The sequence below is a fragment of the Lactuca sativa genome, chromosome 3, assembly GCF_002870075.4.
Source record: "Lactuca sativa cultivar Salinas chromosome 3, Lsat_Salinas_v11, whole genome shotgun sequence".
Classification (NCBI taxonomy): Eukaryota; Viridiplantae; Streptophyta; class Magnoliopsida; order Asterales; family Asteraceae; genus Lactuca; species Lactuca sativa.
In genome coordinates this window covers 211,380,121-211,452,209 of record NC_056625.2, presented here as the reverse complement: position 1 = coordinate 211,452,209, position 72,089 = coordinate 211,380,121, and the positions used below count along the sequence as shown (strand labels likewise).

General features: G+C 33.7%; 1 protein-coding gene and 1 long non-coding RNA gene across 10 annotated transcripts; both read right to left on the bottom strand.

The window, feature by feature from the left end:
* Positions 1-18,307: 18,307 nt before the first annotated feature.
* Positions 18,308-18,857, bottom strand: LOC128133070 (pentatricopeptide repeat-containing protein At1g76280-like). Its single transcript, XM_052770079.1, has 2 exons — positions 18,723-18,857; positions 18,308-18,638 (listed from the first exon to the last, which is right to left on the bottom strand). Exons 1-2 carry the CDS (start codon positions 18,732-18,734, stop codon positions 18,345-18,347), a joined length of 306 nt encoding a protein of 101 aa, XP_052626039.1. The 5' UTR covers positions 18,735-18,857; the 3' UTR covers positions 18,308-18,344.
* A 23,338-nt stretch (positions 18,858-42,195) lies between these two features.
* Positions 42,196-46,453, bottom strand: LOC111894359 (uncharacterized). 9 transcript variants are annotated; one of them, XR_006187773.2, is made up of 9 exons: positions 46,103-46,453; positions 45,729-45,825; positions 44,178-45,275; positions 44,019-44,083; positions 43,708-43,810; positions 43,531-43,588; positions 42,854-43,050; positions 42,596-42,673; positions 42,196-42,458 (listed from the first exon to the last, which is right to left on the bottom strand). It is a non-coding gene; the product is annotated as an uncharacterized LOC111894359 (long non-coding RNA). The 9 variants fall into 9 exon arrangements; XR_006187769.2 differs by having other exon boundaries at positions 43,531-43,810; positions 44,178-44,713; positions 45,177-45,275; positions 46,103-46,452; XR_006187777.2 differs by having other exon boundaries at positions 43,531-43,810; positions 44,178-44,713; positions 45,177-45,275; positions 45,738-45,825; positions 46,103-46,452.
* Positions 46,454-72,089: the final 25,636 nt, after the last annotated feature.

Below are 72,089 nucleotides of genomic sequence, written 5' to 3'. Positions count from 1 at the left end.
ACAAACATTTCTTGACAAACAAATATTTAAGAGTTAATGTAGCTTTTATCAAGACAAAACACTTCACAAAATTGGTTCTAGTTGGTCTTTGTCTTATCCAAGACATCACAACTTCCCAATTTCAAAAAATAAGAAAACTTTTTCAAATTCCACATTTGATGAATGTTATAAATCTTCTTAAGACTTGTCACTCAATATCACAACCTTAACTCTAAGAGTTGTTTTGGAACGAAGTATGATTGACTTCTTGATTTAACCATTTCTTCAATTCTTGATTCCTCTTCTCAGACATACAATTGCACTAAGACTCACTTAGAGGATCAATTGAGATATGGTTCTTAATCATTAACACCTATCATAAAACATAATAAAAGGTACTCTCCCTTCATCTTAGAATAGAGAAACTTTTATCTTTCTGCCTATTTGATTCTTCTTATTCGTTTTTCGATTGATTGAAACTTTTTCAATCAACTAAGAATTACTCTTAATCTCATAAGTATAATCATATTTACTTAACCTTAGTAAATCATGACGAATATCTTTGTTACTCTAGTGGTGGACTTGATCAACACACAACCTTGTGTACTCGATCTCCTAGTCCTTCACTTGACAATTTGTCAATGAATTAGTCTAATTTCCAAATATGAAATTTCTGATTCATCATGCAACCAAGTTGTATGATTCCAAGTTTCTATCCAATTGAAACTTGGGCGATGAGAAACTTTCGCTATTTGGTAAATTCTTGACCTTTCCAAAAATAACATAATTAAGAATCAAATCCATTATTGCTAATAATAGAAACTTACAAAATCAATTTTTCATACACGCCATTTCAAGGATAAATAAATAATATAAAATCAAATTTTATTTTATTGTGGAAATAATTTGTCCTTACAATGCAATTTAATTGAAAAACTATGTTAATACATATTTCTTAGCAATCTATTCTAACTCTAAGTAGTAGCTCAAGAATCCAATCTTCAAGCAATGCAATCGAAATCCATTTTTTCACGATTAGATTCTGCTCACTTCTTCCCTTAAGTTTCCTTTCCTTTCTTCGATCCTACAAAACATCAATTGTAATCTTATCACATCATGTATCAAGAATCTAGAATAGGAGCTTAAAAGAGTTAGTTAATGGATTTTACCTAAAGTAGAGCCATACGTTTTGACTCTCCCATCTCTTAGATCTCTTAGGTAAATAGGGCACCTTCATCTCCAATGCCCCTTCTCTTGGCAATAAAAGCAAATTGACTCTTTTGGAACAGCGCATGGAACTATTTCAGACTTTGCCTTTCTCTTATGATCAAACCCTTCGATTATGGCATGCCTTTCGTTGGCTATATCCACTGAGGTCTGGAAGGCAGATCCACCAATCAACTTTGCTTTTCCAGTGCGCCAAATCATTGTTGATTCGGCAGCAATAAGCATATAGGTGAGATCAATGAGGGTTACGTTTTGGTTCATCATATAGTACTCTCTTACGAACTCACTATATGAGTCAGGAAGTGACTAAAGAACCCAGTCAACAGCCAGCTCCTCACAGACAACAGATCCCAACTTTCTTAACCTATCAATGTGTGACTTCATCTCTAGGATGTGTGCACACACTGACTTTCCTTCTTCATGTTTACTTGCCAAAAGGGCTTGAGTGAGTTTGAACTTTTCAATCTTTTGAACTTGTGGGTTAGGGAGAATAATAGGAGGAGGTGGAGGAAGTGAAGCATGATCTCATGTTCCACGATCGAATCGTGGAATATCATCTTCATGTGAAAAGCTTGTTCCACGGGATTTGGGAAGACCACAGTTGTCATACTTTGACATCTACAAAACGGGAGAAAAATTAAATTCAAGTTAGTTGATTGATTGAGTCCTTAATAAATCACCCAAATGAGATATTAAGGCTAGGACCCAACACAATACTCTACAACCTAGAAAAGGGATGCCTTAATCTAGTTGCAGAATATTTGAAGGTAAATGAATGAAGATTCACTAATTTGCACCATGAAAAACGAAAAAGAAATTTAAGTTTTAAATCTATTGAAAATTCCTAGATCTTTTGAGATTCATTGAACTTTTCAATGGCATGTTTAAATCTCGATATGCCCCTCTAGTTTGTGACTGGGATATCGAGGATCACAAAGCGGGTGTGAATAACCATGCAGACTTACATGGTGCCACCACATGTTACAGTCACCTATTCAATGTGTCGGTTAACCACACACACTCCACCGAACATTGAGTCACCCTTTTCTACCTTTGCTTAGAACCATTTAGTGTGCCGGTTAACCACACACGCTCCACTAACGTCTTCGCAAGGGCACAAAGTGTAATTCCATAGAATTGCATCAATTCACTTTTGCCTAAAGTGACTAAGATTGGGAATTTGTAAAAGCATTTAGTTACTTATGTACTTCATTATACTTATAATGGAAGGTTTCTGGCCTATCCTACCCGTTCGGCTAACGACCCTCCACCAGTCAAGAGTGCGGTAGGTAAGAGTGGATACCCATTCAATCGCCATTTTATAAACAATTTCCTTAAACACCCCTTATAGACCAGCTTCGTGAATGAGGCCTACTAACGGTAAGACTGACTTTTACTCATACATATATATATTAGACTTTTAATATTATATATAGTATAGGGTGTATTTTACACTTTTAAAATACTAGGTGGTCAAATTTAATAATTATACATTTTTAATTAAATAATAAAACTATAAGGGTGTGATTTGAACTTTTCAAAACAATACTAGGGTTTTAGAATTTAAAATTTCTAAATTAAACTTCTAATCAACTTTTAAATTCCAAAACTTGAGGGCAAGTTTTGAAACATTTCAAAACATTAGGGTTTCAACTATTTAAATTTCAAAACAAAACCTTTAAGTTCAAATTTAAACCATAAAACTTACATGGGCACAAATGAAACTTTTTCACAACACAAGGATCAAATAACAAATAACAAAAATTAAACAATTAATTTTGTCATTATCTATATTTGACCTAATTTCAATTTCGTGCAAGATAAGTTACCCAATTAATACAAATAATCAATCTTTAATCATATAAGGAAGTTATTATCTAATCAATTGGTAATTATCTTGTGTTTTGGCAAGGATAATCTTTTAGAAACATTAAAAGTCGTATTTTATAAGTTTAAAACGAATATGGTAATTATCCTTAAGCAAAACAGCAATAAAATCCGAAATTCCCTCTGTCTGACGCTCCGACTCGCCGAGTCACACATTGGAACTCGCCGAGTAGAGTAGACTCGCCGAGTCCATGTAGTGACTCGCCAAGTCAGTTCGAAGAGAAGGCTAAAATTCGATTTTCAGTTAATAATTCAACATAGCATCACATACAACAAAAACCAATGAAGGCTCTGATACCACTGATGGGTTTTAGCCATAAGAACATCCTATGTGCTCATGCAAACCCTAATGCTTGGATCTAGGTTTCTCTATTGTACATGCAATGTATCCAAGAATTACAATCTTAGATCTAACATATTATAAACTAAAATTAGTGTTTAGAGAATTACCTTTGATTGTTATATAGAAATAACAATCACAAATCCTCCTTGTAATGACTTTAGAAAGCTTAGAGTCACAATTGTCACTCCTCTAATGGCTCACAAACACCAAGAGCAAGAGGATGAAGAATAATGAAAGAGGAGGCTGCCCAAAACGTCCAGAAACCCTAGTGAAACTCTTAGCCACGTTTTTGGAGCTTAAGGGTACTTTATATACATGTAGGCTATTAGGGTTTTCAACTAGGAAACCCTAATCTGACTGCTTAATCCCTAAGCAGCCCATTGACCCTTTTAGAATATCCCTTAGACAATTTCTAATGGGTTTCCCCATAGAATTCGTCCAACCTATTATTCCAAGGTGATCCGTACCCAAATTCAATTATCTTATAATTATAGTTCCAGTCCCTTAAGTTTATTTAATCTCTTTTAGTCACAAAATTAATTATCAATTAATTCTTGACTAATATTAATTAAACAATATGATTTCTCCTTTAATATATTATTCTCATAATATATTAATAAATCATAATTAATCTTCTCTCTCCATAATTCATCCTATCAAGTTGCTTTGGTGAAGGCAACCCAAAAGGACCATGCACCATCGGGTCAAGTACATACCAAAATAGTTATGGACTTAGATACTAATCCAACAAGGTGGACTGTCGATTCTGAAATCATGTATAAGGATTTATGTGGACTCTCCACCAGTGGGATTGATCAGAAAGGCTCAGGCCGAGGGAGTGCGAAGGGAAAATTGGAAGATTTAGAGGATCAAGGGCAAGATCACCCAATTTGTTCAGGACAGTCATGGGTTGTTGACCCGCTGTAGTCAGGTGTGTGTTCCAGTGTCTAGCGGGGTTAGACAGATCATAGTGGAGGAGGCTCATAAGTCTTGTTTCTCTATTCACCGAGGGGCCACCAAGATGTATCGGGATATGAGGTTGAGTTACTAGTGGTTGTACATGAAAAGAGAGATCAATTGGTACGTTGAGAGGTGCTTGACTTGCAGGATGGTCAAAGCAGAACATCAGAGACCCCATGGCAAGTTGCAGCCTCTGGAGGTTCCTATGTGGAAGTAAGAGTAGATCACGATGGACTTTATCACCAATTTTCCGAGGACGCGATGGACTTTATCACCAATTTTCCGAGGACGACGAAGGGATATGATGTTATATGGATCATCGTGGATTGATTGACTAAGAGCCCCCATTTTCTGGCAATTCGGGAGAGTTCGTCGGTCAAGAAGTTGGCCGATGTGTATATCCGTGAGATCGTTTCTCGCCACGGGGTGCCAGTCTCAATTGTCTCGGACCGTGATGTTCGGTTCACCTCTCGTTTTTGGCAGAAGTTCCATGAGGAACTAGGCACGAGGTTGCATTTCAGCATAACTTATCATCTGCAGATCGACGGCCATAGCGAGTGGGCCATTCAGACCCTCGAGGATATTTTGAGGGCATGCGTCATTGATTTTGGTGGGATCTGGGACTCCTACCTACCCCTTGCATAGTTCTCCTACAACAACTTTCACTCCAGCATTTGTGCTCCACCTTTTGAGCTGTTGTATGGGCGGAGATGTCATACCCCAGTCTGTTTGGGCGAGGTTGGTCATCGGGTGATCGGTCGGATGGAGGTGGTTCTGTAGACTACCGAGATGATTCAGTAGATCTGGAAGCAGTTGCAGACTAATCGAAGTCGGCAGAAAAGTTACGCCAACCGGCGCCGATCTAAGTTGGAGTTCTAGGCTGGTGACATGGTGCTGAAGGTCTCACCGTAGAAGGGTGTGATCCGCTTCAGGAAGAGGGGAAAGTGTTGGATTAGGTGTCTAAGCCCATAACTATTTTGGTATGTACTTGACCTGATTGTGAGCATGGTCCTTTTGAGTTGCCTTCACCATAGCAACTAATAGGATGAACTAAGTGATGGGTTTAAGCCATAAGAACATCCTATGTGCTCATACAAACCCTAATGCTTGGATCTAGGTTTCTCTATTGTATATGCAATTCATCCAAGACTATAAACCCTAGATCTAGTATATGATAATCAATACAACATATGAATTAGGGTTTAGATCATACCTTGATTGTTATGTAGTAATAACAATCTCAAATCCTCCTTGTAATGACTTTAGAAAGCTTAGAGTCACAAATGTCACTCCTCTAATGGTTCATAAACACCAAGAGCAAGAGGATGAAGAGGAGAAGAGAAGGAGGTTGCCCAAAACGTGTGAAAACCCTAGAGAACAAGTTCACAACGTTTTTGGGGCTTAAGGGTCCTTTAAATAGTGAGGCTATTAGGGTTATCTAACAAGGAAACCCTAATTTGGATGCTTAAGCCCTAAGCAACCCATGGACTCCTTCCTTAAAGGCCTAGGACGATTTCTAATGGGTTTTCCCATAGAATTCGTCCACCCCTTTAATATGAGTCCATTAGCTCAATATTCAACTATCACACAATTGATAGTTCTAGTCCCTTAAGTTTAATTAATGTCTTTTAGCCACAAAATTAATTCTTATTAATTCTTGACTAATATTAATTAAATAATATGATTTCTCCTTTAATATATTATTCTCATAATATATTAATAAATTATAATTAATCCTTTCTCTCCATAATTCATCCTATCATGTTGCTTTGGTGAAGGCAACCCAAAAGGACCATGCACCATCGGGTCAAGTACATATCAAAATAGTTATAGACTTAGACACTAATCCAACACTAAGGAGAATGAGGATTAATTATGATTTATTAATATATTATATGAATAATGTATTAAAAGAGAAATCATATTGTTTAATTAATATTAGTCAATAATTAATAAAATTTATTTTGTGGCTAAAAGAGATTAATTAAATAAAGGGGACTGATTGTGTAATTATAAGATAGTTGCATAAATGGGCTAATGGACTCAATAGAAGTTGGAGTGAACGAAATCTATGGGGAAACCTAATGGGTTTTAGCCAAAAGACATCTTATGTGCTCATGCAAACCCTAAAGCTTGGATCTAGGTTTCTCTATTGTACATGCTTTTAATCCAAGACTTAAAACCCTAGATCTAATCAATATAATATATGAATGAGGGTTTAGATCATACCTTGATTGTTATATAGTAATAACAATCTCAATTTCTCCTTGTATTGACTTTAGAAAACTTAGAGTCACAAATGTCACTCCTCTAATGGCTCACAAACACCAAGAGCAAGAGGATGAAGAGGAGAAGAGAATGAGGCTGCCCAAAATGTGTGGAAATCCTAGAGAACAAGTTCACCACGTTTTTGGGGCTTAAGGGTTCCTTAAATAGTGAGGCTATTAGGGTTATCTAACAAGGAAACCCTAATTTGGATGCTTAGGCTCTAAGCAACCCATGAACCCCTTTCTTAAAGGCCTTTGGATGATTTCTAATGGGTTTCCCCATAGAATTCGTCCACCCCTTTAATATGGAGTCCATTAGCTCAATATTCAACTATCACACAATTGACAGTTCCAGTCCCTTAAGTTTAATTAATGTCTTTTAGCCACAAACTTAATTCTTATTAATTCTTGACTAATATTAATTAAACAATATGATTTCTCCTTTAATATATTATTCTCATAATATATTAATAAATCATAATTAATCCTTTCTCTCCATAATTCATCCTATCAAGTTGCTTTGATGAAGGCAACCCAAAAGGACCATGCACCATCGGGTCAAGTACATACCAAAATAGTTATGGACTTATAGAATATGTTAGATTCTAACATTTTATGCAATGATCCTTTCATAATATCACTGCACTAAAGTCACAAGGACTATTGCCAATGAAATTACAAAACTCTCTACCGGAAATTGTTAAAAGACAATTCCATAAATGTGATGTCTCTCACTCAAAGTACATTTCTTTTAACATCCTTTTGCACAAAAGTTTCTAATCTAGACATAGATTCTCAATATCTAACTCTCAATATGGAAACCTTTCCATACTTAGCATATGACAACTCATTCTTAATAGAATCTTATCTATTCATAATAATGTCGATATGCTCCATCCAATATCATACTTCCAACTACTCACAAGCGACCAATCCTCGGCGAACTTTGGATTGTCCTTTGATAGTTGTTTAATTATCTTAGTCAAAACCGATTCTTGTCCTTTTCCCTCTACATGCGCTAGACATTTAGAAAATTTTAGAATGGTCAAATATTATAACATTTTCAATCAATCCTATACCCGAAGCGTATTGGACACGATACATATTGTCTTACATAAAGATTTGATACTTTATCAATCTTCTGCCATAATATCTTATGTGTCACGTTCTTATGATTTGAATTATGAAGAGGAATGCCATAATCATAATCGAAATTTAAGAACGCACTATGTATCCTTTGACTATATTTATTAAAATTTCTCAATCTAGGCTTTAGATTTTGAAACGAAGTACAATATTCTCTGTGACAACCCGATATTTCGAGACAATGTAATGTAACACCAGTCAAATTTAGGTAAAAATATAACTTTCCTAAAATCTTATTTGGGTTAAATAAAGTGGTAGGAATCGTATCAAGGTTTTCATACATATAAAGAACAAAAAAATCTGAGTTATAACGAGGAAGTTATAACCATTCTAAAATTCCGGATAAAATCGGCAACACCGATTAAACGAAAAACGCGAAGTTTCAATACAATAGTTTTTAGCCTTAAGTATCTAAATGAAAGTTGTAGATAACATTAAACCGTGAGCATACATAAAAAGAACGTCCAAATCTGACTTCGTATGAGGAAGTTATGATTTTTCCAAGATCCGGATATAGCAGTAGACAGCTAAAAACTCGAAATAGAGCTCAAGAGACTTTTGACCAAAACAACCTAAATGACAATCGAAGTTCTCAACAATAGTAGCACAACGGAGAAAAATATGACGAAAACGGACATCGGATGAAGAAGTTATGGAATTTTAATGGACTTTTCGTGTCCCGGCACGTTAAAAATATATAATTAAAAGTAAAGTCAAAATTTTCCGATGAAGTCTAAACGACAGTTGTAGATCCTATTTTTAGCTACGTGTGCATATAAAGAACGTCGAAAACACGGAGCTCCTACGCGAAAGTTATGGATTTTACAAGTTTGAGGCCCGAAATTCAAGGCTGCCAGGCTTGCCACGACGTGGCACAACTTTGCCGCGACCCGGCAAGTCACTGAGGGCGTCCAATCAATGGAAGAGGATAAGACTTGCTCCCCACGATGTGGCCAACCTTAGCCATGACGTGGCACACCAGAAATACCCCTATAAATAGGTTTCAAGGGCTCCGAGTTCCATTGCTCAGTTCCTTTCTTACTCACGCCGAAACTCTGCGTTTAAGCCCCTGAGACCCTCCCAAAGCCCCGATTTTTCACCTTCAAGTCCCGAAGGAAGGTTTTGTGTTCCCGAGATTCCCAAGAATCCATAGATTTTCCCGCGTTTTCAACTCTTCCTGTCGAAGTTCTGCTCGATTCTTCTCTCGACCACTTCAATCAAGTGAGTTCATACCCCTATAAACTACACTTTCGAATGTTTTATAAATGCATTTTATACACTTTAAAGGGAGGGGGGAATACAAGTAAGCACACGATTATCATCGTGTGAAAAACATAAACCTGTTGTTATACTCTTTGTTATATAATCAATCACATGTGATTTATAACTGTGTTTTCAAACAAGGGATTTCTTTTACTTTACACTGTCTTATCAAACCAACTACTTTTAAATCGTTGTATACACTTTTAAAAGGGGGGAATACAAGTAAACACACGGTTATTATCGTGTGTAACATAAAGTTTCACCATATACTCTTTTTATCAAGTGAATCATATGTGATTAATAACTACTACATAGGAACTTTCGTATGCAATATATATTCTCGATAACATCTTGTCTTTTGGAAATAAAACATGTTTATATATGTATATACGAACCAAACACTTTATTTATACTTTAAGTATATGTGATCATTTATGTCACTTTAGATGTTATACTTTACATAACAAGTGAGCATTACACAAGGATTTACAATACGAACGAAACACACACTTTGAATTACTATAATAGGTATAGTTTACGAGAAAACCATGAACATTTACATACTAGAAACACTATATCAAATAGATACTTTCACATACAAGAACAATTGGACATTTTTATACGTAAATCTGTTTTATACTAAGTTTTGTGAGACGGTTCACGTACTTTCGAGTATGCAGTATTAAGTCCTGTATTATATACCATAATCCCTTGTAGGGGAGCGTGATATTTGTGTATAGATCTATACGGGATTGACAATCCCGCACCTGAGCTATTAGCTACAGCTAGGCCGGCAAGCCTGGGGTGACAAACGTCATAACATTTCAACGCCTGAAGAATGTTGTTACAGGCAGTCTAGGTCATTAGTATGGTTATAAAACTCACATGGAGTATTAGAAACACATTGGTTTACGGGGTTACCAAATGCCTTAGTGATTTTATATTTACACAAATCTATTATTTAGGTATGAAAAACATGATTTTGTTATAGTTTTGGAGCTTTTAAATTACATACACACTTATGAAAAGATACTGGATATCTAAAGGTAAACATACAAAACAGTCGAGTCTGGTAGAAGACTACTTTTATACTAGTAGAAAAGATGGGATTTTATAGAAACTTTCAAACATGTACAAACCATTTTATTCGGTTTTATACAAATGTAGAACAATTTCTAACACTGTCTTCATACTTATACGAACAATTACATTGATTAATTCCAAACATTATCTTTATACTTATACGAACAATTACATTGAATAATTCCAAACGTTATCTTCATACTTATACGAACAATTACATTGATGAATTCCAAATGTTTTCTTCAAACTTATAGAAACAATTACATTGATTAAATCCAAACGTTTTCTTTAAACTTATACGAACAATTACATTGATTAATTCCAAACGTTTTCTTCAAACTTATACGAACGATTACATTGATTAATTCCAAACGTTTTCTTCAAACGTATACAAACAATTACATTGAATAATTCCAAATGTTTTCTTCATACTTATACAAACAATTACATTGAATAATTCCAAATGTTTTCTTCATACTTATACAAACAGTTACATTGAACAATTCCAAATGTTTTCTTCATACTTATACAAACAATTACATTGAATAATTCCAAATGTTTTCTTCATACTTATAAAAACGATGACATTAAATACTTATGAACTCACCAGCTTAAATGCTGACCTACACTTTCAAAATAACTTGTATTCTCAGGTCACCAGTAGACAGGTACGATGACCAGGTTTTGCGAAGACAGAGCAGTCAAGACTCGTCTTTTATTTTGATTACTTGTTGTAATGTCTTATTACTATGAAAGAACACACATGTATTAAACTTATACTATTAATGAAATGGACGATGTTGTTGCTTGTTTACTACATTACATTTGTTGTGATACATTACATGACGTCCTCCGCCCCAGATCGTTTCTGCCGTTCTCGGTTTTGGGGTGTGACAGATTGGTATCAGAGCATTGTTTATAGTGAATTGAATATATCAACCCATAAAAGATATACTAACTATAAATACAAAGGGATTAAAAATACTCTGATTTAGAGTTTATACTTTCAAATAATAAAATATTTAAGTTAGTATACGTGCGTGTATTCATACAAAAATCGGTGTCACAACGACAAGAACAGAAGTATTACGATTGTTGAATATCACAAGAAAGCTTGGGGATGTAGAGTCAGTCTTGGGAGTGGCATAGCCTGATCAACTATGCTGGTCATAGGAGTGATTAGCATATGCCCAAGAATGGTTGTGATATGACAACATGTCTAAAACTTACCAAACTTATAAACTTTAGAATCAAACATAACATTTAGAATACTATAGGAGTATTTTATGTATACGATAGTTTAACTTTGATGTCAACCTTATGCGCCTTAGTTCTAGACAATCCTGATCTCCCTATTCTCGTATAAACATAGTGGCTGGACTCCATCCCCACGGCAACCCGTACCTTCCGAACGAAGGCAATGTTGGAGGGTTTGAAGAAGAACCCGAGAATGATCATCCAATCCCTTTGAATGATCACCATGCTGAAGACCTTGCGGATGATGATAACTCCGAACCCGAGGTTGAGAACCTACCCCGGTAGCTCCATTTCCAAATCCTAACCCTCGTCCGGCTTTTCAAGGCCCGACGCCTCCTTGGGTAGAATGCGTGGAAACATGGAGCGAAGAGCAAGATTAACCTATGCTGTTTAATGGAGACCGAAGCTTCTACAACGTAAACGAAGGGAGCTCAGAGGATAGAGTTCTACCGATCCTGATCCGTAGAGTTGCCTAAAACGAAATTCAGGGCAGGACGGCTCTCCAACGTATCGAAGAGGTTAATACCAATGCAAGAATGCATACTACTCACACCAATCACCTTGATCACAAGTGAGAGATCTGAGAGAAACCATGAGACCCTGCTGCAAGCACTAGATGAAACCCGAACCGAAGTCATAAGAGCTCCAAGTACGCCAGAGGGTGTATGAGAGATACCTACTTGATATGGAACGTCAACTAAACCGAACTAAGGGTTCACCATAGGGGTGACCTCGCCAGTAGGAGATACCTTACTTACTTCTTTTTTTTAAAGAACCGTGTTCCTGTCAACATTCTGTGTAGTACTTCCTATGTAATTACCTTGTACTGTAAGTACTTTTATTTAACTCTTTATGCTGTCGAAGACTTTTCTACTCCGAATATGATGTAAGACCTAAAACAAGGTCAGTTTCCCCAAACCTATTAAATCTTAAACATCAATGATATCGACAGTCGGCTAACTTACGTTTCAATCTTTGTTCAAATGCTTTCATCATGCTTTCATTGGAGTCTATCTGAAACTTCATCTAGTCAAGTTTTTGGACTATGGTAATTTAACTCCGGAATCAGTTCCAAGTCTCTTTCAAAGGTTGGATCATGTTATCCACCAACCAATAATACCCTGGTTTGGACGATAAGCATTTTGAGACCATTCTATTAATTTACATCTACTCCATACTGGGACTGCATCATAGGGATCTAGGTCAAACCTTCGAGAACATACTTCTATTCTTTACATGAACGATCGAACTACGTCTAGGTTCAACCATACTCGCTCACAAATTCATTTTTCTTTCCATGTAATAGAATCATGTCGCCGAAGAAAAACGATTAACCCATCAACCAAACACCAACTCTTCAGATTGATGTCGCTACCTTTCAAGCTGCAGTCTCGGCTGCTGTGTCAGCTGTTCTGACCCACCTTAACGCTAACAACGCGAATGTTAGCGGGATTGTTAACAATAATTCCAATCTAAGTAACAATCAAATACCTCAACGAGCAACAAACTACCACGACACCCCGAATCTCAAGCCCAAGAATAACAAACGAAAGTTCTGGGCTAAGGATAAAGGCAAATCATCCCAAGGGGCGAGCAAAAGACAACAACCTGCGGCAACCTTCACAGCCACAACATATGTACCTCCTACTACCATCCCTTTTGGTATCCCAATTGTCCCTACACCAGCTAGGCAGTATGTCGGAAACCTACCGAAATGCAATAAGTGCAACTTCCATCATCTGGGTAGCTGTCGTCTGTTACATTGCTTTCAATGCAACAAGAACGGACATACTACAAATTGTTGCAGGACTCGGATCCAACACATTACTTCAACCACCAATGTCGAAATCTCTCGAATATGCCATCTATGTGGCGTAATGGGACACTTCAAGAGGGACTGTCCAACAGAGGAGAATAATGGTCAATCCGGAGGAGTTTGACCTCATAATGGAAAGAGACAACGAAGGACCCTACTATAGTATAGGTTCACTTCCAATCGTTAGTATTATGTATGTTTTTAAAACATGTTTAGAACTAGTTCAACTCGAGTCTTATCTCTTGCGAGATCCCGTCAGTTAAGGGACCCTCGTGCTGCATATACTTGCCTTTTATAGTATACTTTGTTCGCAGCAGTATTCCTATAGTTACTCAAAAGTACTGTAACTCTGTTAAATAGTTGCACTGTTGTGTTTTGTCTGTAACGCCTTTATGATCAAATCTAGTGCCTTTATTTCCAAGTGATTCCGATTTCATCATACGATCAGAGTCTATTTGATCCTCACAATACCAATTTCGTGCGTAAATCTCTTTCTCCAAAATCATCTTTCTAACGAAACTATCACTTCAGAACTCCGAAGTACTCATGCGTAGAGTACCTCATGTATCTTACCCTTTCCAAAGAAACCTCAGCAAACCTCCCCGAAGTACCACTCGTGCAGTACGTCAAGTTCAATCCAAAGACCCGCCTTTTCAATCTTAATTATATACGACTCGTATACCCGAGACTAAGATTGAGGAACCTGGTATGGGTTCTACTATGAACTTTAGGACGGAGACTGTCCAAGATTGCGAGTGATCATGCTTTCGTGAGAATAAACTTAGAAATACCTATCCTTTTCCCTAATTCATAAGTAGTCATCTTTCTTTAGATCTTCACGACATCGAATCCACCCCCAAGGTTTTGACATCAAAATCAGTAGGAGTTGGTTAAGTCTACATCGAGCCGACATTAGGTGCTTTGATAAATCAATTCATCTTAACCTCCCTATCAAAGAACCTCTTGTTATTTACGGAGACGAATCAAGTACGAACCTTCGCATCATTTCGTGTATTTAAGCTCAAAAGCGCTTACGAAGGGAATATCACACATTCCTTGCACACATCGTCGAGACGAGCCAAGAAGTGAAGGACATTCAGAACATCCCAAAAGTATGCGACTTTCCCAACACCTTTCCAGAAGAAATACTGGGATTACCACCACAACGTCACGTCGAATTCAGAATCGAATTAGTTCCAAGGGCTACCCTAGTAGCCAAATCACCTTATCATCTAGCTCCAACTAAGATGCAAGAACTTCCTAGCGAGCTTAATAAACTCCTCAGAAGGGGATTCTTTAGGCCAAGTTTCTCACTTGGAGGAACACCGGACTTGTTTGTAAACAAGAAAGAGCGTTCCAAACGCTAAAGTAAGCCTGATGCATCGCACCAATATTATCCCTCCCAAAAGGGATAGAATATTTCGTGGTGTAATGCAATGCATCCAATCAAGGGCTTGGTTGTATTCTTAAGCAAGAGGAAAGGTCACTGCCGATACCTCAAGACAGCTTAAGACACAAGAAATTAACTATTCAACACGTGATCTTGAGTCATGAGCAGTGGTAATTGCTCTGAAGATCTGGAGACAATACTTGTAGGCATAATCTCACAAACCACAAAACATTCAACATACATTCGACCAAGAAAGGTTATCATACCAGTGAAGTCAAACGAAAGAAGCGAAGTCGTATCCCGATAGTGAAAGGTTCGCTGGAATGCCAAGCAAGAACCTGAGTTCACTTAAGAACACGAGAAGCAAATAAAACTTCTATCCGTAACATAATTATTAAGTCTTGCTTAAACTCTAATTTTTGGACGAAATTCCCTTTAACGGGGGGATGATGTGACAACCCGATATTTCGAGACAATGTAATGTAACACCAGTCAAATTTAGGACAAAATATAACTTTCCTAAAATCTTATTTGGGTTAAATAAAGTGGTAGGAATCGTATCAAGGTTTTCATACATATAAAGAACACAAAAATCCGAGTTATAACGAGGAAGTTATAACCATTCTAAAATTCCGGACAAAACCGGCAACATTGATTAAACGAAAAATGCGAAGTTTCAATACAATAGTTTTTAGCCTTAAGTATCTAAATGAAAGTTGTAGATAACATTAAACCGTGAGCGTACATAAAAAGAACGTCCAAATCTGACTTCGTATGAGGAAGTTATGATTTTTCCAAGATCCGGATATAGCAGTAGACAGCTAAAAACTCGAAATAGAGCTCAAGAGACTTTTGACCAAAACAACCTAAATGAGAATCGAAGTTCTCAACAATAGTAGCATAATGGAGAAAAATATGACGAAAACGGACATCGGATGAAGAAGTTATGGAATTTTAACGAACTTTTCGTGTCCCGGCCCGTTAAAAATAAATAATTAAAAGTAAAGTCAAAATTTTCCGATGAAGTCTAAACGACAGTTGTAGATCATATTTTTAGCTACGCGTGCATATAAAGAACGTCGAAAACGGAGCTCGTACGCGAAAGTTATGGATTTTACAAGTTCAAGGCCCAAAATTCAAGGCTGTCAGGCTTGCCACGACGTGGCACAACCTTGCCGCGACCCGGCAAGTTACCGAGGGCGTCCATTCAATGGAAGAGGATACGACTTGCTCCCCACGACGTGGCCAACCTTAGCCATGAAATGGAACACCAGAAATACCCCTATAAATAGGTTTCAAGGGCTCCGAGTTCCATTGCTCAGTTCCTTTCTTACTCACGCCGAAACTCTGCGTTTAAGCCCCCGAGACCCTCCCAAAGCCCCGTTTTTTCACCTTCAACTCCTGAAGGAAGGTTTTGTGTTCCCGAGAATCCCGAGATTTTCCTGTGTTTTCAACTCTTCCTGTCGAAGTTCTGCTCGATTCTTCTCTCGACTACTTCAAATCGACCACTTCAATCAGGTGAGTTCATACGCCTATAAACAACACTTTCAAATGTTTTATAAATGCATTTTATACACTTTAAAGGGGGGGGGGGATACAAGTAAAAACACTATTATCATTGTGTGAAAAACATAAACATGTTGTTATACTCTTTGTTATATAATCAATCACATGTGATTTATAACTGTGTTTTCAAACAAGGGATTTCTTTTACTTTACATTGTCTTATCAAACCAACTACTTTTAAATCGTTGTACACACTTTTAAAAGGGGGGAATACAAGTAAACACACGGTTATTATTGTGTGTAACATAAAGTTTCACCATATACTCTTTTTATCAAGTGAATCATATGTGATTCATAACTACTACATACGAACTTTCGTATGCAATATATATTCTCGATAACATCTTGTCTTTTGGAAATAAAACATTTTTATATATGTATATACAAACCAAACACTTTATTTATACTTTAAGTATATGTGATCATTTATGTCACTTTAGATGTTATACTTTACATAACAAGTGAGCATTACACAAGGATTTACAATACGAACGAAACACACACTTTGATTAACTATAATAGGTATAGTTTACGAGAAAACCATGAACATTTACATACTAGAAAAACTATATCAAAGAGATACTTTCACATACAAGAACAATTGGACATTTTTATACACAAATATGTTTTATACTAAGTTTTGTGAGACGGTTCACGTACTTTCGAGCATGCAGTATTAAGTCCTGTATTATATACCATAATCCCTTGTAGGGGGAGCATGATATTTGTGTATAGATCTATACGGGATTGACAATCCCGCACCTGAGCTGTTAGCTACAGCTAGGCCGGCAAGCCTAGGGTGACAAACGTCATAACATTTCAACGCCTAAAGAACGTTGTTACAGACAGTCTGGGTCATTAGTATGGTTATAAAACTAACATGGAGTATTAGAAACACATTGGTTTACGGGGTTATCAAATGCCTTAGTGATTTTATATTTACACAAATCTATTATTTAGGCATGAAAAACATGATTTTGTTATAGTTTTGGAGTTTTTAAATTACATACACACTTATTAAAAGATACTGGATTTCTAAAGGTAAACATACAAAACAGTCGAGTCTTGGTAGAAGACTACTTTTATACTAGTAGAAAAGATGGGATTTTCTAGAAACTTTCAAACATGTACAAACCATTTTATTCAGTTTTATACAAATGTAGAACAATTTCAAACACTGTCTTCATACTTATACGAACAATTACATTGATTAATTCCAAACGTTATCTTTATACATATACGAACAATTACATTGAATAATTCCAAACGTTATCTTCATACTTATACGAACAATTACATTGATTAATTCCAAACGTTTTCTTCAAACTTATACAAACAATTACATTGATTAATTCCAAACGTTTTCTTTAAACTTATACGAACAATTACATTGATTAATTCCAAACGTTTTCTTCAAACTTATACGAACGATTACATTGATTAATTCCAAACGTTTTCTTCAAACTTATACAAACAGTTACATTGAATAATTCCAAATGTTTTCTTCATACTTATACAAACACTTACATTGAATAATTCCAAATGTTTTCTTCATACTTATACAAACAATTACATTCACTACTAGAAAAAAGGCCTTTTACGACGCTCATTGCGCGTCGTAAAATGCTCAGACGACGCGCAAATGCGTGTCAAGGAAGGCCCTGTCATAAAGAGAGACGACGCGCTTTTGCGCGTCGTATATAGACGACGCGCATTTACGACGCGCATTTATGACGCGCATTTACGACGCGCGGTTATGACACGCAATGCGTATCAAGGAAGGCCCTGTCATAAAGGATCACGACACGCATTTGCGTGTCGTAACCTTACGACGCGCGTGTTTATGACGCGCAATGCATATCAAGGAAGCCCCTGTCAAGAAAGGCTATGTCATAAATGAAGAAGACATACATTTTTGCGTATCATAATTTTAAATGTTCTAAAAAAAATATTTATATATTTATTAATTTTTAAATTGAATTTGCATTTAATGTCTCATAATAGAAATAAAATATCATATACAAAAAATACAATCCATTGCATAAAATTTAATGTCATACAATTCTATTTTTTACAATATCTAAATTTGCATCTAATCTACTCTCTACATCAAATTCCAACTAAGTAAAGTTGCATCTTGCCTTTCATAACTCTTTAAGACTAATTCTCCAAACAGCTGTTATATGGATAAAAATTTGTACATTGGCCCATCTCACTCAAGAATGACTTAGCCAAATTCAACTCCAAGTATTTACTGCATCTTGCCGATAATGCTGCAAGATTTGAATCAAGTGGCTTCATATTCCTTTCTTCCACCAACTTTACCTGATGCACAAAATACACAGAAACAAAAAAAACATTGTAGAGGAAGGGGTAATTTGGGAAAATGTGAGGGGTATCCTCTGCAAAACAAAACAAAAAATATCCTTTGCAAGATTTGCTCTTTAGTATCCTCTGCAAAACAAAATAAAAAATATATATCAAAAAATTGAATTTTTTATAGTTTTATATTATAATTATGCCTAGAGTATTGCATACCTGAAGAACCATTTGTTAGCTCTACAACACTTTTTGAATCTGAACCAAGCTTTCATCACTAACACTAACACCTTTTGTAGCCCCACATGAAACATCTTTTTCATCCGTTATAAGACAACGTACTGGAGATAATTCACACTCTACATAATCAAAAACACGTGTTAGCATGAAAGAATCTTCTAGAAGCTAGAATATAAGCATGGAGATAATTCAAATTCTACAGAGAAAATCACCATTTTTGGTTGACGCTGTTCCAAGTTGCCCATGCTTGTTCCAACCAAAAGAGAAAGAAAGGCCATCTTCAATTAGAACAACAGTATGGCCTGCCCCACTTCTTGCTTTCACAACTTTATACCTGAAAAATGATTTGAAATTTTTCAAAAATCGAATCACAAATACAAAAATAGACTAGAATGGTGGAGCCAGTGATTTACACATGTGATATTATAAATAATTCTGATTACAAAGTCAAACACATATAAAGAAAAGTCAAAAGTAATACCTAAATGGTGGAGCCAGTGATTTTTTCAATAGAAAATGTAGTTCCATACCATGGCTCTGTTAGCTCAGTATGTCCATCAAAGTTTGTTGACTCCCAAATGTTTCTGGAACCAGAAGGGCATACTGAGAAATCATATAAATTTAGCGAGCACTAACAAACTCATTGATAGATGATACGCTACCTTACATTGTTTGGTGTGATCTCACTTAGTGCAGACTGAATAACTTCAGGGGAAAAAAGTGGAAGGTAAAGATGATCCAACTAGCCAATATTTTGAAGGGTATAACTACAATGTTGTTCAAAATCAAAATGATTATTCAAATAAGTAAAGCAAAAATATGATAAAAAGTGCAAATACCTGCATATTTGATGAAAACTAGAGGGGTTACCCGCGCGTTGCGCGGGGCGGAATGTGTTCATTTTCTGACACGCATTAATCCAGAAAAACAAAAAAAAACTGTTGAAATGATAGGGGCGATATGGTCATATTGCTGCTCGTACAGTGGTTCAAGCAGCTTCACGTCTTAACTCAGCAGCCTGCCCACTGCCTCGGAAATACATGTATACTTGCTGCACAATGACATATATACCCTTTAGTTTCAAAAAGAAAAAATCTTTCTGCAAGGGCAAAATGGGAAAAGCGATGAGAAATCTGACCTGGATAACCCAGAAGACCCTATTCATGAATTCATGAACCTGCCCAGCCTTTTTCTTTTTCCTCCATTGTCCCTATTGATTTGAACAACAATCCAAACCCCTCTGTCAACTCAAAGAAACGATCCAAGCACTCCTACCCCTTATGGTTGTTGTACCGATCTCAGCCTCTCCCTTTTCTTTCGAAGCGAAGAAGTGGGGAAGAAGGACCGATGACCTAACTGATTGTGTCGAGGCTCCATAGAGATTGAGTGGTTGAAAGAAGAAACATTGGAGAGATAAAATAGAAGAAAACGTTAGTAAGACAAATAAGTAAAATGCATTTGCCATCTCTTTTATTTAATGAGGTAAATGGTGCTTCTGAGATTTTAGTGAAGAATATGAAAGAAACGTATTGCAGGTCTTATACTAACCTGATAAAGCAATAAAAGGGTAAGAATAATTTGTCATTTCTGCTCTCCTTTGATGCAGATCTGCCATTGCTTTCACCTTCCCTACTGCCAAAGATTTATTAGTTCAGTTAATCAAAATGTAGATGTTAGTAACGGTAAAAATACTATAACCTGCGTTTAAAAGAACACAAAAATAATATATAAATGTTAGTTTGACAATTGTAGATTTTGAGTACTTAATTTTCATTTCAAAGTTTTTTTTATTAGAAGGGTAAAATGGTAAGTTTTCTAAATTAGCAGATCCGTTCAACAATCTTACCCAACATGATTGAATCATTCAGGCGAGTTATTGGGACAAACCTCTTAACGATGCACAGAAATACATGATTATCGTACAAAGGAAATAGCGCATTGTTTTTTAGAAGTAGGTTAAGACTAAATTACAATTTTGGTATGTGAATCATTAATTTTAAGTACTTGTCTGTTTTTTTTTAGAAAGAGCATTTTGCCCTTGGACCAAACCCGAAAAAAACATGGACCAAATTATAATTTAATATCGAGTTCGTTATTAAACTATATTCTAAGTTATAAAGTATTTTATTTTTGATCATATTAAAATGTGAATAGTTAATTCTAACTACTCATCTATTAATTTTTTTACAAAAACCACTTTACCCTTTGCCCCTTGGACCAAACGCAAAAAATACCGTATACCACAGGGACCGAATTGTAATTTAATCTTGATTTTATTATTGAGCTATATTCTATATCATAATATAACAATATATTTTATTTTTGGTCATCTTAAAATGTATAAGAAATTAAATTATTTTAAATTTAAAACTATTATTTTAATTTATAAATAAATAGAAATGAGCATACCCAATCTTTTTGCACAATAACTTGCCATCATGCAATAAGGTTTTCTCCAAGATGGTTTGCCTTGTTGAGGTGCTGAAAGTTCTTCTTTTCTTTTAGAAAGTGTAGATTCCAATGAGTACAATGTTGTCCATACGGGTTTATTATTGTCTTCAACCTTAACATAGTAAAAAAAAAATTAAAAATTTAAAAAATAAATAAATAATAAAAGCAACAATTAAGCACACCTCAAACTTTCTTGATTGTTTTAGTTAACCATAATATCAGTTCTGAGTAAATAAACATACAAAGACCAAAATCAAGATTTAAATATCACACATACACACTTGTTTATCTTTGGATCATCTGTCACTTTCTTTTCTGTTGATTTTGCAAAAAGATAAATATAATTTAGATTTTAGAAGGTGTTTGTTTTTTATACGAATAATATTTTGGAAGAAATTGGAATATAGATCTGAAAATCAATTAGGAATTAGTGTAAAAGGATTAGCCTTTTAATAGTTTCTTGTTCATGAAGCCTTTTTAAAACGTTTTTAAAAAAGGGTATTCCGGTCATTTACAACATATGTAACTAAAGGGATATTTTGTTGAACAGAAAAAAAATGAAATACAAATACAAATTACATTCATTTGTATGTTTTTCTTTGTTTTGTAACAATGTCAAAGGATTTAGAATGTAAAAAATGACAAATGACATAATCACCCTTTATTATTATTATTATTATTTTTTGTAAATTAATGTTTGTTTCATAAATACATATCTGAAAATCAATCATACTACTTTTTTAGTATGATAAACAACATAAAGCATTCATTTTCAAGATACATGGATGCTAAAACAGAATCACCTTTAAATGTAAAGTTGCACAACAATGTAAGGATTTGGGAATAGTAAACTACTAAACAGTCGTATATTTGCAAAATTACCTTGAAAAATCATCAAAACACAATGTTTCATACCAGGTAGCTTCAACATAGGTGAGTCATTGTCAATTAACCAATATTTCGGCATTCTAGAATCAATCTCTGCTGATTGCACTTGAAATTGTCACCTCAGCCTAATTGAATAAGAAAACAAGAGGAAAATAATAAGAACATGAGCAATCATCAGAAAAATTACCTCCTCAAAAGATATCGTTCTTTTATAATTTATATACTCCATCGCCTAATTTGAAATTTAAAGACTTCCTATATCCATTCAGTTGATCATTATTGAAAAGGTAAGTATTAGATTCTAAATCTAAGTAAAAAAAATATGAATAATCTGAAACGGACATTACATCGAACACATTATGTGCAATTACAAAACACAAGAAAATTATACAAAATAGGAGAGAATGAAAGGATATAGCCATATCAGGTAATGATTCACAATAAAGATTTCAAAACGGACTAAAATTACAAGAAGAAGGCCAATTGAAACACTAGAAAAGTATCGATAGAGGTACATATTAAAAAGGAGATGAAATATCTAGGAACATTCATACCTTCTTGAAAAAACTAGCAAGGGAATAGGATGAGTCATTGGCTCGAAGATGATGATAGTCTCATGGTCATGGTGACGAGATGATGAGTGAACGCTAAGAGAAGTGGTGAAGTCGTGCAAATGATTTCAGAACTAGAATTCAACGAAATTCACTGCCGAGATTTCTCCAAAAACTTCAATCAATCATGGAACTGATTTCGGTTCAAGACTAACAGACAAAAACTTCAATCAATCGTGGAGGCAGTTTTAGGAGTTTGACATTATGGGAGGTGGGAGCGTATCCGTAGGGGAAGGTGGAGGGATAACAATCATTCCGAAGCTTGATCAGTACTGGGAGAGGGGATGCATCAGGTGCAAGATACGCACACATCACGCATCAAGACCTAGGGCTTGTAAGTACAACAAAAAATCATGAGAAACCTTCATCGCTGGAAAGAAATATTGTAGATGGAAGAGAAAGTTGAGATGGAAGTATTGAAACCCACATCAGGAGCTGGCGATTGAATCTCCTGATGTGTTCAAAAGACGGGATCAGAGATTTGGTGATATTGCGATTTTGTTGTGGGAGAAAAGAGGATTGATGATGATATTAGGGTTTTTTGTGTATTAGAGTGAGAGAGAGAGAGAGACTAAGAGAGAGAGAGAGAGAGAAAAGAATGATGGAAATAAGGTAGAGGATAACAATGGCGGTCTTTCAAACTTTTGGGATTTTCGTTTCCCCCCAGGTGCAAAAGAAGAGAAAGCGCATTTCATTTAAAAAATATAAAGCGACATTTCTAGACAACGCCCATTTTTAAGTAAGTGCCCTCCGTGTTTTTAATTTTTTTTTTGTTGGACATTAATTTTAGGGCGCGCACAAAAGCGTGTCGTTTCTCATTCAAATTTTAGAAGAGATGACATTATTTTAAGGGTACACGCTTTTGCGTATCGTAAATCACCGCGTGTCATTGTTTGCGCGTCATTAAAGGCCTTTTTTCTAGTAGTGATTGAATAATTCCAAATGTTTTCTTCATACTTATACAAACAGTTACATTGAATAATTCCAAATGTTTTCTTCATACTTATAGAAACAATTACATTGAATAATTCCAAATGTTTTCTTCATACTTATACAAACGATGACATTAAATACTTATGAACTCACCAGCTTAAATGCTGACCTACACTTTCAAAATAACTTGTATTCTCAGGTCACCAGTAGACAGGTACGATGACCAGGTTTTGCGAAGACACAGCAGTCAAGACTCGTCTTTTATTTTGATTGCTTGTTGTAATGTCTTATTACTATGAAAGAACACACATGTATTAAACTTTTACTATTAATGAAATGGACGATGTTGTTGCTTGTCTACTACATTACATTTGTTGTGATACATTACAGGACATCCTCTGCCCTAGAATGTTTCTGCCGTTCTCGGTTTTGGGGTGTGACATTCTCTCCCTTAATTATAGCAAAACAACTTTACACCTTTACTACTTTGCAAAGTATAACTCTTGTTTTCTATAATTAATATTGCTAACTTGCAATACTTGCCTTAATAATCATACAATCATAACATTTATGCTCCCACTATCATGATGATTATTATAAACATAACACTTATGCTCCCACTAGCTTTGACATGTATTTAGAAAACAGCTCAACTTACAGAAAAACAATACTTATTGAATTTCTTAAGTTCATGTTTCTAATACCTAATGCTTTGATAATCCTTTATCAAGGCTTCTTAATCTCATACACCTTTATCCAAGATAGCTCATATGTGTGTCTTAAACAATTTAGACTAATTGCCAAATCTCACAATTCGAATTATAGAAAGGGATACCGTAACCATAATCGAATTCGAGAATACAATTTTACAATCGCTATCTTCTTAAAATCTTCCTTAGTGAAAGCATTTTCTCACAGTCATTTTCATTAAGGAGAAAATCTTATGACACTTATATTTTAATGGTGTATGTGTTCCTATCCATGTGAATTTGTCAAAAAACAAAGTTTACGACAAATTCAAACTCTTATGGACCGAACTTTCTTAATCTTGATCTCTTGCCTTATGGTAACACGGCTGCCCACCATGTCTTCCAAGTAGTTAAACAACTCACCCTATCTTATCAATATACTTTTCATTGATTAAGGTGCTTGCCTTTTATGCATTCAATGAAAACTCATAGGACTCTTATGCATAATTAACTCGATTGGAAACGCACACAAACAAGATAATGTCAACACGATAGGTTGTAAACCTCAAGTCGTGTGCTAGTGATGTTAGATAAGGTTTATTCTTGGTAAGTTCTTGAAACCTTTCAAGACCATTAAGACTCCCACTGACTCTTCAACATATAAGATTCTCTTGTCAATAAAACATTTCTTGAAAAACCAATATTCAAGAGTTAGTGTAGCTTTTATCATGACAAAACACTTCATAAAATTTGGTCCTAGTTGGTCTTTGTCTTATCCAAGACATCACAACTTTCCAATTTCAAATGTGCAAGAATAGGAAAACTCTTTCCATATTTTACATTTGATGAGTGTTATAAACCTTCTAAAGACTTGTTACTCGATGTCACAATCTTAACTTTAAGACTTGTTTTTGGATGAAGTATGATTGACTTCTTGATTTAACCATTTCTTCAATTCTTGATTCCTCTTCTTAGACATACAATTGCACTAAGACTCACTTAGAGGATCAATTGAGATATGGTTCTTAATCATTAAGACCTATCATAAAATATGATAAAAGGTACTCTCCCTTCTTCTTAGAATAGAGAAACTTTTATCTTTCTGCCTACTTGATTCTTCTTATTCGTTCTGCTATTGATTTAAACTTTTTCAATCATCTAAGAATTACACTTAATCTCATAAGTGTAATCATATTTACTTAACCTTAGTAAATCATGATGAATATCTTTTTTACTCTTGTGGTGGACTTGATCAACACACAACTTTGTGTACTCGATCTCCTAGTCCTTTCACTTGACACCTTGTCAACGAATTAGTCTAATTTTCCCAAATGTTAAAATTTTTCATTTATCATACAATACTTGTTGCATGATTCCAAGTTTCTGTCCACTTGAAACTTGGTCGATAAGAAACTTTCCCTATTTGGTAAATTCTTGACCTTTCCATAATTAAGAATCACATCCATTCGTTGTAGAAATATGCAAACATCAATTTTTCATCACGATTTCATTGCAAGGAAATAAATAAATAAATGAGTCAAACAAAAAATTTATTTTATTCATAAAAGCAGCGGAAAACATTTGTCCTTACAATGTAAAATCAATTGAAAACTATTTAATCGAATATTCCTAACAACTCTATCATAACTTTCTAAGCTCAAAATCTAATCTTCGAATCCATGCGATTGAGATCCATTTCTTTGTGATTAGACTCATCTTGCTCTTTTATCCATCTTCCTCTCTTTTCATTGATCATGCAAAACATTCAAGTGCAATCTTATCACATTATGTATTAAGAATCAATGAATAGGAACTTAATGGAGTTAGATAGTGGATTTTACCTGAAGTACAGCCATACTCTTTGACTCTCCCATCTTCTGGACTCTTCGGGCTCTTAGGGCAGACTTGTATCCAACGCCCTTTCTCTTGGAAGCAAACGCAGGTCGGTTCTCCTAGAACGTCCTCTAAAGCATGGTCGGTTGACTTTCCCAACAAATACGCTCCATTGCTTTGCCAAATCATTTCTGATTCAGCAACAATGAGCATGTAAGTTAAGTCAATGAGGTTTGCATCATGATCCATCATATAATACTTTCTTTTGAACTCATTGTATGATTCAGGGAGTGACTGTAGAACCCAGCCTATAGACAACTCATCGGGGAATGACGCACCCAACATTATCAACCTATCGATGTGTGATTTCATTCCTAGAACATGGGCATACATGGGTTTACCATCTTCATGTTTCATTTTCAATAGAGCTTTAGTGACATTGAACCTTTCAATTCTTCGATCTTGTGGGTTAGGGAGAACAACGGGAGGAGGAGGAGGCAGTGAAGCATGATTTCTTGTTCCTCGATCAAATCGTGGAATATCATCTTCATGTGGAATGCTAGTTCCACGGGATTTGGGAAGACCATAGTTGTCGCACTTTAACATCTACAAAACGGGAGAAAAAAAATTCAAGTTAGTTGATTTATTGAGTCCTTAGTAAATCACCCAAATGATATACTAAGGCTAGGACCCAAAAAAATATTCTACAACTCGGGAGAGGGATGTCGTAAACCTAATTGCAGAACATTTGAAGGTAAGTGAATGACGATTCACTAATTTTCCACCATTAAAAAACGAAAAGAATCTTAAGTTTTAAATGTATTGAAAATTCCTAGATCCTATGAGATTCATTGAACTTTTCAATGGCATGTTTAAATCTCGATATGCCCCTCTAGTTGGTGACTGGGATGCCGAGGATCACAAAGCGGGTGTGAATAACCATGAAAACTTACATGGTGCCCCCACATGTTACAGTCACATATTCGATGTGCCGGTTAACCACACACGCTCCACCGAACTATGACAAACATTGAGTCACCCTTTGATACCTTTTCTTAGAACCATTTAGTGTGCCGGTTAACCACACATGCTACACTAACGTCTTCGCAAGGGCACAAAGTGTAATTTCATGGAATTGCATCAATTCACTTTTGCCTAAAGTAACTAAGATTGGGAATTTTATGAAAGCATTTAGTTACTTTTATACTTCATTATACATATAATGGAAGGTTTCTGTCCTATCCTACCCGCTCGGCCAACGACCCTCCACTAGTCAAGAGTGCGGTGGGTAAGAGTGGATACCCATTCAATCGCCATTTTATAGGCAATTTCCTTAAACACCCCTTATAGACCAGCTTCGTGAATGAGGCCTACTAACGGTAAGACTGACTTTTACTCATACATATATATAATGTTAGACCTTTAATGTTATATATAGTATAGGATGTATTTTACACTTTTAAAATACTAGGTGTTCTAATTTAATAATTTATACTTTTAAGTTAATTAAATTTGAACCAAAACTTTATGGATTTATTAAATCTCTTTTAATTATACACCTTAATTAATTAATAAAACCATAAGGATGTGATTTGAACTTTTCAAAACTATACTAGGGTTTTAGAATTTAACATTTCTAAATTAAACCTCTTAATCAACTTTTAAATTCCAAAATTTGAGAGCAAGTTTTGAAACGTTTCAAAACATTAGGGTTTAGAATTTAAATATTTCAAAATCAAACCTTTTAATCAAAAATTTAAATTCCAAAACTTGAGGGCAACTTTTGAAACTTTTCAAAACATTAGGGTTTTAACTATTTAAATTTCAAAACAAAACTATTAAGTTCAAATTTAAACTATAAAACCTAAAGAGGAAAAATTGAAACTTTTCACAAGATAATTCAAATCTAAATTACAAATAATCAAATTTTATCTAATAAAACAAGTGATTATCTAAAATTTGACAATTATCTTCTATTTAGGTAAGGATAATCACCAAATATTGATAAAATTCGAATCTTATAACAAAAATATATTTAGGGTAATTATCCCAAGCCAAAACAGGAAGAAAATCGCGAAAATTAGTTGTCAGACGTTTCGACTCGTCGAGTCTGGACTTGGACTCGTCGAGTACACCTGACTCGGCGAGTGCACCAAGTGACTCGGCGAGTCAAACACTCAGAATCAAAAAATTTCGATTTTCAGTGTTGATTTCGATCAAATATGCATCAATACAATAGAAATCTATCTAGGCTCTGATACTACTAACGGGTTTTAGCCAAAAGACATCTTATGTGCTCATGCAAATCCTAAAGCTTGGATCTAGGTTTCTCTATTGTACATGCTTTTAATCCAAGACTTAAAACCATAGATCTAATCAATATAACATATGAATAAGGGTTTAGATCATACCTTGATTGTTATATAGTAATAACAATCTCAATTCCTCCTTGTATTGACTTTAGAAAACTTAGAGTCACAAATGTCACTCCTCTAATGGCTCACAAACACCAAGAGAAAGAGGATGAAGAGGAGAAGAGAAGGAGGCTGCCCAAAACATGTGGAAACTCTAGAGAACAAGTCCACCACGTTTTTGGGGCTTAAGGGTTCCTTAAATAGTGAGGCTATTAGGGTTATCTAACAAGGAAACCCTAATTTGGATGCTTAGGCCCTAAGCAACCCATGAAGCCCTTTCTTAAAGGCCTTTGGACGATTTCTAATGGGTTTCCCCATAGAATTCATCCACCCCTTTAATATGGAGTCCATTAGCTCAATATTCAACTATCACACAATTGACAGTTCTAGTCCCTTAAGTTTAATTAATGTCTATTAGCCACAAACTTAATTCTTATTAATTCTTGACTAATATTAATTAAACAATATGATTTCTCATTTAATATATTATTCTCATAATATATTAATAAATCATAATTAATCCTTTCTCTCCATAATTCATCCTATCAAGTTGCTTTGATGAAGGAAACCCAAAAGGACCATGCACCATCGGGCCAAGTACATACCAAAATAGTTATGGACTTAGACACTAATCCAACAAAACCCATAAAAATTTGTCCAAGGCCTCTAAGGAGGGAGTCAATGGGCTGCTTAGGGTCTAAGCAGTCAAATTAGGGTTTCCTAGTTGAAAACCCTAATAGCCTACCTATATAAGAAACCCCTAAGGCCCCAAAAACGTGGTAAAGCAATCCCTAAGGGTTATTGGACGTTTTTGGTGTTCCTCCTCCTTCTCCTAAGTCATCTTGTTGCTTATGGTGTTTGTGACTCCATTAGAGGTGCAACATTTGAGGCACTAAGCTTTCAAAGGTCAAGATCAAAAGGAATTGAGATTGTTATTGCTACATAACAATCAAGGTAAGATCCAAACCCTAATTCATATGTTAATTCGATTATTGTATGCTAGATCTAGAGTTTATGAGCTTACGATGATTATTGCATGTTCATTAGACAAACTATATCCAAAGCTTTAGGGTTTGCATGTACACCATAGGATTGATGTAGTGCTCAAAACCCATCAAAAAGTTGGGTCCCCGATACATTGGGCCATTTCGGATTATTTCCAAGGTTGGCAAGGTGGCATATAGACTGGATCTCCTGGACGAGCTCATTCATATCCATAGCACATTTGACATTTCGTAGTTACGAAAGTGTGTATTGGATGAGGATGTGGTTGTGTCACTAGATGACATTCTGGTGGATGAGCACCTGAACTATGTTGAGAGGCCTATAGCTATTTTCAAGAGAAAGGTTAAGGTTTTAAGAAATAAGGAGATACCTTTGGTAAAGATACACTAGCATCATTGGAGAGGATCTGAGTGAACCTGGGAACCGGAGGCTGAAATACGGGAGCATTATCTAGAATTGTTTACTGTAGTAGGCTTCGAGGACGAAGCCTATTTCAAGTCGGGGAACGTTGTAACACCCCGATTCCCAGGTATGAATTTGACGCTTAATATATATTCATTTTTAGGGCAACTTGACGAGTTGGTAGGCTGCAAGTCGTCATGTAGAGTTTTAAATGGTCGTGTATCTTTAAGGCCTACCCGATGAGTTGGAAGGCCCCAACTCGACGAGTTGAGGGATGAACATGAAACCCTAAATTTCAAGGTTTTGCACCCTATTCAAAGACCTTATGACTCATTGTTAGCCTCCCTCATCATCCCCTCAGTCCAGAGAAAACCCAAATCGTGCTCTTTCCCCATTTTGAGTGTGTGTAAGCTTAAAGAGTGTTCTTTGGTGCTTTTCTTGAAGGAGTGTGAAGTTGGTGGTGCAAAGTTGAAGGGAGAAGCTTTAGATCCTGGATTTTCAGTGTTGTTGCAACCATTTGGAGGTATAAAGTCGTTATCTTGATCATCCCTTTGCTAGATCTTTTCTTTTGAAAGTTTATGGCCATTATTAGCTTATTTTGGGACCATTCTTAGATTTGAGCATGTTATGAAGCCATGGTATTAGATCTGGACATCCCATAGCCTGCATGGACTTAAAGTCGCCAACTTTATCAAGTCTTGGCCCTCTTTCATGCTCTAAGTCCCTTAATAAGCTTTATTTTAGTGTTTTAGCCCCTTGACGCCATGCATGGACGTAAAGCTTGCAGCTTTACGTGGTATCTCAACCCTAAGGGATTAGATCTATAGTTTGGAGTCATTAGACTCGTTTGCAAAGCGAATGAATGTATTAAGACTAGGACAACTCGACGAATTGCTTAGCCAACTCATAGAGTTGAGCCGAGTTTTCCCGTTTTCTGGATACTAAAGAACTTGACGAGTTGCTCTGGTAACTCGGCGAGTTATCTTGATCTTTACATGATTTTCTGAGATATGAAGGAACTCGACGAGTTGGGTCAACATGGATTGTTGACTTTGACTCTGACCATTGTTGACCAAGTTTGACCTTGAGGATATTTCAGGCATTTCAGGATTTTGATGAGGTTAGCTCTGCTTGTGAGGTGAGTTTTCCTCACTATACTATCAGGGTCGAAGGCACCAAGGCCGGCCCTTTTGGATTGTTATCATGGTTTATCATATACTTGTATGTTGTAGTGATTTGTTAGATCTGTATCATGGTAGATAGGCAGTTACTATGCTATTGTGATCTATTAGATCTGTATCGTGGTAGATAGGATGATGCTATGCTTAGGTATCTGTAAGATCTGCCTGTTTGTTTGTTGGCTGGTTATATGCTTAATTGTTATGTATATGTTGACATGGTTTGTGTGTGATGGGGTTGAGGTGGTCCTGCTTTGTGTTGAAGGCCAAGATACCCTGGGCGGTCCGGATAGACTGTAGGCCCTCTGATGCGGTCCAGTCAGACCGAAGGCCCGATGAGTGGTCCGGATAGGCTGTAGGCCCTACGATGTGGTCCAGTCATGCCATTGGCTCGGGAGCGGTCCAGATAGGCTAAAGGCCCTGCGAGGCGGTCCAGTCAGGCTGAAGGCTCATTATGCATGTTGTTATTGGTTATGTTCATGTGGTGGTATTTTGGGGAAGACTCACTAAGCTTTGGTCTTACAGTTATGGATTTTGTTTCAGGTACATCGGATGATCGCGGGAAGCCGAAGGCTCGTGTACCTCCTCATATTTTATGTTATGATTTTTGGGATTTTCTCTGATGTTAAACAATTTTAAAAACAATTTGTAAGCAATAGATGGTTTTCGAATGTTTGAAAAGTTTAAAATTATTATTAATTTTATGGATGTTACATAAGTATCCCATTCACTACTAATGTGGCCGGCACGACCCAATGCACTAAATGAGACACAACTATCACCCGCAACATTGCCCTCGATTTTGTTGTGTTTGCTACTCCGACATTTCATATACCAGTACATGCGTTGTCATTAAGGATTGGTACGAGCGATTATAATTCCATGAAGTTACACCTCCCAAATTCCACGTGGTGTTTGTGCAGACATTCCATCAATCGTCAACACCACTCCAGTCCTAGAAACCATGGACCGTGCCCATAGTGGTTGTCTAGAAAAACCATTCGGCGTCAAGGTTGGCTTAAGCTCTTATCCTATAGGTATCTTTCAACCCACCAGGCCATCATATTATCCAGATATGGTACATACCTAATTCTAGGTTGCTAACCTTCGCTCTACTAGTGTATTCCCTTTTTAATTAATTAATTATTAATTCATCTTTTAAGGGATTACACATATGACATTCATAGATAATCATGCATATTTAGTATCATCTTTTTTCTATCATATTACTTCCCAAGTTACATCCTATGCAAACATGTAAACAAGTAAATACAAGTTGAAACATTTTACATAGTATACAAGTTCATGCATAAATCATCATTATGGCATGACAACGTCACTAACATGATTTGTCCTGATTATCATGGAGAAGTGTTTCCAAGAAAGCATGGAATGCATCCATCACATATAATCATCACAAAACATTCTTTTTATCATGACCCTAACACACCACTCACATTTAAAGAATAAGAATCTAGCATTTAAGCATCATAAGTTCTCATATACATAATGGAGCATAGTAACCAAAAACATAACACATACAATAGGGGCACATGCAACCTAAATAGCCTAGGTTCATTCCAATCCATCTAAGATATGGAATTCCCTAACAAAGTACTTTAAAAATCTGCGAGATTAACTCACCTTTGTCAAAAACGCATCCTCTATAAACTTCGACTCTTTTAAGAATTGAGGTATCAAACCTTCCCCTATAAAGGAATGAATAAATATATTACAAGAAGTTTACATGAATAAAGAATAACAATTACTACCCAAAACATGCAAATTAGTTATTAGGCCAAATTCTTCGATGTTGACCTTCAATAGCAGCTTTTTTAAGTCCACTTTAGCCCCCATCAAAGCCTAAAGAAATTACAATTTTATTTTATATTCCATTACTTTAGACTTTTTGATGGGTTTTGGTCATAAGACATCCTATGTGCTCATACAAACCCTAATGCTTGGATCTAGGTTTCTCTATTGTACATGCTTTGAATCCAAGACTATAAACCCTAATTCTAGCATACAAGTAATCATATTAGATATTAGAATAAGTTTATAATGTTACCTTGATTGTTATGTAGCAATAACAATCCCAATTCCTCCTTGAATTGACTTTGGAGGCTTAGAGTCACAAGTGTCACTCCTCTAATGGTTCACAAACACCATAAGCAAGAGGATGAAGAGGAGAGAGGATGGAGGCTGCCCAAAACGTGTTCTAACCCTAGAAAAGAAGTTCCCCACGTTTTTGAGTCATAAGGGTCTTATATATAGTAAGGCTATTAGGGTTATCTAACATGGAAACCCTAATTTGGTTGCTTAAGCCCTAAGCAACCCATAGACTCCTTTAATCAATCCCTTGGACGATTTCCTTATGGGCTTCCCATAAGAATTCGTCCACCTCTTGATTTAAGACAATCCATGGCCCAAATTGCAATTATCTTATAATTACAATTTCAGTCCCTTAAGTTTAATTAATCTCTTTTAGTCACAAAACTAATTACTAATTAATTATTGACTAATATTAATTAAACAATATGATTTCTCCTTTAATATATTATTCTCATAATATATTAATAAATCATATTTAATCCTTTCTCTCCATAATTCATCCTATCAAGTTGCTTTGGTGAAGGCAACCCAAAAGGACCATGCACCATCGGGTCAAGTACATACCAAAATAGTTATGGACTTAGACACTAATCCAATAGTCTCCCACTTGGATAAGTCTAACAACTATTCTGCGTATGACTTTGGATCCCGATCTGCAATCGTAGCTTTCCAAAGCAGCTGTCAACTCTGATCCTATTAGATACGCGTGTCCTTAGATAAGGGATCATATATTCCTCCATTCTAGATATCATATGAGATATGATTTCAAATCATTCTCTTTGTACTACTTCTCGATTTCTGATTTATGACGACTGAATAATTGAACAAATCAAATTAGCCCTAGCCCGGCCGAGCATTTACGTTTGTCATCACTAAAACATCGAGGGGCCCAAAGATATCGCTTTTATCCTACCTTGGATAAAAGGAACGGATACACTTTGATACAATGCTTGCTTGCACTCACTCACCGAATCACACACAACAATATGTTTTATAACACCAAGTTACTAGTGCGTTTACATATTATCAATGTGCAACCGATTCGCAAGATACAACTCACACATCTCAGTTTCAAGAATATAAGATGTTATCGTCTCACCAATCACTCTTGATACAATTCATGGAGTGATCCAAGTGAGTGTGGGTTTGATCCAATGCTCAAATTCATATTCATAAGCACTCATGAACGTTGCAGCAAACATTTGCTTATGTCTAATGATCTTTAGACAATCCACACGCCAATTCACGACAGTCTTCATTCATACCTACTTCCAACATATGAACGACTGTGGCCCATTCGAATAATTCGATTATTCTTAATAAACTCAATTATTCTGGAAGTCAAAACATGCAAAGTGAAACACAAGAATAATACTAATCCCATATGGCCTCAAACCTTTGAGTATAAATAAAACACCTTTTATTTATCACCATATCGATTACTCATTATTTGTCGTTTCGGTTAATCAACTTCTTACTTGAATTACTACACTTGTCCCATGCTCCTAGCATGCACACAATGTTTACCTATGGTTCTTACTTTGTGAAATAGACCAAATTGAACACATTCCCAATCATTCTCATTTCACAACTCCAAATCCTTTTTCCATAAGTTAAAGAATATCAAATTCTTGTTACTTATAGAATATGCTAGATTCTAACATTCTACGCAACTATCCTTTCGTAATGTCACTGCACCAAAGTCACAAAGACTATTGCCAATGATATTACAAAATCTCTATCGAATATTGTTACAATACAATTCCTATGATGTCTCTCACTCAAGGTACATTCCTTTGAACATCCTTTTGCATAGAAGTTTCTAATCTAGTCATAGATTTCTCAATATTCAATTCCCAATATGGACACACTTCCATATTTTCCATGTAACAACTCATTCTTAATAGTATCTTATCTATTCGTAATGATGTCGATATGGTCCATCCAATATGGAAACATTTCCATATTTTCCAATACTATACTTCCAACTACTCACAAGCGACCAATCCTCGTCGAACTTTGGATTGTCCTTTGATAGTTGTTTAATTGTTTTAGTCAAAACCAATTCTTGTCCTTTTTCCCTCTAAATGCGCTAGACATTTGGAAAGTTTTAGAATGGTCAAACATTAAAGCATTTGCAATCGATCCTATACCCGAAGCGTATAGGACACGACGCACAATGTTTTATTTGCTATGTTCTCAAAATTCGAATTGTGAAGAGGAATGCCGTAATCATAATCGAAATTTTAAGAACACACTATGTACCTTTGACTAAATTTATTAACATTTCTCAACCTAATCCTTTAGATTTGAAATGAAGCATAATATTCTCTCCCTTAATTATAGCAAAACAACCTTTCAACTCTTACAACTTTGCAAAGTATGACTCTTGTTTTCTATAATTAATATTGCTAACCTTGCAATACTTTCCCTAATAATCATACAATCATAACATTTATGCTCCCACTATCATGATGATTATTATAAAACATAACACTTATGCTCCCACTAGCTTCGACATGTGTTCATAAACATCTTAACTTTCAGAAAACAATACTTATTAAATTTCTTAAGTTCATGTTTCTAATACTTAGTGCTTTGATAATCCTTTATCAATGCTTCTTGAACTTATACACCTTTGCCTTCGATAGTTCATATGTGTGTCTAAACAATTAAGACTAATTGCCAAACCTCACAATTCAAATTATGGAAAGGGATGCCGTAACCATGATTGAATTTGAGAATGCAATTTTACAATCACTATCTTCTTAAAATCTCTCTTAGTGAAAGAATTTCTTCACAATCATTTTCATGAAGGAGGAAATCTTATGACACTTAGATTTGAACGGTGTATGTGTTCTTATCCATGTGAATTTGATAAAACTAAAGTTTACGACAAATTCAAACTCATATGGACCGAGCTTTATTAATCTTTATTTCTTGCCTTATGGTAGCACAGCTGCCCACCATGTCTTCCAAGTAGTTAAGCAGCTCACCTTTTCTTATCAATGTACCTTTCATTGATTAAGGTCCTTGCCTTTTATGCATTCAAATGAGAACTCATAGGACTCACATGCATAATTAACTCGATTGGATTGGCACAGAAACAAAATAATGTCTTCACGATAGGTTGTAAACCTCAACTTGTGTGCTGGTGATGATCGATAAGGTTTATTTGATTTGTTCTTGAAACCTTTCAAGACGATTAAGACTCCCACTGACTCCTTGACATATAAGATTCTTTTGTCAATAACCATTTCTTGACAAACAAATATTCAAGAGTTAGTGTAGCTTTTATCAAAACACTTCATAAATTGGTCCAAGTTGGTCCTTGTCTTATTCAAGACATCACAACTTTCCACATTTTACGAATGTTATAAACCTTTAATACTTTTCACTCATTGCCACAATCTTAACTTTAAGAGTTTTTTTGGAACGAAGTATGATTGACTTATTGATTTAACCATTTCTTCAATTTTTGATTCCTCCTTTTAGACATACAATTGTACTAAGACTCGCTTAGAGGATCAATTGAGATATGGTTCTTAATCATTAAGACCTATCATAAAGCATAAAAGCTACTCTCCCTTCTTCTTAGAATGGAGAAACTTTTATCTTTCTGCCTACTTGATTCTTCTTATTCGTTCTGCTATTGATCTAAACATTTTGAATCAATTCAGAATTACACTTAATCTTATAAGCATAATCATATTTACTAAACCTTTAGTAAATCATGACGAATATCTTGTTACTCTTATGGTGGACTTTGATCAACACACAACTTTGTGTACTCGATCTCCTAGTCCTTCACTTGACACTTTGTTAATGAATTAGTCTAATTTTCAAATACGAAATTTCTCATTCATCGTGCATCCACGTTGCATGATTCCAAATTTCTGTCCAATTGAAACTTGGGCGATGAGAAACTCTCCCTATTTGGTAAATTCTCGAGTTTCCATAAATAACATAATAAGAACCAAATCCATTATTGCTAATAATAGAACCATTTTAACATCAATTTTTTCATACACGCCATTGTAAGGATAAATAAATAAAATCTAAAATCAAAATTTATTTTATTGCGGAAAAATTTTGTCCTTACAATGCAACTCATTTGAAAACTTATGCTAATACATCTTTCTTAGCAATCTAATTCTAACTCTAAGTAGTAGCTCAAGAATCTAATCTTCGAGAAATGCGATCGAAATCCATTCCTTTACGGTTAGATTTTGCTCACTTCTTCCCTTAAGCTCCCTTACTTTTCTTCGATCCTACAAAACATCAATTGTAATCTTATTACGTTATGTATTAAGAATCTAGAATAGAAGCTTAAAAGAGTTAGTAAATGGATTTTACCTATATTAGAGCCATACGTTTCGACTCTCCCATCTCTTAGATCTCTTAGGTAAATGGGGCAGCTTCGTCTCCAATGCCCCTTCTCTTGGCAATAAAAGCCAATCGACTCTTTTGGAACAGGACATGCAACTACTTCAGACATCGCCTTTCTCTTATGATCAAACTTTTCGATCATAGCATGTCTTTCGTCGCCATTGTCTATATCCATAGAGGTCTCGAAGGCAGATTCACCAATCAACTTTGCTTTTCTATTGTGCCAAATCATTGCAGATTCAGCAGCAATAAGCATATAGGTGAGATCTATAAGGGTCACGTCGTAGTTCATCATATAGTACTCTCTTACAAACTCACTATATGAGTTGGGAAGTGACTGAAGAACCCAATCAACAGCCATTTCCTCACAGACAACGGATCCCAACATTCTTAACTTATCAATGTGTGACTTCATCCCTAGGACGTGTGCACACACGGACTTTCCTTCTTTATGTTTACTTGCCAAAAGGGCTTGAGTGATCTTGAACTTTTCAAGCCTTTGAACTTGTGGGTTAGGGAGAATAATTGGAGGAGGAGGAGGAAGTGAAGCATGATCTCTTGTTCCTCGATCGAATCGTGGAATATCATCTTCATGTGGAATGCTTGTTCCACGAGATTTGAGAAGACCATAGTTGTCGAACTTTGACATCTACAAAACGGGAGAAAAATGAATTCAAGTTAGTTGATAGATTGAGTCCTTGGTAGATCACCCAAATGAAATTCCAATGCTAGGACCCAACACAATACGCTACAACCTAGAAAAGGGATGTCGTAATCTAGTTGCAGAATATTTGAAGGTAAGTGAATGACGATTCACTAATTTCCACCATGAAAAATGAAAAAGAAATTTAAGTTTTAAATCTATGAAAACTCCTAGATCCTTTGAGATACATTGAACTTTCAATGGCATGTTTATATCTCGATATGCCCCTCTTGTTTGTGACTGGGATGCCGAGGATCACAAAGCGGGTGTGAATAACCATGCAAACTACATGGTGCCCTCACATGTTACAGTCACCTATTCGATGTGCCGGTAAACCACACACGCTCCACCGAACTATGACAAACATTGAGTCACCCTTTGCTACCTTTGCTTAGACCCATTTAGTGTGCCGGTTAACCACACACGCTCCACTAACGTCTTCGCAAGGGCACAAAGTGTAATTTCATGGAATTACATCAATTCACTTTTGCCTAAGAAACTAATATTGGGAATTTCGAAAAACATTTAGTTACTTTAGTAATTCATTATACTTATAATGAAAGGTTTCGTCCTATCCTACCCGTTCGGCTAACGACCCTCCACTAGTCAAGAGTGCGGTGGGTAAGAGTGGATACCCATTCAATCGCCATTTTATAGGCAATTTCCTTAAACACCCCTTATAGACCAGCTTCGTGAATGAGGCCTACTAACGGTAAGACTGACCTTTACTCATACATATATATAGTGTTAGACTTTTAATGTTATACATATAGTATAGGGTGTATTTTAACACTTTTAAAATACTATGTGGTCTAATTTAACAATTATACTTTTAATTCAATTAAATTGTAAACCTAAACTTTTATGGATTTACTAAAACTCTTTTAATTATACACCTTAATTAATTAATAAAACCATAAGGGTGTGATGTGAACTTTTTCTTAACAATACTAGAGTTTTAGAATTTAACATTCCTAATTAAACTTTTAATCAACTTTTAAATTCCAAAACTTGAGGGCAAGTTTTGAAACATTTCAACACATTAGGGTTTAGAATTTAAATATGCATCAAAATTAAACTATTTAATCAAAATTTAAATTCCAAAACTTGAGGGCAAGTTTTGAAACCTTTTTCAAAACATTAGGGTTTCAACTATTTAAATTTCAAAACAACAAAACTTTTGGGGTTCAAATTTAAACTATAAAACCTAAAGGGCCAAATATGAAACTTTTCACAACAACAAGGATCAAATAACAAATAATTCAAATTAACATTTAATCACATAATTATCCATATTTGATGATTTCTTGCAAAATAATTTATCAATTTACTTAAAATAATTAATCAATTATCTTATAAGGAAACAATTATCTTGTTAATTGATAAATATCTTCAATTAGATTAAAAATATAGTCAAATATGTCATATAATCAGATTAATATTAATCTAACATGATAAGGTAATTATCCATAAGCAAAAACAGCAAGAAATCCCGAAGTACCCTCCTTCTGACGAGTTGACTCGTCGAGTCAGCCTTGGACTCGCCGAGTCCAGCCTCCAGAATCCAAAAAAATGAATTTTCCAGTTATATCAAGCATCAATACAATAGAAACCAATCTAGGCTCTAATACCACTGATGGGTTTTGGTCATAAGACATCCTATGTGCTCATACAAACCCTAATGCTTGGATCTAGGTTTCTCTATTGTACATGCTTTGAATCCAAGACTATAAACCCTAATTCTAGCATACAAGTAATCATATTAGATATTAGAATAAGTTTATAATGTTACCTTGATTGTTATGTAGCAATAACAATCCCAATTCCTCCTTGAATTGACTTTGGAAGGCTTAGAGTCACAAGTGTCACTCCTCTAATGGTTCACAAACACCATAAGCAAGAGGATGAAGAGGAGAGAGGATGGAGGCTGCCCAAAACGTGTTCTAACCCTAGAAAAGAAGTTCCCCACGTTTTTGAGTCATAAGGGTCTTATATATAGTAAGGCTATTAGGGTTATCTAACAAGGAAACCCTAATTTGGTTGCTTAAGCCCTAAGCAACCCATAGACTCCTTTAATCAAGCCCTTGGACGATTTCCTTATGGGCTTCCCATAAGAATTCGTCCACCTCTTGATTTAAGACAATCCATGGCCCAAATTGCAATTATCTTATAATTACAATTCCAGTCCCTTAAGTTTAATTAATCTCTTTTAGTCACAAAACTAATTACTAATTAATTATTGACTAATATTAATTAAACAATATGATTTCTCCTTTAATATATTATTCTCATAATATATTAATAAATCATATTTAATCCTTTCTCTCCATAATTCATCCTATCAAGTTGCTTTGGTGAAGGCAACCCAAAAGGACCATGCACCATCGGGTCAAGTACATACCAAAATAGTTATGGACTTAGACACTAATCCAACACTTTTAGCTTTTAAAAAAGTGCTTGCACAGGTCCATATGATTTTTTATAATTTTATATGAATTTTACAAACTGCATATATGTGCAGCTAATTTCGAACGAGTCAGTGAAAAATATGATTTTGACCTTCGTTAGGGACAATATTAGGTCTTGGAAAAAATCATGCACAAACTAGACTCAAAGTTCAAACTTTGAGTTTATGGATCCCTAATCCGACTCTTGATGATTTTTCTATATTTTTTTTTTCAAAACAGGAGCAGAACGAGAATTTTCCTGAATTTCCCAACTTTGCATTTTAAGGGATATTTGACAACATAACCTAATAAGCCATAACCAAAATCAAATACAAAGATGAAAATTGAGTTCTTAATAGTAAGAACATGTCAAGAAGTTAAAATAGCAATTTTAATCACATACCATAAAGAATTACAAGGTTCTTCAAGTTAAATGTTTAACATCTTTTTGCTAACATTAACATTTTTGCTAACATTACCACCACTTGGCAAAGAATATAGCAAGGATTTTCTTAACAATTTTGCACCAACTTAAAATGTTTATCGACTCGTCTTTAAATATATATGGCTAGAAAAAAGAGAGTAACATTGAAGGCTATACTTGGTTGATTACATGACCAAAAGAGACACATATGCAAGACTACAATCCAACGCAGAGACATATTAACCAACCAAGCTTGTAAGGGTATGATTTTGGAAAAGTTTAAAAACAAGAATTCACCAAGAAACACACCCATATAAGCTGGAAATTCGACATCATTAGAGCCAAAGAAATTAGAGTGAATGGAAGAAGATTATTTGAAGAAATTCATTAATAATAGAAGCATGAACTCAAGAGAAAGAAGAATCAAGAACTTAAGGGTGTTGATCGATTCCTGGATTCAAGTGAACCCACGCCAGTCGCCAATCACATGATCTACTTCTCCCTCACCCAAGTTTTTTTTTTCTTTCCTGCTGCTGATCGACGGGATGCACAAAGAAAGGATCGACCCTCCGACTACTAGAAACATGGTTTTTAGTGACAAACTAATCCGTCACTATTCTGTCACTAAAGAACATTTGCGACAGATCAAAGACAGACTTACTCCGTAGCCAATTTAAACGTGGCTAATGACTAAGCGAGGGATTTAGCGACAGACTAAATTTTTCTTGCGACGACCTTAGCGACGGAATATCCATCGCAAATTGGTCACTTAATATATAGTTATTTATGATAATGGAGACAAAATTTAATGACAATATACCGTCGCTAATCCCTAGCAAACCACTACATCTGTTTTGTAACCCTGTAGCTAATCCCTCGCAAAAAATTAAGATGTGATTGTTTTCCTTTCCATCGCTAATCCCTCACAAATAAATGATATCAACTTTTTTTTAATGAATCTAAAACAAAAAATACCACAAACATCAAATAATTATACAATCACAAACCAAACATTAACATTTAAATACCAAAAGCATCCAATAATTTTACAATCTAAAACCAAACATTAAAATTAAAATACCAAAAAATCAACTATCAAAAGTTTACCAAAAACACTTAATATCAAAGTTTAACATTGCTTGATAACTTGCGTCCGATTAAGGATCATAATGGAATTGGATTCCAATTCACGTTTAATCCCATGGAATTAGGCGAACCAAACTCCACTTACTTTTCCTGCAATGGAAGAAAAGAAAATATTGTGATTGAATTGGTCTTCAGAAATTAATAGTCACACCAAAATTAACAGCTCATTTAGCATTTATAAAAAATGATGCAATATTTTTAAGTAAAAAGGAAATTAAAGAACTAACCTTGGTCTCTAGGTCTTTCCATGTGCCCTTCTCTGGTTGCCTGTAACTACCTTTATCAAGACATGTACCACAAGAACTCTGAAAGTGATATCAATTAAAATTATGCACATGTTATTTAAAGGTTTTATCCATGAAAAATTATTTAATAAAACTAAAAATATGCCTAAAATCAATCATTTCGAGGAACTTGTTTTGTTATTTTCTGCCTAAAACCTACATGTAAATAGAGTCATAGAAGAAAGAACAGAGAAGTTGTACCCTATTTGGTGTGCATTGGATTGATGTCAATCAGACAAAATTTGCAATTTTTGTCCTATCTGGAAAAGTGAAAAAGACAGAAATGTCCTCATACTCATCATCAAAAGTTCCACCTGAACAAAAAGGTCCTAAAGATGAAGCACCATCTAATCAATGTCAACCATGTAATTTGAAAGAACAGCAATGAGCACATTCCCCTAACAAAAATACAAAAGTGGGAAATCAGAAAACTTATCACTAAACCTCATAATAACACAAAAAAAAAAAACCAACTCCACATGATTTAATGATTTCAAGACCAAAAATCCATTGGACATAGTCTAAAAGATCAAGGATGGCTCATAAGCTGACAATTGTCAATATATATTTTTTGGGAAGTAAATTTCGATATATTTGAAAAGAATACCTGAATTACATTTGCAATTGAAATTGCGGATTGCCTCAAAGTTCTTTATATATTGGGTATCTTCATTCTGTTCGGTTTGTATGTAAAAGAGGAATACATAATTCATATAAATGAATTAAAATGACCGTTTTACCCTTCTTGGTTATGTCTGGAGTAAGTGTTGATAGACAAAGATTGTTTCTTTTCTGGTCCCAAACATTCCTTGTCAACTCAACCATTTTTTACAAAAATGCAGTTATTTTTTAGGTAAAAAAAATTGGAAATAACTTACATGAATCTTGGTAGTAGTCTTTAGATCAAGGAAGGATTTGACTGTGTTCCACCTAAGCCTAAACCCGGAACATAAATGATTTAGCATACGAGAACTTGGAAGTGAAATAAAAAAAATAAAGTTGTGTAAAGAAGCAGACTACAAGTCTTCGAAGCATGTAAAATGTGATGCACTGACCTGAAGTTTTTTGTAGATATCCAAAATTTCCAATTAATGGAAAGCACTGACCTGAATTGTGATTGTTTATATTGATTCACTGAAGAGATCGCATACCTTCCACCTGTAAAAGAAATACAAGATTGTTGGCCAAATTACAATAATATCCTTCAAATTTATAACTAGTTTACTATTACCAATGTTTCTACAAAGTACAAAATGATAAAGAATAATTGCAACCGAGAAAAGGACCCTTATGTTATCTCCAAGTGAAAAGAACTTGACAAAATATATTATTAAAAAAACAAGACATTCAATGGAGAACTTCTAACCGGATGTCCCATTTCCGTCCTTCCTCTAGTAGTGATGTAAGAGTAAATCTATTTGTTTCATATCCCTGTAAGTATGTAGATTATATAAGAATGGTGTTATATATGTACTCATAAACATTATTATGAGAAATTTCATTTCATATTAAGGCCAACAATCACCATCTAATTGCTTGTAAATAATATATGTGACCATCACTATTTTTAATCACACTGTCCTTCTGAAACAGAAGTCCTATCTGCAAGAATAAAAGAATTAACACTTTAAAGTGCTTAAAGAAATTGCAAATCATAAAAAAGTAAACTTTATCCTTAATGTGGTCTTGAAGAACCAAGGACACAAGTATATGAAAAGTTACAAGTATGTCTACCTCTCTAGAGTATAGAAAAACACCCATAACATGGAGGGGCAATATCGGAAAATGAACATGATATCAAATTACTAATATTATGATTATCTTCTTGACATCTTGCTTGTTTAAATAGCCCAATCCTTGAAGCAAGATACATACTTTAAGCATGTAATTTGGCTTAATGATTACTATTGTGACAACCAAAGATTGTCCAGTATGATGGTTTGTATATGTCATGGATTCTAGGATCCATGATTGAGTCTAAAAAGAGGGCATCATCAATTAATTATAATGTATGATTCAGAGAAACTAAATTTACATTCAATAGGAGAAATGAATATGTACCTTCATATGGGAATCGTAGTTTGAAGTATCACAAAGCATGAAAACAAAGAAGACTTGAATTAGGCATAATAATGCAGTTTGTAAGAAGTAACAAACTAATGACAAGAAATCTTTTAGCAATCTAGTTGGGGTAGGTTAAGATGAAATTCGTAATAAATTACCAAAGAGGCATATACTATGAGTGTTTGGAACATCAATATATAGGTTTATTTAACAATGATTTCCTAAAATACATAAGTATTTGATACTAAAGTTTATTGGTAAAAGATTGGAAGTGGCTTCTTTTTCTTGATCGGGTGTAAGGATGACCAAGGTTTTTGCTTCCAGAGAACTTATATATAATTATATATTACCATCATATTATGAAATGAAAAACCTTGTATATAAGGAATTATCAACTTCACAAGTGAGTGAAATTCACAGGGATAGTTTTTCATTCTTTTGGTGTAGGAAGAAAACTTACAACACGTAGTTTTTTTCGAGCTCTTAATAGCCATTTTAAGATTTTCCAATGTCTCTTCATGAAATTCAATGTCACCCTATGAAAAATCAAATCGTGCAACTACACATACAAAAAGAGAGAAATAAGAAAGTATCAATTAAGACACTTAAGACAGTACATGAAGCAATACATCAGCAAGTTCATTAATAGAAAACTTGTCAAATTAATGAATGCAATTTCAGTTCATCTATAAAAGTTCAATCAGTTTCCTTAACATAAACATGATAAACAAAAGGCAAAACCCTCCAAAACCAGAGATGTATTTCCACTTGTGTTGTCAAATGACGAGCAACTGAGTGAGATGCTTAGATATTTGAATGAATACAATGGAAATGTGTTAAATTGTAAGAAAACAAAGTCCTATTAGTGAATTGAATCTTCAAAGTTAACATAAAATTCGGATAAAGTCAAAATTAAAAATTTTGACACATTTGACCCTGAAGTTAAAATACATCTCCTATAAACCCGAGGTAGTTCTAAATCCTAAATTAAACAATAGAAAGTGAAGATCACCTGACATACCAACTTGAAGGCAGCTCAAAATGATTTCAACAGCTCGCGATTTCGGGCCCAAGGTCCCGACGATCTTCATCATGGCTAGAAAGAAGCTCTAGACAACAATAATCAGACAGGCGTCTCATTAGATTTACAAAAAAGTTGAAAAGGAAAATAACTAGACAAAACAGTCTCAAATTTTCCAATAACGTCTAACCTAATACCGAAAATTATCACATAAAACCTCTGGCAATCTCACAAGTTCGAAATTCAAGCAATCAGAGACACGATTACTAAAATATACTGAAAATATTTTGACCTGGGAGCTTACAACAATAAAAAGAAAAAATAATAATAAACTGTAATTGTAGTGGTTTGAATTTAATCCTTACATGTTTAGAAGCCACTTATACACCAGTAGAAACCAAAATTAGGAGTTGATGAAGACTACTTGAGATTTGCTTGTGTTTACGATCGAGGATAAAGGAATGGCGTTGGCAGTGGAAAAAGTGAGTCAACAGGGGGCGATGCAAGTGAACGGTGGTGGAGGTGATTTTCTGGGCAGAGGAGGGATTTCAGTGGACAGAGATTCGATTTGGGATTTGGGATGGAATTGTTCAGAGCTTTGGGAAAAAGGTAGAGGGAATTAAAACAAAATGGGGGAATGCAAAATAAATAAATAAATAAAGAGAAGCAGGAATGAAAATAAAAGGAAGGAAAAGAAAAACGAAGAAAAGCGGGGAATGAAAAAGAGGAGTTGTCTATTTTCCGCAAGAGATTGGCGAAGGCCAAAAAAAAGGTGTGTGATTTTAGTAATCCGTCATTTTTCTCTCGTTAGGATGTTTTAATTTGCGACGGATTAGCGAGCAAACGTTTTTTGTCAATAAATCCTTACAAATCTGTCAGTGATCCATCTCTAATACCTCTCTAAAATTCTATAAGTATTTTGTTCGAAATATTTGTGAGTTCCGTCGCTGTTCCCTCAATAATCCGTCTCTGATTTGCTACAGATAGATTTCGTCTCTAATTTCATCGCTAAAAGTCAAGTTTCTAGTAGTGTCCCCCTGACAAAGCACCTGCCTAGCCTCCCTCATGCGATCGTTTTTTTATTGCTTACTGGTCGTCGCAGCCTCACTCTACTTCTACCTCACGATCGGATGTTTTTTTCTCTCCTCCTGATCGAAAATTGAAGCCCAAGAACAATGGAGATGCTCTTGATGGATACACAATAGGCCAAAGGGACAAAACAATCTGACTCACTTCATTACGGCCCATGGATTGCATATCCATGGGGGTTATGGACGGATTTTGCATGTAAATCCCTCATCCTTTGACCATGGCATTCCTTTCCACCCTAACCCTAGATACATGACATATTGAGTTTTTATTAGTAACATTTTAGCCCTTGAAAATCATCTACACCATTATTTTATATATATATATATATATATATATATATATATATATATATATATATATATATATATATATTAAAGTTATGAAAGATTTTAACAGTAAAGTGACACATTTTTTTGTAAATTTTGGTCCTCCAACTTACATCATTGACCCTTCACCTTTATGCTTTTGTTCACAAAGAACCCTTTCACTTTGGTTTGAATTTTTCATAACCCTCACCTTTTATTACATATTATTAGTATTTAGTCTTTTGGCAGAAATGGTCTCTCATTATTATTATTATTATTATTATTGTTAGACAAAATTACACGATTGGTCTCTGTGGTTTACAAGATTTAACATTCTCTTTTTGGTTTTAAATTAATGTTTTATTTATTAGAAAATACTCACCCAAAATCATAAACCCACCCACCATCTGCCATCACCACCACCACCACCGCCAAAATTACATAAATGGTCCATATGGTTTACCCATGGTGACAAGTTCAGTCCATACTACCCGAAAAGACTAAATTACCCTCACACTAACAGACAAAAAGCAACGGTATATATTTTCTGGATTGGTTTTCTGACCGCTGCGATACATGACAATAAAGTTCAATTTGTGAGACCATTTCTTTATTTTCCTCATTTATTGCAAGGAATAATGATTTAGCTTTCTTTACTTATGTAATTAAATGACATTGTTTATCTTTATTTACTAGATTATCTCAATGCAATTCAACATGCTACTTTACTTTACAAAGCAATACCTTCCGACCCCGGCAACGCCGGGGAATCTTTTCTAGTTTAAATTAATTATATTTAACCTATATTTCCCAAAATCAATTTAATTAATTTAAATACCCTAAATGTATCGATTAGTTATTTAGATATTAACTAATATCTTTTTTTATTTAATTTATTTCCATCTATACACTCAAAATCAAACAAGCTTAATGGAAACCAAACATTGTTAATGGAATTTCGAGTCGTTACACTTAACCTTAACCCACCGACTAGCTAACGTCGAGCATTTTTTACAACCTTGATCTTAGTACAAGGATTACATTGTTCAAAACTCCGAAAGTGTGATAGTACAGAACAAGTTCAACAAAATGTAATTCAAAATAAAACAAAGGCTTGAACAGATCAACCAACAATAAAAGCAAGGAAATAGGTTTTCCATGTTACACGAAGTGTGTACTCTAGCTCCTAAGTTCCTGAGAATACATGTGTTTATAATATACCAACAAAAATTATTGGTGAGTTCCATAGGTTTTGTCTCTGCGTATTTTTATAACCAAAAGTATGTTTTATATAAATATAACTAAATATCAACTTATATAAATTTAACATACTTTTTTCTAACTAAAAAGTATCAAATAAATAGAATAATTGTTAGTAATCCCATTCAACTAACGGTGTTGTTTATATTGGTAACTTATTAAGTATAAGATTATAAACAATTGTCATAATATTATTAAGTATTATTTTATTTAATTAATTACTGACACTCATCTATTGAGCAAAGTATTCCTATTACATACAATCTTATTTCAACTTGTATGAGCATTTAAACTATGTATAAATATTATTTCAATTCTATATGTGTCCTTTTAAAGTGTACTATGGGTCTATAATGAACCTATAACTGAGCTACTAGATGAGAAAGCCTCGGGAAAAACACTACAAGGGGCGTTCAAATCACATCACCAATGGTTCATTGACATCGTGAAATGTGTAGAGAATGAACATTAACGCCCGTTTCGACTCGTCGGACGTAGGTTGTAGCTAGCAACTACATGCGAGGATGTCAATGTGTATAGATCTATATGAAAAGTTCCACACTCCTTATGGATTAACGCTTATAGCACAGAGGGCTTTACTAAGCTTTTGTGTTCTTAATCGATAAAGAGTATATCTTATATAGGGAATCCTAGGTTTATGATATCTAAAAGTGTGTGTGTGTGTGTGTGTGTGTGTGTGTATTTTAGTTCTAAACTTTTGTTAAAATTTTATTAGACTATTATTTGGTTACTAACCTCAAATCGTTCAAAAATAGGAACCCGAGTCTTAAACCTTAAATAATAAAATTTATTATAGATGGTGTTCATTTATTGTTTAAAAACTATTTAAAGGTTTTCTAACAAAAATCAGGCAGCATAATGGCTACATTTTGACCAAAACCAGATTTCATCCAATGTAAAATCAACCAAAACAAAGCATATGTACAAGTGTATAAAACAAATGATACATCTTAAAGATATATAAAATTGTTTTTTTACTACTTTTCTTTTATAAAGACCAAAGTAAAACCCTTTGTTTATAAATTTACCAAAACTATATTTTTAGTGATTTATAACTTCAAAATTTATAGATTATGCACTTTTGTTCTACATATATATTTATTTAGTCAATTTAACTTTCTCATTATGACGAAAACATAATAGACATAAACAAGTATATGAAGCGTAAATGTTAACGAGTATACGTAAAAACGACTAATTCATGTATCCCCCCCCCCCTCGAAAAAAAACATAAATAGTATAAAAGGGTCGTAGAACTCAACCTTGAAGGGTGAAAAGTGTTCGTTTCGAGGATTGGGACTCGTTTCGTGATTTCTTGACTTTTGAATAGGAGACTTTTTGGACAAACTGATAACAAAGGCTTACTAAGTTGCTTATCAAGAGCACGAAAATGTAATTTTTACACCTAACGGGACCAGTCGGCGTTTGGCTGGAGATCGGAGCTCCGTCGTGATGTGCATAAATTATACCTATCTAGCTTTAAATTTATAAACCTAAATTCTTATCTACTAATGCACCTATAGGCAGTGTACATAGTCAATTTATAAGGAAGTAAAGTAAGTCGAGTATCGAACATAGGGAACGGATTCAATATATATTAAAATAATTACTAAAAATTAATCTAAAAACAATATATAAAAGAGGGGGTGTTATCTGATTTTGCAAGTTCATATTAACTTAAATGTTTTAATTAAGAATGATTGTTATCAAGGTATTAAAAGCACTTTCGTTTTGTTTTGAATCCAACTTTTTCCTATGGTTAGTTTTTATTTATGGATTTATAAAGTTGGTTACTAAAATAGATATTATTAGCAATCTCGATTAAATCTCCAAATATTTTTATCAATTCCTGAACTACTATGTAATGATCATACACAAACAAACACGAAATTGACTAGTATGAAATAGTGAGCTATGTAAGATTTATCTTAACACAATTATGATCAAATTATGTTCTCTAATATAGATAAATTTGATGTCTTTATTACCTAATCTAAGATTCGGTGAATCCTGGCTCTACCAAACTAATGTTCATGAACTACTAGGTAATCAAGTTCATGAAATATAAATTGATCATTCAATTACACTTAAATTGAATATAAGCAACAAAGCTTAAAGCTTTATCATGATAGGTATCAAAAATCAAACACAAGCTTAATGCAACTTCATATAATCCATAAAAGTAAGAAACCAACTCATAGTTTTAGGTTTCATCTAACTAAATGAAAGTCTACTGATTTAGCTAATCGTGGCAGTAATCAAACACAAAAACACAATAGGAATAAAGCTAAACATGATCAAACCGAATGTGTAATGTGTTATATCGATTAGATCTTCAAATCTCTTAACTTCAATGGAATTCTTCCTCCAATAGTTAAATGTCACAAGGTTTTGGCCTCTAATTTCGACTAACTCTTCAGAATAATCGATGCAAGTCTATAAAATCAAATATGGAAAAGGCTATATATAGATTCCTTGAAAATGTTCCTCACGTCGTGAGATTTAGGATCTCACGTCGTGAGAAATGTTGAATTCGTGTCTGGCAAGGAAATTGGCTTCCACGTAATGATCTTTTAGAATGTTGACTTCTCACGTCGTGAGGCTATGAGGCTCACGTCGTGAGTTCCATACAATCGAATCATCAAGAATTTCCTAATAAATACGTTGTGTTACTTCATTTTCGTGCACTGGGGAGTGTCTTTGCTATATTCTTCTTCCTTTTAAGCTCCATTAAGCTCCCTATTCAGCTCCAGTTCTTCTAGGTTCCAATATTTGTCACTTTTGACCCTTTTTCCTCAAGAATCTCCTATTTGGATGCAAAATGTAATTCAACTCGATAAGTATCAAATATCTTTGCAATTAACCAAAATATAAATTAAAATGTATTAAAATAATGCCTAAATATATATATATATATATATATATATATATATATATATATATATATATATATATAAATATGGCAATATCACCCTACCAGATGGCGGCGCTTGGCACCGGTGAAGCCTTTTCAGTTGTTTTTTCATCACTGCAGAGCTGCTTTCTTTGGAGGAAAACTGGAAGTTGCACGTTGGAACAGAAGTAATAGCTGGCAAAGGTAAAGGAGGGTGGAGGTGAGGTGGAGCTGGCTATCGCTGGTGACACTGCTGACGGTCGGTGGCTCAATTCTCGAGGAAAAAAACAAAGGGGGTAGATAAAGGTTAGAAAGAGAAAGTGATGGACCATATTTTGATGGTGATCTCCTTTATATTTACGGACATGTGATAATGTTATGGTGATGATGTCATCACTTCTCTAATCAAGCCATGTGTTGCCTCGGTTTTTGTGCCACAATTCCGGAATCATAAAATTTTTCCGAATACTCCTGATGATTGTCCCGAGTGTGTTGAGTCCAAATATGTAAACAAATTTTTGAAATGATAAATGATACTTTGTTTAAAATGCGTTTAGAGTTTTGGTTTGGTTATTTTTATAATTTTCTCGTTACAACTGTTTTTACAAAAGTGTCATAATTTTAAGCTAAAAATATTCGTAATATGCATTCAAATAACAGCATATAGCCTGAGTTCAAAAACGTGTTCGAAAACACTTAACAAAATTTATAGCTATCCCAATGAAGCGATACGGTGTTCGTTTCCAGTAAAATCAATTATATAACTGATTTGCATCCATAAAAAGGGGATAACTTATGCATAAGATCTCTATTTTCAGTGTTTTTATATCCACGAAGTCGTGTGAACATACTCTATCCAATTTGATCATCAATTTCTCCTAAGTATACTCAATGCATAAATTTTATTTTTAATGTATTAAATAGTACTTATTTTGGTGAATTGTTTTTCGTTCTTTAGCACTTGACATAAATTGGAGACAATGAGAGTACTCTACTTGCAATTCTGAGTATAATGACTTCAACTGCACTAAAAAACATAAAATACTTTATAATAGTTCTTATTACAATGGGTTTTGCGGTGGTTTGACCGTCAAATGTTGACCTATTTTTACCATTTGTTACAATATCGTCCTCTTTCTCCATGCAGCTAAAGAGTTCAATATACAACAATTCTATAAGGAAAACTACACCCACCTTAACTAAGACCCAATACATCCTGCAAGTTGTGTGTGATATTTGTGGGTTATAATGTCGGCTATATAGGTAATATCCACCGAAGATTAGACATATACCTCAAATCCTACGGTTTGAGCTCATAGACAGATAATCCAAATATGTAATAAAGATTACTATTGCTATAAAGTTATGGGGGTGTACCAACTCCACTTTATGCAACCAATATTCACCATCTATAGACCATTCCACCACCATCTCACACCACACCTCAAATGGGCGGTGTTCACCTCCACCATACTATGAAAAGGCACAAGAAAAAATAAGAGAAAAGAAGGAAGAGAGTAGTATTGTAGGCTAGTTGCAGCAACTAAGACCCACCATACCATGTAGGGTGGGTGTGGTGTTTTGTGACAATCCAAGTTGTCCCGTTACATTTCCCCGTTACCGTTAACGGAATATTCCACTGTATAAAAGTTCCGTTAATTAGAGGGCATCAATTTAATAAACATTCCATTTGATTACCTTTAACATGTCGTTAAGTCGTGAAAAAGGAAATAAGAACACAGGACACACATTTTCATTCATTTGGAAAATGTCAAGTTTTATTATTACGACCACTAAATCAGGTGCGACCAAAATCCCCGTTTAACGGCAGTATCGGGTAAAATTCCACTGAGCCCCGACTGTGAAACCTATATATGGGTGAGTGGAGTCAAATGGGATACTTTTTACACTCTCTCTCTATACTCTCTCTCTAGACCCGTTTTCGCCCCGAATCCGCAACCAAACGCTTCCAAATTGTAAGTCCGCTTACCCTAGCCTATTCTAAACGTATTAATTTATGTTTATAGCCCAAAAATCATCCAAGAAGGCATGGTATAAGGAGTTTACGGCCCAAGAACATTCTAGGGCCGTAAACCCCTAAAATGGTGCCAAACATGCCTCTAAACTTGTCCATAAGCTTGGAAATAATTAGGGGATATAGCCTAGGGGTGTTTAAACATTAAAATGCATGATTTTAGGACTCAAACAAGAGTTTACGGCCCAAGCACAAGCTTAGGCCGTAAACTCCTCAAAATCATGTCAAAAGTGCCCCAAAACACTCCCAAACTCATCCTAGGGCTTATTACATAATTTAGGGACTTATCCTCTTGAGTTTAGACCCTTGAAACACTCCAAAATGAATTAAAGAAAGGAGTTTACGGCCCAGACATGGTCAAGGCCGTAAACACCCTAATTCATGCCCAAAATTGTAGTTTTTGCCCCCCAAATGACCATAGGCCATTTCTATAAAATGCTAGAAAGGAATTAAGGGCTTAAACACAAGGAAAATGAGGGATTTCTAGGCGTTTACGGCCCAAGCATTATCTAGGCCGTAAACTCCCCAAAACCCCCTCAAATGTTGGTTTTAATCACCCAAAATGGCATCAAACTTCATAAGGAAATTCTAGGAAGGCAATAGGGGCTTAAAACTTCACTAAACTCAAAGATTGAGAGTTTACGGCCGTTAACTCCCTTGGGAGAGTTCCTAGGCTGTAAACTCCTATAACATACCCTTAGAGGCCTCAAACCCACTCATGCCTTTTAGGAAAAGTGCTTAGAATAATTCTATGAACAAGCTAGAAGCATCAAACACCCAACAATATGACCTTGGGAGTTTACGGCCGTAAACTCCCTTAGGTTGGGCCGTAAACTCCTTTTTTGGTCCATGTTGGTGTTTTAAATCCATTTGCACACTATATATGTGAGTATAGCAATGTCCCACAACTGATAGGAGACCCTTAGCACCCTTAAACGCTACCCGGGACCCCAAACACTCAACCAAAAGTGTTTTCCACTCCTTTGAGTGTGTATAATTGTTTAATCAGTATATTATATGCTAATTGTATGTGAACATATGTTATCATATGTTAAAATAGGTCCTTGTGTGTGTTCAAGTCCTTGCGTGACCCCGAACACCTAAACGGCACTTCCGTCGGACCTACTTACACCAGGTGAGTTCATACCCCTGAATGAACCTTTTAAATGCTTTTAAATGTTTTATAGGGGGGATTACAAGTTAAACATGCCAGTTATCATATCAATCACATGTGATTGATAACCCGCATGCACAAGATTTTACCACTGTACACTGTTTTACCGAGTAGGACACTGTAAATGGCTTTCAAAAAGGATTTTTAAATTGTTCAAGTTCTTACTTTCATAGCTTATCAAAGATTCATTTTCAAACTGATTTATAAAAGATTCCCAAAGATTTCTAAAGGTTTTCACACCTATTTTATCAAAGAATACAAATGCAATTTTCCTGAGTAATAAAGTCTTCAAAGGTTTTCATGAATACTTTTAATTGTTAGATACCGCTGCTTCGCTTATACTTATTTTATACTCCTACCCTGTAACGCTTTCTCTTATACTTGAAGTCACTTATACCTGATGACGCTTATAATTATTCACCCTCTTACTTAGTGATACGAGTCTACTTCGCTTATACTTAAGATCGACTTTACTTCACTTATACTTGACATGCTCTTACTTCACTTGTGGCCATCTCCACTTCGCGATGCGCTTATACTTATTCAACACTTATACTTCACTTGCGACCGCTCCTACTTCACTTGTTAGACACTCCTACTGCACGAGAATCACTTTTACTTGATACCCACTCAAGCATAGTTAGATGTATGTTTGTGCTTGTGTAGACACATATAAATAATGGTTGAAGGACCTAGGAAGGTTGTTCGCCCTATTTCCTTTTCTTCGTTGAGATGTGGTCTGGTGGGATCGGATGTCCATCCGAAGGTCGTTTGATTCATTAGTTATATACTATGTATACAAGCTTAGACATATGGGTCACTTCAGTCAATTCAGTTAAGAGTCTCTACCTCTATTTTACACTTTCATTAGAAACCCACTATTGGGAAGTCTCTACCACTAGTTCAGCACTTTCATTTGAAACCCACTATTTGGGATGCATCTTTAGGACACGGCCTTCTCCATCTTCTAGTTGGTAACCAGAGTCTCCTGTAGGGAGAGCAGACATTGTGTGTATAGATCTATACGGGATTGACAACCCCGCACCCTGACTGCTAGCTACAGTCCACGACCCACTAAGCCAAGGGGTGACAAATGTCACATTATATAGATGCTTGTAGGGCGTCTGGAACTCTAGTCAGTATGGTTACGAGTATCCTGGGTTGCCTTATAATTCATGACTTTAAGGTAACGGTATTTCGTCAGCAATTTACACTGTATGCTGATGTCACTTTTCAGAGTCGCACCGTTTTGACCTTGCTAGCTGTATCTTTCATTTGATACTGTCTGGGGTCTATCGTCTCTGTTTTGACCTTGCTGGCTGTATCTTTCATTTGATACTGTCTGGGGTCTGTAGTCTCTGTTTCGACCTTGCTAGTTGTATCTTTCATTTGATACTGTCTGGGGTCTATCGTCTCTGTTTTGACCTTGCTGGCTGTATCTTTCATTTGATATTGTCTGGGGTCTGTAGTCTCTGTTTCGACCTTGCTAGCTGTATCTTTCATTTGATACTGTCTGGGGTCTGTAGTCTCTATTTTGGCCTTACTAGACGTATCTTTCATTTGATACTGACTGAGGTCTGTAGTCTTTGTTTTGACCTTGCGAGATGTACCTTTCATTTGGTATCGTCGTTGGTCTATATTCACTGTTTTAGACCTTACTAGTTGTACCTTGCAATTGGTACCTTCTGGGGTCTGTGTTCCCCCTTTGTTAGATTGAACCAGGCGTGTCGTTAGTTCGATACCTTCCTGGAGTCTATGATTCTTTGCCTTAGTCAGCAGTCCTCACTGCTGAGGCATATGTTATTCCCTAATATCTCTTGCTTTCTTTAATAATCAAATTCAGTATTTTGATAATAATAGCAATTGAGGGAAAACTACCTTTGACCGCATTACACTGAACAGTCTTGGTAGAAGGCTGCTTTATTTAAAGAAAATATAGGATTTTCTGGAAAGAACACTGATGCACTGAAACCACTTAAAGTACTACTTATTAATGTTATTTGACTAAATGACACTAATTACTTATGAACTCACCAGCATTTGTAAAAATGCTAATACTCGCTTTTCAAATAACTTGTAATCTCAGGTCAGCAATTAGACAGGTACATCCCCGGAGCTGCTGATGAAGATGGCTTAAGTACCTTGCTACACTTTATATATGTTGCTTGTATTACTTTGATACTATGTAATGTAACCATGTAAAATTATTACTATTAATGCAATGTTTTGTTGTACTTCGATTACTATATGCATGTGTTGTGATACTTGACATGACGTCATCCACCCCAGAACGTTTCCACCGTTCCGGTTTTGGGATGTGACATGTTTGGGGTTTACAATGTCGGCTACATAAGTAACACACACCGAAGATTATATATATAAGCCAAAGCCTAACGTTTGAGCTCATAGCCAAATATTTCAAAATCCATAATGCAATTCAGGTGCACCATACGTGTTACAAGTTATTCCATTGATTAAAATGTCAATATTTCCCTTTTTATCCTATTATAACGAGCTTCTCAAAGTATGTTGATATTGTTGTATTATAAAAGTGAATTGAATATTAACAAGTTTTCATTTTTGGATCGTTGGTAAAAAAGGTATCAAACTTTGCGATACGTAATTGAATAGATTGTAAAATCTCTCTCTCTCTCTCTCTCTCTCTCTCTCTCTATATATATATATATATATATATATATATATATATATATATATATATATATATATATATATATATATATATATATATATAATACTTGCACCAAATTCAAAAGTTTTATAATTTATGCCACTACAACTCAAGTGTTTTTTAAATTTGTGGTTATCAATTGATACTTATCATATTTATTTAATAGATTAATATATATATATATATATATATATATATATATATATATATATATATATATATATATATATATATATATATATATATTTCACATATGTACATGTGGTTGTTAGTGTTTGAAAAAATGAGAGAAAAATATTACTTGAGAAGTTATAAGACTTTGCTTTGGGGGTGTATGCAAGGATGTATATCGAGTCGAGTTATGAGTTTAAATTCTAGATTTCGAGTCATGGGTTGACAAATATGAAATATGATTCTATTTTATTATCCACCATTCTTGGATTGTCTTATCCATGAAAGATATCTTTAAAACTATATATATATATATATATATATATATATATATATATATATATATATATATATATATATATATATATATATATCATATCATATCATACATACTTATAAAGCTAGCATTTTTCCTTGAACCTCATGCATTTGAAACCTCTATAAAAATTTGCAAACACCTCATGCATTTGAACCTCCTATTTTAATGAATACCACTCAAAAGTCTCTTAATAATGATTAACAACTCAAAGGTTTTATAACGTATATAATATATTTAATAAAGAATTAATGGATACTCTACTATAAAAAGGTCAATCATTTTTAGTAGACACACAAATACAATTCACATACAAAATTCACAAAGAAAACAAGTTTAAGGTTTTTTTGTGTTGGTTTGAGGGGTTTGAAGAATTTTTCGAGTCATGTTATTATGTTGAAGTTTTTAATTTGTAAGTTTGTTATATACTAATTCTTTATTGTATTTTCTTGATTTAAGTATTCTTTTAAGATATCAATGTATGTTGTGGTTGAACTTTTAATGTAAATTAGATTAGATTCATGTTATCGATCATATGTTAGGGAATGTGATATATATAATATTTAATTAACTATTGTATACATGTTTGTATGTTCATGTTGCTTCAAAACAATAATTAATTAAAAATCATCGATATGTCATATTATCCATGTAAACCGTTTTTTTTAATGCAAATTGTCTATCTTATCACTTTATATTTTAGTATATGTTTAACATTTTAATTATAATAATAAGTGTTTTTTATAAGTTTCTTTCACTTATTAATAATAACAATTGATTTTAAATTATTAATAATAAGTGGTTTAAAATTAATGAATAACAATTTTAAATGATAAAAACATCAAATTATAAATTACATTTAGTTATAAATAAATTGTATTTTAAATGAACATCATTATTGAAATTAGAAAATAATCGCATAAGTCAAAATATAATTAATCAATAATAATTATTTTTAAAAATAATACTAAATACTATAAATGGTTTTAATTAAGGAATATAAAAAGTTATGTAGGTTTCAAATCAATATGGTTTGACAAAACAAAATATCTCTAAACATATGATTTTGAATGTTATGGTTTGAGAAAACAAAATATCTCTAAACATATAATTTTGAATGGTCTCATTTATATTACTGGAAAAAAATATAACACGATCAAATTACGAGTAAAAAATGATACATTCATCCACAACCTTGACATGTAGAGCTCTTTTAGGGACTCTGTCACTGCAAATACGTTCTAAAAGAATTGTGCCTATTGAAAATTTTTCTTTTCATTTTCTTATGACATCCTTCTTACATGTAAGATTTTATATAACACAAAAGATTGACATTTTATAGTAAAATTTTCACTAAATGCTAATTAAACATAATATAAGTTATAAAACTTTTGAGTGTTAAATCATAATAATTAAGAAAACTTTTGAGTTGCATTAGTTAAAAAAATGAGGTTTCAAATGAATGTGGTTTGAGGAAATTAAAAAAGGGAGTTTCAAATGCATGAGATTCAAGAAAAAAATGCTAGCTTTATAAGTATGTATGACTAGGCGAATATCTGCACTTTACGCAGAATAAAATTAAAACTTTTGGTAATCTTATGTTATTGAAAATATTTTTATCATTTATATTAACTATAAAATAATAATTATTTCATTTAGTTTATTTAAATTTATAATTAATTTGAACAATAGATAAAATAACGCTTATTAAAATCAAATCATTTAATGGTCTCTACTCATGTTTTACATGTGTATAACATTAGTTATATTTGTCAACTATTTTAATTTACTACTAGTATGATTTATTAACTTTTTTAAAAAAAAAAAATGACGGTGTTTTAATTTTATCATGATGATTCACTACTAGAAAAACAGCCTTTTACGACGTGCAATCCATGACACGCACTGTTTCACGATACGCAATAGTGGGTACCCTAAAAATAATGTCATCTCTCCCAAAAGTTGAGGGATTCGGGACACGCATTTTTGCGTGCCCCTGTATTTAGTGTCAAAATAATAAAAATAAAAAACACGGAGGGCACCTATCATAAAAGCGTGTCGTCTAAGAATGTCGTTTTATAATTTTTTTTTTCATTAAACGCGCATGCTTCCTTTTAAACAGCTAAGGGGAAATGAATTCCCAAAAAATTAAAAACCCCGCCTCATGTTCTCCTCTCCATTGTTTCCACCCGCTGTCTTTCCATATTTTGACCTAATTATTCAAGCTCTGTGATTTCCAAGTCCTCTTTGAAATCTATTGTTACTATTTGAAATCAGAATCAATCCTACCATCGCCCAAGCCTTCTTGTCTCTCTTGGTCGCTACCTAGGGTTTATATTGAAAGCTTAAATCGATCGACTGAGGTAAATCAAAGGTCAAACGAACCAGGAAAGGGTTTTCAGTGAAATTACTGTTACTCTTTGAAATCGGATCCAATCCTATCTTCGACCAATCCTTTTTGTCTCTATCGGTCGCGACCTAGGGTTTTTTTGTGAAATCTTGAATCGATCGACTAGGGTAACCAACCCAGGAAAGGGAAGCAATAAATCCAACACTCACTCTCAAATAGATTCTACTGGATAAAGTTTTAATTTGGGTTGTCTACAATCTCATCGATTCTACTTTCATTCAAGCTTACATCAGTTTTTTATGAACCATTCGGTCCCTAGATGGCACCGACTTATGTTTCCTGGTGATATAAGGTTTGTTCTTCCTCGCACTCGACATACTCTGGTAACAAAAGCCTACAATGGAAATCAATTGTGACCTAGGTTTCTACTCCACCGACATAGGTTTGTCAACAAATTCTTTTACTTTTTATTTGTTGTTTTCTTCTCATAAATGCTTTGATATGTGCGATTCACATTTTTTAATGAAATCAGGCACATATGGATTTTGATTTCACTAGTGATATTTGAAGAACAAATAATTCGTCTCATATGGGAACCCAATTGTCAACCAACCATTTTGGTATGTGATTATCATAATGTTTGGGTAAAGGAATTAGAATATGGACAATCAAATCTGCCCAACATACTGCACACTAACAAACTATCAAGGCAATTTAGCGTAAATTTAGTTTCACTTTAATATTGGACAAACTTTATATGGCTACTATCAGTTTTACCATCTTTTATTTTTGTTCTTTATGAGTGTCAAGATATTTATAGAGTTATATTGCTAATTCATGATGATGATTTGCAATCCATTATACTATATATATATATATATATATATATATATATATATATATATATATATAGTTTTATTGTGACTATATCTATATGTGTTGTATATATTTAGGATGTGGAAGAACTAATGAAGGAAGTACAAGAGGCTAGAAGGATCAAGATGTTGCATCAGCCTAGTAAGGTACACCACGCTAATTGCATTTGATTTTGGTGCATTTTTTGTTATTATTAATTTTGACCTTTTCATTTATTTAGTTTCTTATATTTTAGGAGTTTAGTTTTAAATATCATCTTCTCACAGGTTATGGATATGGAACATGAGCTCCAGGCATTACGAAGTCAACTAGCAGATAAGTCTAATTGTTCATTGAAGCTCCAGATAGAGGTTAAATAATTTTAATAATCAGTCTTAATTATTTATCATAGATGGTTTGTTATTATTATTATTAATTTATTATTTTTTGTTGTTTGTTTGTATTCTGTTGGCAATGAGCAAACAGGGAGAGAAAAATAGACCCTATTGATTTGAATTAGATGGCACAAAATCTTTAGGTTCATATTTGCAGATTCATCCATGTTTTGATGAAGTCCCAAAGCTTCTAGAATATTCTATCCAATGGTATCTTTTGGCTTCTGAAGGTGGAAAAAGGCTCTTATTTCAGGTATTAAGATTAAGTTTTTGGATTAATTTTTATTTTTTATAAAACTCATCTAAATTTTGTACTTTTTAGGTGCCACAAAACCTATTTATGCTCCTGAACCTTCTGATGTTGGGCGATTACTTGAAGCTGAGGTCATTTCAGATAGGTTGAGTATCACTTTAACAACCTCTGGTCCCATTGAACCAGGTTTGTCTGTGAAAAGACGTAAATGCCCTCCTTGTGATGCTTTATACCAAGCTCAACTTATACAAATTATGTAAAACAGCTGCAAGATTAGGAAACTACGTGGAAGCATTGGTTCGTCACCATTACACCGAATTTTATGTATGCCAACTTAGCTATTATGTTATAAACATGGTGGTGGTTTAATTCAGTCTCTAGTAAGTTGATGCATTTTTTGTAATATTGGTGTAGGCTAAATGCAGAGAGACAGGGGAAATTGTGGCGATCAAGAAAGTTCTTCTAGACAAACATTACAACAATAGAGAGCTACAAGTTATGCAAATGTTGGATCATCCAAATGTTGTGGAATTGAAGCACTCTTTCTTTTCAACCACTGAAAAAGAGGAGCTTTGCCTCAATCTTGTTCTTGATTTTGTTACAGAAACTGTTAGTCGAACTACAACACATTACACTAGGATGAACCAATGAATGCCATTGATATATGTCAAATTGTTTACTTATCAGGCATGTTCATGTGCTACCTCATTTATGGTAATATATAGGACATAATTATTTTCAGATTAAAGATATAAACATAACAGGAGAATGTATCTCCAATTTCAAAAAGTTTGAATCTTTTTTTTTATACTTTTTGGTGCAGATATGCAGGGCACTTGCATATATTCATAATTTTATCCAGATATGTCACCGTGACATCAAAACCATAGAATTTACATGTAAGATTAGTCTTGATCATTTATGCACTCAATTATAAAACTTTTTTTTAATTATTATTATAATGTATTTATGTAGTTGTATTAAATCTTATTTGTTACTTTCAGGTGAATCCACACACACACACACACATCTATCCAATCTTTCAAATTGCCTTCAGTTCATCGTTTGGTAGCAAAAGCAAAGGTGTAATACATTAATACCATCCATTCTTGTAATCCTTCTTTTTATTGTTGGTGCACATAATAATAAAAAAATTTCTATTGTGATGCTAAGTTGCTAACAACTTGTATTTGACATTTGCAGGTTGGGCATGTGGATTCTGGAAAGTCAACACTTTCAGGAAGGTTGCTACACCTTTTGGGACAAATATATCAGGATGCTAAGTTACCATGTTGTGGTGCTAGATTCACCAGGGCATAAAGATTTTGTCCCAAACATGATATCAGGGGCAACACAAGCAGATGCTGCAATAGTGCAGGAGGTCAAACGCGGGAGCACGTACAACTGATTAGAAGTTTTGGTGTTGATAAAATCATTGTTTTTGTCAATAAAATGGACGTTGTTCAATATTCCAAGGAAAGGTTTGATAATATTAGAACTGATTAGAAGTTTTGGTGTTGATAAAATCATTGCTTTTGTCAATAAAATGGACGTTGTTCAATATTCCAAGGAAAGGTTTGATAATATTAAACTTCAACTTGGGGTTTTTCTTCGTTCTTGTAATTTTAGAGATTCTAATGTCACGTGGGTCCCCATGAGTGCAATGGAAAATCAAAACTTGGTTACACCTCCTTCTGATGCTCGATTGTTTTTCTGGTTGTTATAATACAGGTTTAAGGGAGGTAGTTTGTTGGAAGCCATAGATGCTCTTCAAACTCCTGATATAGAATATTCTAAGCCTCTTTTTAGATGATTCTTTTATGTTGATCATTTTAATCCATTTTTGTAGCTATCCCATCATCATGTGGAACTGTATCATCCGTGGAGGTGTGTATATTATGTCAATTTCTTTTAAACTTTACGTGTAACATGTTAGTAATATACCAAAATATTATTAATAACTTATTGCATATAACACTCTTTTTTTATTTATTTTAAAAATGTAACTGGAATCTTGGAATGAAGAACTTTTGATGTTGTTTTACTCATTTCTTTGTGTCATGATTTTGATGTAATGTGATTAAGCAGATAAGGAACAACGGTATCGGTTCTGAAAACTTAAGATGACCAGGAAACATAGCAAGAAAACACGATACCTGTGGAAGTATTTGATCTCCACATGGCATTTGTAAGTAGAGTGGTAACTGCTATATTTAGTTCTTTTGTTGTTCACTAGAAAGTAAAAACACGATAACTGTAGAAGTATTTGATCTCCATATATCTTCTTAAGGTACTGATCCAATCCAATCCGGTTGTGTCGTGTGCCTTTTCTGTTTTCTAGTTTTTCTTCAGGTTGCTAACAATGTATTTATATGACATTGTGTAGTTTGAAAAGAATGAACTACGTGCTGAAAAACGGAGACTAAAAGCTGAAAAAGAGAAGCTTGAACAACAAGTTAACTACCTAGTTATTGTGCAGTATATATATAAATAGATACACTTTCAGTTTATCCATATTAAAGCAAGTTTGCTGAATTTTTACTTTGTGGGTAATTTCAACATTTTATATTTGACAAGTTTTATTCATATTGCTACTACAGTGATTCTTCGTGATCTTGAAAATGAAGCATCAACTCAGAATTCAGCCGATAGTGCATCAGTTTCATAGCTATCTTTTAGATAGCAATCTGGTTGGTCTGGTACATGTGGTCAAAAGTCGATGGATGACATTTTCAAGATGGTTAAGTCACAAAACAAAGGTAATAGGTGCTCCCTGGTTATAAACAGGTATGAATATGATTTACACTTCCAGCTCACATTGTATCCAATTATGGAAAGGATATTTGGCCCCATAGTAGTAGCTCGTATTGCAGGAGTAAGCAATTTTTCTTTAATTTAGTTTTTCTTTTACCATTTGTTTAATTTAATTATTCAATTTTGATGTAATTATTGATTTTGCATGAGAGAAAAAAAGTTTTATATATGAATCTTGAAAAATGGGATGTTTGTTTCATAAGTGAGGTCTAGAATATGTTTTATGTAGGTTGTGTCTATACCACTACTCACGAGTTATCCATTTATAGCCATGTTGACTGGATTTGCTCTCTCATTGACTTTAAATTGTGCATCCATTATAAAGAATGTTTTATATGTAAGTTTTTCAGGGACTAAATCTGTCTACTTCATTAATTGCATGCTACTATTAGTTTATTACTTAATACAAGATAATATTTTCACATATTTATGCAAAATGCAAGAAATGTTATAATTATTTTTATCTTGATAATTTGGTTTCTTGTCATCAACAGGTATCCATCATAACGGGGACATTCATGCTGCAAAATAAAGTTGTGGTAATCTTCGCCTCCTCAGTTCTATAGCTTCTTTTAGGGTTAGATTCATAAAGTAACAATGCACTTTCATTGATTTATTTATTTATTACAAGTTTATAACACCCTAATTTCATTTTTTCTTATTAGAACATTGTACTTTGAAAAATCTACCCAATTATCTTATTGTATAGCTTGAGTGCATCTGTGGCTTAATCTTAATAATAATTCAGTTTTATATTAACTTATTGTCAAGTTTGTTTAGTAAGCTTAAGAAGAGTAAACATGGTATCCTTATCTCAGTTGCAGTCAAACCACAAGCTTCCGGGGCCAATTCAGTTGCTGAGACATTTTCAGAAGTCAAACACCTTCTTCTTGTGTATAAGTTCAATAGAAAATTCAGTACTTTCTTGTGTATAAGTTCTATTAGAAGACAAACATATTTTTGATCCCTTTGATATCCATTTGTCTACTATTGGAATGATTATATGTATGACATTAACTTTTGTGCAATGTATTATATTTTTTGTATATGGTATTTTATTTTCTATTATAAGACATGAAATGGAAATTTAATTTGAAAATTAGTAAATCTATAAATAATTTTTTTTAAACAGTTAAAATTATGATACGCAAAAATGTGTGTCATCTGCATTTATGACATGGCCTTTCTTGACAGGGGCTTTCTTGATACGCATTGCGTGTCATTAACACGTGCGTCGTAAGGTTACGATACGCAAATGCGTGTTGTCTTCCTTTATGACAGGTCCTTTCTTGATACGCATTGCATGTCGTAAACGTGCGTCGTAATTGTGCGTCGTAAATGAGCGTTGTAAATGTGCGTCGTCTATAGACGACATGCAAAAGAGCGTTGTCTCTCTTTATGACAGGGCCTTCCTTGACGCGCATTTGCACGTCGTCTGAAAACCTTCCGGTTCCAACTCTATAAACATGCACAGCATAAATCACATAGAAATAATGCAGTACAACACATCACATACACATAGCATACAAATACTCTGATCACATAACTCTGGTTACCTACTCAAGGTAAGGTATAGTGAGAAGACTCACCTCGCGTATCTCGGTATCTCACGAATCCTGGAAATCCCTCGTGCTCGATCCTCTGAGCTCTAATCCTCCTATAACACCATATGTCTCTACTTAACACTTTTATCTCTAAGGTTGACTATCCCTAAGAAGTCAACACGGGTCAACTCTGGTCAACGGTCAACGGTCAACTTTGACCGGACTCGGCGAGTGCACTAGGGCGACTCGGCGAGTCTAGACGTTTTCACCAACTCTCTAGGATTCCCTTTTTGACACATGGAGTACTCCCTGACTCGACGAGTTCCACCTGGGAGAATCGCGGGGCCACCCCGACTCAACTCACCGAGTCTCAAGAACAACTCGGCGAGTCCCAGTTCGACTCAGTCCACCTGTCAACCCTCTCTAACTCGCCCAGACTCACTGAGTCAACCTATGACTCGACTGGACCACTCACTGAGCGATCTAAAGGCAATCTTGAAGCTACTCGCCGAGTCTGTTCGTCGGACTCGGCGAGTCCATGCCATGCAACCACTCAAACTTGCTTCTAAGGTCAGATCTGCTCCAACAATTCATAGATCTGGCCTTCCTAGACTGATTCATCACGTAAAGTCCTTATCTTGGTGTTCATAACACACCCCATGGCTCATAAATGGCATTTTGACCTAAGGCATAAGGATTCCAATCCAAAACCCCAATTGATTCACAAAAAGCTTGAGCAAAAGGACACTCTGGACCTCCAAGGGTCCAGATCTATGGTCTAAATCGCTTAAGGGACCAAGGGAGGACTAGATCTAGCCATAAAAGGGCTCAATAAGCCCTAAATCAATGTAAACATCAACATAGCAGAGGATAACTCGAAGATATTACCTCAAATGTGATGTTCTGGACCCCAAACTCTCAGGAAGTGGCTCCTCTTACTTTCCCTTGGTTGATCCTCCCTTTCCCTTGCAAGATGACACCTCCAAGATCAATAATGGCCTCTTACTTTGCTCCAAACGCTCACACTCGTTAGGGTTTCACTCAAGGGACTGGTGAGCACAAATGACGGCCATAAGGCCCTTTAAATAGGTCCCAAACCCGAGAAATTAGGGTTTCATTAAACAGCACGGACTCGTCGAGTCCAGGCGCGAACCCGCATCCAGAATCGCGATCCTACTCAGCGAGTCTGAGCTCCAACTCGCCGAGTCCCCTCACAAAACATCAAAATTTATAAGCATAAAAGGTACCTGGAAATCCGGGCTGTTACATAATCTAACATAAATTGATTTCTAAGTTTCTATTATTTTTAACTATTATTATTATAAATTAATGTAAAAACAACTAAATTGAATTTTAGTTATTATAAAATATAGTTTCCAGACACCTTTTAGTTAATTTGATTCATCGATTTAGATTCTTTTATATTTATTATATTTAATTTTTTCCTTTTAACTATGTTATATATATATATATATATATATATATATATATATATATATATATATATATATTGAATTTTTTTAAACATTATTTAATATTTTACTTTAGGTTTTAAATTTTACACTAAATTTTTAAGTTTATTTGATATATTAATGTTGGTTATCTATTTAAAAATATATTGAAGTTAACAAATTAAGTATATCATATTGATATGTCACAAAGTCTTCCATATATGATAATGTTTACAACTACAAACATATTTAAGTTAATAAATTAAGTATATTAAATGGAAATATGAAGATTTTGGAGTTTCAAATGAATGTGGTGAAAGAAAAAATGTTTCCTTTATAATATAATATGATGCTATGATAAATATAATGGGGTTTTATATTTATTTAACCTTATTAACCAACTTATAATCATTATTAGAAAGAAATTGAAAAGTCATGGGAGTTTCAAATGAATGTGGTGAAATGAAAAATGAATGGGAGTTTCAAATGAATGTGGTGAAAAGAAAAAATACTAGCTTTATAAGTATACTAGACGAATGCCCGTGCGTTGCGCATAAACACCTATATAGTTTAAATCTTTACAAATATATGTTTTTAAATATAAAAATAATGTTGTTGTTAAATTTGATATAATAATTCGTATACTAAATTGATATAATATATTGATTATTTTGAATTATATGATAATATACACATCTATTATAACTGTATAATCTCAACCGTTTAAATAAATTCTACCCATGAGTTACTCATGAATAAAATTAAATATAATATATGGCTTAATGTTATGTATAGTTTTTGTTTCTGTTAATTAATCATTTAAAATTAATTTTGTTAACGTTTTAATTTCTATCATTATAATTATTTAAAACATCAGACATTGTTTTTTGATTTTAAAGGTAACAATATAATCATTTATATAGAGTTATTTTTAACTATTTTTATTGTTTGTTATTTTAAGCTACATATTTGAAAACTTTTAACGATTATACAAATATCTTTAGAAAATATTTTACTTAAATTGATATTATAATTTAGTTTTTGCATTTAACACTACAATTTATCACTTTTAATTATTCACAATATTCATTGAGTTTTTTAAGTGGAACTGAAATTTATATTTAAGTTCACATTGTAATGTTATATTTAAATTAACAGTTTAAGTATTTTGTCCAAACAGTTCCAAAGTTGTAGCTTTAAACTGATAATTGTTTACATACAACAACATATTAAATCTAATAAGTTAAGTATAATATGTTCAAAGTTAAAGACATAACTTTATAAGTAGAAGTAAATATATAATTTTAATGTTGAAATTTAGTTTATTTATGATTAAAATTTAGGTTTGATATTTAATTAACCTTATTAACCAAATTATAATCATTATTATAAAGACACTACAATTTATCAATTTTAACTATTTACAAAATATTATTGGGGTTGTTTAAGTTAAAATAAAATTTATATTTAAATTGGTCCTGTAATGTTATAAATAAGTTTATAATTTAAAAATTTTATACAAATTGTTCAAAAGTTGTAACATTAAAATGATAATGGTTTACATCCAACAATATACTAAAACTCATAAATTAAGTATAATATGTAAAATGTAAACATAACTTTGTAAGTAAAAGTAAAGATATTCTTTTAATATTGAAATTTAGTTTATATATGATTACACTTTTGGTTTGATATTTAGCTAATCTTATTAACAAACTTATAATCATTATTAGAAAGAAATTAAAAAGTCATGAGAGTTTCAAATGAATGTGGTGAGAGGAAAAATGCATGAGACTTTCAAATGAAGTTGGTGAAAGAAAAAATGTTACCTTTATAATATAGTATGATATGATATAATGATATGATATGATAATGACTAGGTGTAACCTCGCGCGTTGCGCAAAAATGCATTTAAGTGGTTAAAATAATTATGGGAAAAAATAGAAATATGTTGAAATTTACGTTTTTAGTCATGTTTTGGGCATTAACCGAATTACAAAATAACATAAAAAACTATCAACTTATATTCTGATACTATCTAATATACTCCATATCTTATAAACTTACTTTTACTTTTATAATATCCAATATATATTATAAGTTTTTGTATAACATTAATATAATCTACTTTTCTTATGTCCGATAATATTTTTTGATAAAATAAGAAATAAGTTGTTTTGAATAAGCTATTAATAAAAAAATATTGAACTAATAAACTTTGTATTACACTATTTATATTATACCAAAACATCCAAGGTTTCATATATGAACTTTCAAATATTATACATTGAAATTAAGAAAGAAGTCGTACAAAATATATCATTATACATAAATGCTATCAAGAGTTTTACAATAAGTCGATTAATAAATATGATATTTAATTTTAATTACATATTTTGCAAGGCATACGTTTGACTTTATGTTGGTGCACCGAGAATCCTCTTCCTTAATTTGTACCTCAAAAATTAAGGTAAATAGATATTACTAAGCATTAATATAAATAATTAAAAAGGGTATGTGGATCTCCTACCACCAGTTAAAGACAATATACCTCTCTAGTGGTATCGATTCCTATGTGAAATTGAAGTAGTCATTCTATGTACACCTTGTTTTCTAATTACATAAACAAATATGAATAACCAAACATAAAAATGTTATATTTATGTAGGAAAAATATTTTAGTTAACTAACACATTAAATAATATAAGTTTAAGAGTTAGGAGTTTCAAAACATTAATATTTTTATTAATCAATCAATTAAGTAACACATCTTGAAATTTTTACAATCATTACTAAAAAGCATTTGAAATATTAAATTTTAAATGAATTTTGGTTGAAGTGTTTTGACCTCTATTATATATATATATATATATATATATATATATATATATATATATATATATATATATATATATATATATATATATATATATATATAGTTAGGTTCAAGTATTCTAACTAATTGCTATGCGGATATCGTATGCTGTGAAAATTACTAAGAGAATAAGTTGTTTAGCAATGCAAATACGTTCAACCTTACAATAATTATCGTCATTTTCATGCATTCTCGCTAATTATTATTTATTTTTGTTCTCACACATCGTTCTTTACTCATTTTCATTCTGACAGAATACGACCCACTAAACATTCTGACAAACATTCTGATAGAAATGAGAATAATAATAATAAGTGTATAATAACCTTATAAACTATTTAATTAGTGAGAATGTGTGTTAATGACAATAGTTATGTAAGATTGAACATATTTATATTATCAAACAACATATTTTCTTTATCATTGTCAAAACATACGATATCCACACAATAATTAATTAGAATAGAATAACCTAAGCCTATATATATATATATATATATATATATATATATATATATATATCGAGAGAGAAAGAGAGAGAGAGAGAGAGAGATTGAAAGTATAACATATGTATGAGTTTTAATTAATTATCTTTTTGAAACGGTACAATTACAAAAAAAAAAAAAAAAAAAAAAAAAAAAAAAAAAAAACCATATTTAAAATATTTAATTAAATATTTTCGACATCACCGTATATAACATATGATCAATATATTAACGAGTAAACCACAATATACAATGACTCTATTACAATAATCCAAAAACGAAGAAAATATAAAAACAAATTAATATAACAAACTTACAAATTAAAAGCTCTAATATAATAACATATATTCAAAAGTGGTCATAAGACCTCAACCCAACAAAAAAACCTTTAAGTTTGTTTTCTTTCTGAAAATTGTATATGATTTGTATGCATATCTTCCCAAAAGATTGACCTTTTTATAGTAAACTTTTCACTAAATGGTAATTAAACATAATATAAGCTATAAAACTTTGGAGTGTTAAATCATAATTAAGAAAACTTTTGAGTTGCATTAATTAAAAAAGGAGGTTTCAAATGAATGTGGTTTGGGAAAGTTAAAAAAGGGGGTTTCAAATGCATGAGATTCAAGAAAAAATGCTAGCTTTATAAGTATATATGATAATGATAATGATATAATGACTAGGCGAATGCCTGCGCGTTGCGCTGAACACCTATATAGTTGAAGTCTTTACGAAATTGATATAATATATTGATTATTTTGAATTATATGATAATATATACATCTATTATAATTGTATAATCTCAATCGTTTGAATGACTTTTACCCGAGAGTTACACATGAATAAAATTAAATATAATATATGGTTTAACGTTATTTATAGTTGTTGCTAATTAATTTTATTAATTTTATTTACACAATGTTTTAATTTCTATCATTATAATTATTTAAAACATGAAACATTGTTTTTTGAATTTAAAGGTAACAATATAAGCATTTATATAGAGTTATTTTTAACTATTGTTATTGTAATTTATTTTAAGCTACTTATTTGAAATCTTTTAACGATTATAAAAATATTTTAGTTAAATTGAGATTACAATTTAGTTTTTGAATTTATCACTTTTAATTATTTACAAAATATTCTTTGGTTTTTTAAGTGGAACTGAAATTTATATTTAAGTTGACATTGTAATGTTATATTTAAAATAAAAATTTAAGTATTTTGTCGAAACTGTTAAAAAGTTGTAGCTTTAAACTGATAATGTTGTACATACAACAACATATTAAATCTAAAAATCAAGTATAATATGTCAAAAGTTAAAGACATAATTTTATAAGTAGAAGTAAAAATATTATTTTAAAATTGAAATTT